Raw genomic sequence first — 70,730 nt, 5'->3', positions numbered from 1 at the left:
GGCCTCCCCAGGGGGGAGCAGGGACCCACGTGGCTGGGACAGATGCGGTGTGCGGGGCCCCCAGCCTGCAGGGGGGTGCACACGGCTGCCGTGACAGCCTTGCGAGCCAGCGAGACGAGCGTCTCAAGGTGTCTGCTCCAGCCCCCAGCGCGGGAGAGACGCCCGTTACAACTGCTTACAGCCTGTCTGCCTGGAAGCAGGGGGTCAGAGAACGTGGATGGTTAAAAGGGTGTCTTGCCCCGAGGCCCCAAAGCGCCTGCTCACAGGGCCCAGGTCACCCTGTGGAATGTCTCCCTTCGTGACGGAGACCGTGATGGAAGCGATGTGAATATGTGAGATTCTGACACGGATGTCATTCAGGCCTCAAAATACCCTGCCGCCAGCTGTAAGGAGGTGGGCAATCCAGACCGAGAAACGGATTTGGTCTTTCATTTATTCGTTCCTTCGCGTCTTCCCCCCGCTAAAATATTCTGCCCCGAAATCTTTGCGTGGCTCCCTGTCAAGATTCAGGTCTCAGCCCAACGGTCACCTCCTCCGAGAGGCTACGCTGACCGCCCTTCCCGATGGAGCCCCTCTCCTCCCATCCTGCCCAGAGGCCGTAACATCTTGGCGTTTTATTTCGCCACCGCACTTCCCAGTAACCGAGGCCCCTTCGTTTATCTGTTTGTTTACTGGTTCGGGGTCCGCCGTGCCTCCAGGGCATAAAATCCTTGAGAGGAGAGATCTTGCCTTCTTGTTCACTGTTCTGTCCCCCAGTGCCCGGCACCGTGCCTGGTCCATGGTGGCCCCTCATCCACCCACCATTTGCCAAGAGCCCCCCCCACCACCGCCGGTCGTCAGACCGGTGCTGGGGCTCAACCGTGGCCCGAGTGCCGCCCCCAGGGGAGTCTGGTGAACGGGGTAGGGGGTGTGGATTACCCATGCGTTTCTGATGCTCTGACATCTGGGGCCTTTGTGACCCTGGAGGGACGGCCCCGCCCCGGGCTGACCAGTTCCTTGAGAGCGTAAACCACTGGCCTGTGAGTGTGCCTGTTAGGGGCAACCCAAACAGAGACATATTACAACCACCTCATCTATCCCCTATATCTGGACTGCTACCCACCTGTCCTAATCACCCCGGGGCCAGATACCAGACAACTAGCGAGAGTTCCTGGGCCCCAGAGCCCAATGAAATTACTCAAACTCGCCTGCTTACCTGCCCACCCACTCTTCCCTGCGGAAACCACAATACAGGGTCTTGCCCCTACGCTTCCCTCCCACTCGCGCTGCGCCCTGACCCGCCTGCTGCTTCCCTGCGTGGCTCCCCATGATGTGACGGTCCCCCTCCTCTTGGGATCTGCGGGCGGCAGACTATGCCCCGATCTGCTGGCCTCACCATACCTGTATAACAGTGAAACCTACATGTGGCAACAGGCCACGGGGGTGAAGGCAGGCCCACGGGGCCAAGGTGATGCGGGGGCAGGACCCAAAAGTAGTGGCTGCGGGCCTGCATGCAGGGTGACCCGTGTCCCCCCCCCCCCTTCCCTGACTCCTCTCACTCAGCTCCAGTCCCGGCCCGCCCCAGCCATCAGCACCCCCACCCGGCTCTTTGCTGAATCACGGAAACACCTGCTGTTTGGGCTGCGGCCCCTCGACTGAGTCGCACCGGCCCATATTGCCCCCTGTCCCACTCTCCCTGCCTCCTGCACCCGCGGGTGGGGCTCCATGGGCCTGATTTCGAGGCTGGCGGGATCATCGCTGCACATGGCGCCCACGAGTCCAAACCCCTGGGGATTTGGACTCCACCGCCAGCTTCCTAACGGAGACTGAAGTGGTGATGGAGTGAGGGGCAGGGCCGTGCAGTAGGGGTGACAGGTGCAGACGTGGGCCCTTCTGGGTCCCCAGAGGCCTCATAGGCTTATCTGTCTTCCCCTCCTGTTGTCTCTTCATGGACCTGGCCTGAGAGCTAGGAAGACAGGGTCCCCCTTGCGCCGGCCTGGAGGGAACACGGGTGCATGGAAGGAGGTCCTCCCATGCCCAGGGGCCGAGTGCCTTCGGGCCAAGGTCAGGATGGCTAAGGAAATGGACCAGACCCTTGACCTTCTGCAGCCGTGGCCTGAAAGAAAATAACACAGGCTCTCTGGGGAGATGGCCCGTGGCCACGGACATCCACGGCGCATTTGTTCCATTTCTTCATCCACCCGTTCAACCAACGTGTTTCCAGGACCTACTGGGAGTCGGTCACGTTCTGGGCGCCAGACCTGCAGCCGCGCACAGAGCGCCCCGAATCTCCGTCATCGGGGTGTCCAACTTCTGTCAGGGGAGACGGCCGTAAGGGAACAAGGAAATAAACATAATGTCTGTCAGCGATGCATATTAGAGAGCAAAGTGAGCAGGTCTGAAAGCAGGAAGCACCGGGCAAACAGCAGGGAAGGCGAGGAGGGTGCATCAGATGTGACAGGGCATAGAAGGGACACAGCGGGTCCCACCTCGAGACAAGGGGGCCGGGGTCGCTCTACAACACAACAGCCCGACCTGTCGCACCGAGCCAAGCCCGCCAGGGCCCAGCCGAGGGCAGCGGCCGTGTGGTCATCACTCAGATGGCTCGAGGAGGCGGGGGGGGGGGGCCCTGTGCACCAAGATGGCCGGTAACTCGCGTTCCATAAGCTCCGTCTACGTGTGCCGGGCGGGCGCGGTGCTAAGGGCTTTGCTTGCACCGTCCGGTGTTCCACGAGAAAGATGCTCCATTTCCCCCTTTCACGGGGGAAGACACTGAGGCTTCCTTGCTCCAGATGAAGCAGCTAATAGGAGAGACTGGAATTAGAGCTGCACCTGTCTGATGTCAGAGCCCGTCTTAACCTCGTCTTGCTGCTGGGTAGGGTCGTGGGTGACAAGGCTGCAGAGACCGAGGAGAGGTCCTGGGCTGGGCCGAAGCCCACATTTGGCGGAGGAGGCCACGCTGAGCTCGAAGGACCCCTGCCTTGGGTGTCTGGAGCGCCGGATCCTGGGCCCCGCTCTGCCTCAAACTCACTCCCCAGCCCAGGCCCAGCCCTGGGGCGGTAGGGTCCTTGTCTGCGGCCTTCCTTTCACGCGGTCATGAGGACCAGATGAGATCAGGTGGGAGAGGACCCTTACACAGCTCACGCGGCGGCTCAAATGTCCCTTCCTCACAGAAGCCCTCCCTGACCACCCACCTACCTACAGCATCCCCAGCTCTGTCCCCACCTCTGCTTGACTTTTGCCTTTGCTCCTATTACCGTGTGGCATGTTACGGATACTTTTTGCTCGCTTGCTTGTTTCCTTTTTCTCTCTCTCCACTCCGTCACCTGCCACTTGCCCCGGCCTCACAGCATACCTCCAACAATCGGAAATGTCTGTATTGCCCCTAAACTCACCGCTCCCTTACGCCTCTGTGCGTTCGCTGCTGCCGTTCCCTCGCTACAGAGCAACCTTTCCATCCTTCTGAACCTTCTCCTGGCTTATCGGGTGTCCCTTCCTGTGGGTTCCCTGTCGTCCCTTGGTGCACCTGGGGTACCTTGGACTGCCCCAGAAACCGCACCCTCCGGGCAGCATGAAAACTGGACATTTGCCGGTGATGGCCCACGGGCTTGTGCATTTCTTCATCGCTGAGCCGATGCCTGCACCAGAAGGTGAGCGGTCAGCGAGGGGCACAGAACGGCTCACGGCAGGATAAGCCGTCATATAAAACAACACGGGCCCCCAGCCTGGGCCGTCTCAGTGGTAATGGATGGCCGCGGGGACTCCGGGCCCTCGATTCCAGCCGTTGGGGAGAGATCTGGACCACAGGATGAGTGCATTCTTTCCCGATGTGGATCGCATCCCAAACAAAGCTGCTCCTCTTGGCCGTGGCTCCGTGTGGATCAGCCACTCGCTAAGATTCTGTCTGAGAAGGGTCTGGGGTCTTGTAAATCACCTGGTAGTCCGTGGGCGGTGGATGAAGAATGAGACGGCGAGAGATCGCCGGGCAAGAGAAGGAGGTCCGAGAAGACAGTGAATAAATGGGCAAAGTCTCGGAAACCCTGGCTCAGGAGAGAGAGAGAGAGCAAAGGCCCGGGCAGGAGAGCCTGTTGCCCATCTTCCCCTAGTCACCAACCGGCCGTGTGACCTTGGAAGAGCGACTTCATTTCTCTGGGATTCGGAGTTGATTTTTAAAGCTTCAAAGAAAGCATCTGTAAACTAGACTTTGTCTCACAAAAAAACTGGATACCTGGAATGCTGGGTTGGGAAGGATTCTGAGGTAGACACTGAGCTTCATGGGACATTACCGTGATGCATCGGTAACGTCTGTCTTGAGCATCGTCAGGAAGGTGTGTGTCGTTTCGGGCCCAGGGCCTCTTTCATAGTCTGACATTTCATAATTCTATGACTCCAAAGAGCTAAAGGTTGAGAGTGTGCGTGTGTCGAGGAAGGAGGGGGTAGGAAAGATAAGAAAAGTAGGTTCCGAAGCTTGGGTCAGACCCATGGAGAGCTCCAAAATAAATGGAGAGGCTTAGCAGCTTCGGTGCCCACAGAAAGCACACCCCAGGATACTGGTTTGTTTCCTGAGATGGGGTCTAAGACCCACTGCCCCCAAAGTATGGCACCTTGGCATACTGAGTATTTTACACTGAAGGAGTTTGAGAGGACGGCAGGTCAGAAGGCTAAGTCGGAGCACCGGCCCCTCCACCCTTCTTTCGTGAAGCAGATCATGTGACTGGCGCCCTCTTTAGACCTGGAGGAGAGGAACGTCCTTATCTCTGAAGACCAGGGAATCACCCAGAAGAACGCTAACAAACAGCCTTGTCTGGAGGCCCGCAGTTTACAACACGTACCTCACGGTATCACGTTCCTCCACGGCTGTCCGCTCCCCATCAAACGTCACGCAAACGTACACGGGTCCGTTCCTCTGGGACTTCGCTTCCTTGTGGAGGCTCCTGTGTCACAGAAAACGTACATTAAATAAGTTGGCGAGGTCTTTTCCTGTTCATCTATCTTTGTCAATTTAAGTTTCAGATCCAGGCAGGGACCCTAAGAGGGTCAAGGAGAACTGTTTCCTCCCCTCCAAATGTAGATGGTAAGGTTAAATGCCGTTCCGTGAACTTTTGTTTCAGTTACGTATGTATATGTGAAGAAGGTCATAACTGATTTAAAAAAAATTTTTTTTAATGTTTATTTATTTCTGAGACAGAGAGAGACAGAGCATGAGCGAGGGAGGGGCAGAGAGAGAGGGAGACGCAGAATCCGAAGCAGGCTTCAGGCTCCGAGCGGTCAGCACAGAGCCCGACGCGGGGCTCGAACTCGTCAACTGTGAGATCACGACCTGAGCCAAAGCCGGACGCTCAACCGACTGAGTCACCCAGGCACCCCAGGTCATAATTGATTCTTAACTGTAGCTCATGGTCCAAACATTTGAGAGACTGTGAAGGAGTCGGGTGACCAAATATGCTTTGTGCGGGACAGTCCTGGTTCAAATCCATCATTCTGGCATAATTATAAAACACCTCCCTTCACCCATGTGGTGATTTAAAAATATGTCAGCACGCCTTTTTTGGATACTCTTTCCTTCAAAATGCGAGGCCTAATTCTCCTCTCTTTGAGTGTGGGTAAGACTTAGCGACTGGTTTCTAATGAATAAAATATGGCGGAAGTGGCAAGATGTCACTTTTAGGACTATGTCATAAAGATATTGTGGCCTCTTCCTTGCACTTTCTTGGATCACTCATACTGGCGAAAGTCTGCTGCCACATCGTAAGGAAAGTCAAACACTCCTACAGAGGCCCACGTGGTAAGAAACTGAAACTTCCTATCAACAGCCATGTCAGCCATCTTGGAAATGCATCTTCCTGCCCAGCCAAGCCTTCAGATGACAGCAGCCTGGCCAACATCTTGGATGCAACTTCCGGAGAGACCCTAACCCAGACCCTCCCGGCTAAGCCACTCCCCAGCGTCTCACCTGCAGAAACTGTGAGATGCCAATTACTTGTGGTCTTACATTTTAGGGTAATTTGTTACCCAGCACTTGATAACTGATACACTCTCAAAGTTATCTCCTTTGGCTGAAAATCATATGGTCACTCCATATAGCAAAGACTTCCAGGATCCTGTGGAGGGTCCAAGGATCAGGCAGAAGAGAAAAATCGCAAGGAGACTGCAGAGGGGCCAAGTTCCTTGGTTTACCAAAAAGCAGGGAAGGTAGAAGGGTGGATTCTGATCACCACAAAAAAGGTTTAGACTGGCTGACTAGACAGAAAGTCCAGAGCATCTGGAAAAGAACATGGCGTGATCCAAGGGCCAGACGGGCCTCATCAAAGTCAGGTGTCCCCTAGTTAAACATTGCCCCCCTTTCACAGGATGACCGGAAGGCAGACCGTAGGATACAGAGCACATTGCTCAGCTCAAACCTGTCTAGTAATTTTGCCAAAGACTTGGACGAAGACGCAGAAGATGTGTTCATCCAAACCTCGAAAGCACAAGTTATTCTGATACAGATGATTTATGATCCAAAGCTCTCTTCCCAGGCGCGATGCTGGGCCAAAATCAACAAGAAGAAATTTAACAGTAATCAATGTAAAATCTGGTACTTTCAGAGGAAAAAAAAAAAAAAATCAATGGTCCTAAGGAACAAGCCCAGGGTGGGTGGATGGGGCCGGCTTGGCAAAATTCCACTGGAAATGATCTGGTCATTTGTATCTGACCCCTCAAGTCAGCGTGAGCACAGACAATGTGATGTGGCTGCTAAAACCGTGGACCGTTCCTAGCTTAATGGGGGCCCTGGGAGTGGGGCGCGTTCCCTTCTGTGGCGCTGTGGGTTCAAATCTGGACCCCGCACTTTATAGGCACAGTGTCCAGAGGGGAGGTCCAGGAGGCGGCAGCAGGACCTAATGTCCTTGTGCGGGGACTACAGGGGAACTATCGGGGAAGCAGCGTGGGACAGGACAGGAAGCCGGGCAGGGACAACGGGGCTGTCGTGGGCCATCTGGGGCCGGACCTGGGAGGAGGGAGGAGCCCAGTCCAGTGGGGAGAAGGGATGGGGTGGCGGGTTTGGGGTTGCTGAGGGGAGGGGAATTCCTCTGTGGCTGCTTGGGCGGTGGCCACAGCTTAAGCTTCCATCACGGGGGGGGGGGGGGGAGCGAGTAGAAGCCAGGTGGCCCTCAGTGTGGTCCGAGTGGGAGACTGGACCACAGGAGCCCAGAGTCCCTCCCCTCCTCTGTCCAGACTCAGCCTTGGTTTCCACGGGGGCCTTCTCCATGGTAAGAGATGCTCTTTGGTCAGGCCGGGGGGAGGACGGGCAGAAGGGACAAGGGCAGAGAGACAGGCAGAATCTGCCCGGGCCATGCTATGGGGCATCGTGGACACCACACTCACAGAGCGGACGTCAACTCCTGCAGGCGTGCATCACATGGGCCAGCGAGTGAGAGGCAGGGAGAAGCTGGGGAACCAGGCGGGCCCACGTGTCATTCCCCCCCCCCCCCCCCCCGCTCTGCAGGGCTGCAGGGAACACGACCTCCGCACGTGTGCGCACATACGCGTGCACGCACACGCGATCCCGCTCACACGCGTTCACACGTCTGCCTTCACACGAAGGCTCCCATACACAGTCACGTGTGTTCCCACTTCACTCATCTGCCTGCGCACGGGCTCAACCCCCCGCAAGGGGGTGAGCGAGGCAGGACCAAGCAGAAGGAGGAATTGGGCCGGGGGGCGTCACGACCGCGGCCGCGCCATCCCCGGGGAGCTCTGAAGCTGGGACGGCCCTTCAGAGAAGTCCAGAATTGAGGTGAAGGGGCTGGGCCTTCCTATCCCCGCGTGGACCTGTCTCTGGGCACCTGTGTGCCAGAGGTGGCCGTCTCCAGCCCAGGGTGGTCCCTAGAGGTGGACTGGCTGGTCGCTGGATGAGTGGTGATCCCAGATTTGGGCAGCATCGCGGCATCTACTCCCCTCCGGCGAACACGCACCTGCACCCACAAGCCTGGCTGGGTTTCTCAGCCTCTCCGGGGGCCTAGCCCTCCCAGGAGGGGAGGAGGCAGAGGGGCCCTGCCAGGAAGGCTGCCTCCCTGCCCAGGGATGGCAGGGGTGGGCGCAGCTCTGGGCGGGACTAAGGAGAGGTCTGGAGCCCCCGGGATGAGTGCGAAAGGCCTGCTTCACCAGTTTCATACCCTCCCGGAAAAAATCTCCACGAACTGATCTCCGTCCGCCCCATTTTTTTATACCTTTGATCTGGCCGTGGAGCCGGGGAATCGCGGAACCAGCTCTCGAAACTGTCTTTGGTAAACTCTTCCCATGATCACTGGCCTCCTTCTCTCTGCTAATATCTACTCTCGGTGTCTCCCAGGCCAACGCTCAGCCAAAAATCTCTATTTTCGTATCTGGTTGTCCAGGCGCGGTCTGAAGCACAGGGCCTAAATTTGCCCACCCAGGCTCCAAAGCTCGCTCCGCCCTCACTGGAGGGCCTTGGTCCGATTGGACGATCCGTCTTGCGTCACTTGCGTCACTTGCCCCACCTGCAAAAGGGAGTAACACGCACTGGAGTGCCCTGGTGAGACGCCGCGTAGACCTCCTGGCAGGGTCAGGGCCTCCCAAGCTTCCTGCTGCAGGGCTCCTCCAGCCCTTCCTTACCCACACAGCTCAGAGCTCACGCCCTCCCCCTTCTCCTCCCCTGCCCTCCCCTCCTCACCCCCAGGCTCTGCTCCGCTCCGCTCCTGGAATAGATCTCGGCCAACGCTGGCCTTAATTGTGTGTGTTTGATAAATGGCTCTGCTAGATCTCCTCCGGGCGGCAGCTGCAGACCTGAGTCAGGATGGAAAAGCCCACGAGGAAGGTTAGGAGCACAGAGTCCAGGCTGGGCTAAGGATGCAGGGCCCCTGCCCCCTCCAACCCAGGGCGCTGGGGACGGGGCAGCCCGCTCATCACCCCTCTGCAGCCGCTCTTGGGGAGTTAGTAGGAGTGGCCATCTGAGAGAGCCTACAAGGATCCTTGGAGAACTAACCCCCTCCCCCCCCACTCTTATTTTCACAAATGAGGACGGTGAGGCCCAGAATGGTTAAGTGACTTGTCCGGGGACACACAGCTGATAAAAGGCAGGCTTGAAACTCAGATTTAGACCTTCTGCCTCCCTACCGGCCCACTCTGCCTCATTCCGCAGCCCCCCAGCCAAGGTGCTTCCTCCTCTGTGCGAACTGGACTTGCCGACAAGGTTGAATTGCCCTCTGCCAACCTTCTCCCTTCTGAAATGCTTCTGGGAAGCATTTCCCGTGACGCCCCGTCATGGGAGCTCAACCCCTGGAGCTTTTATTTATTTTCCATGTGACTTGGGGTGATTTGCAACTTCTTCGAGCCTCGGCTTCCCCATCTATGAAATGGGGACGCTGCAAATTGTAACGGACCTCGCGAGATAGATGTGGGACATACGACAGCGCGGTGTATTGAGCAGAGTGGGGGCACAGGGTAAACTCAATGCTGGCCGTTACTGTTCCTGGTCTCCATGGACACAACATCCAGTGCTTGAATGTGAAGATCTAATTGGCTTTATTAGGCGATTCCTGAATCAGGCAGCGTCCCACCTAGCAAGTAGAGGGGAGCTCCAAGGAGTTGTATAAAATGGATGCTTTTTAGAGGAAGGTCAGCGGGGCAAGAAGTTACTAGCGAAAGGAAAGGAGACATTGTTTCAGGCAAGGTCGGGGGAGATAGCGAGGGCCCTGTGGCAGATTACCTCATTGGCAATGCCCGGAAATTTCCCGACTGACTGGTTAAGAACTACATTTCGGGGGGAGGTTGAAACTCCAGTTAGGTTAGGTATTAAGCCTGGGTTTGATGACCGGGCCTCCCATAAGTGACTCTATCTTATGCTGGTGGTTTTCTTTTTAACACTAGTCAGGGTTCTTGGGGCTTCCTTGTACGGCTGGGCGGTGTGCACACTGCACAAAGGTACTCAGCAGGAATAAGTGGGGCTGAAATGCAGCCTGTATTCACCCCCCCCCCCCACCCAAGCTGTGAACCCTTGGAACTCTTGTCTGTCCCCAGGAGTTGCCATTCTAATTCACCTACCCAGCAGCCCGGTATGCCCTGGCCGTAATTGGAAACGTACAGGGCAGGACTCCAAACTGCTTTCATCTGGAGGCCGCAGTGCCTGAATTCCACCGTTTAAGCTTCCCCTTGGGCCCCATGGTCATTCTTGATGTTCCAAAAATCCCACTTAAAGTGAAACCTCCTCCGGAACACTAACACCCTAAAAATAATGATGCCTTATCATCATTTTCATTATCCTGGTCACCATTATTTCAAACCTTGAGTGGAGGGGCCTCCCTGCAGCCGGAGGCAGGAAAAGCCCTCCAGCTGGGGCAGCGGAAGGAGCCAGAAGGAGCCGGGAGTGGGGAGCAGGGCGCCGAGGTGTGAGGCAGGCCACGGCAGAGGCCCAGACTTCTGCCTTCCCCATTTTGTTTAAGCCCGACTCCAGCGGGAGGAACAGGCCGACCGGGGCCCCACCAACAGCCACGGCAGCAAAGGCTCTGATTTACAGGGAGCCCTGCTCCAAGGAGCAGTATTAACGCCAGTGATGAAGCTGTAGCCCCAGAAGCAGCTCCACTTTAAGGGGAGTGAGGGACACATTCCACGGGACTGAATCTGCAATGGTGAGATTTCAGACAAGGGAGAGAGGCCTTGGGGAGGAGATTATGGGGCCCCGGGTCCTCCAAATCACACCCCAGAGGTGGCTGTCAGCGTCATGGGTACAGAAGGTCCGTCTTGCAGGTGGGCTTCAAATGACACTGCAGAGGTGGGGCGTCTTGGGCCAGAGCCCCCAGGCGCCGACCTGACCCGAGGTTTCCCATGGGAGTGACTTATCAAGCAAGTGCTCCCCCGAGGAAGCCACCGGGCAGTTGGGACAACAGGAAGGCCGGCAAGGATGTGACCTCAGGTCCCATCACAGTGGGGGCAGGGGCAGCCTCAGCTGGCACGGACATCTGGGGGTGTAAGTGATGCCCCGAGGTAAGGCGGCTGGAACTTTCAGATGCCGAACCCATTAGTCACTAGCGAAGTGCAGCCCAGGGAGGGGCTGCAGGATGTAAATCCCCGGGGATTTCAGGTTTCTGGCCTCGCAGCCAAGGGGCAGAGCTGGAGGGCAGGACAGTCCTCAAGAAAAGAGACACGGGCACTGGCTGCTGGAAGGGAGAGCACACACTGAAGCCCAGCACCCACTTCCGGGTCCCCTTGCCCCCATAAAGGGGGTAAAAGGTAACAGGATCAGCGCTGGGCGCCTACAGTGTCTGGTGTCTGATGGATGGGGCGGGGGGGGGGGGGGTGGAATCTTAAATGCCCCCCACCCCAGCCCCCGTGGAGGAGGAGTCTTCGCTCCAGGAACGAAAAGTTTTCTAATATTCCAGGTCCAATTTTCTACTCTCCCCGCGCTCTAGGAAACATGCTCTGTGTCCCACTCTCTCCTTGTTGAAATCCCAAGATCACGGGCAGATGGACAGGTGGGTTCACCCTGAGGGCCTCGATGCTGGGTGGCTCTACCTTAAGCATCCAGGTCCTAGGCTACTATGGCTCTCTCTCTCTCTCTCTCTCTCTCTCTCTCTCTCTCTCTGTTTGGAATGATTATTGCTTGCAAATGTTATCGAGTAGAGTTGGATCACTAACGTAATTCAAAAACAAAACTCTCACACACCTCAGAAAAGGGGAGCATCACAGACACGCGTGCTGCAACCGATTTTCCGGCTCCCTGGGCCCCCCTTGCAGCGAGGGCTGCGGTCTTCACACCAGTTCCCAGGCCAGCCTGGAAAAGAGCAGGAAAAATGGAGCTGCTGAAGTTGGTTAAATAACAAAAAACTCAACCGAGTGCGTTTTCAAGATCTAATTGGCTTTATTAATCGATTCACGAATCCGGCAGCGGCCCATCTAGCAAGTAGAGGGAACAGAAGATGAAAGGTTTTCGGAGGTAGAGAAGGAACGGAGGAAAGGAAATTGTTAGCAAAGAATCCACAGTTTGAGGCCAGGCAGGTTGCCCTCCTAGAGGGCACAGAACGGGTCTAAAATAAATTTCCTGGTGCTGGCCAGGGAATTCCCACGTTGACTGGTTAAAGGTTACATTCCTGGGGGGGTTGAAACTGCAGTTAGTTTAGGTATTAAGTCTCGGTTTACCGACTTGGGGGCTTAACCTATGTGACGCCACTTGGGGCCTTCAGTTTTCTTTTTAACAGGGTGAAGGATTGCTCTCCGTTTGCCCTGGGACTAAACTGCCCCCAAACTCCCAACACAGGTGTATTGGGTTGAACGGATCCCCTCCCCTCCGAACCGATGTCAACCCAGCAGCTCAGAACGTGCCTTTTTTTTTTTTTTTTTTAAATTTTTTTTCAACGTTTATTTTATTTTTGGGACAGAGAGAGACAGAGCATGAACGGGGGAGGGGCAGAGAGAGAGGGAGACACAGAATCGGAAACAGGCTCCAGGCTCCGAGCCATCAGCCCAGAGCCCGACGCGGGGCTCGAACTCACAGACTGCGAGATTGTGACCTGGCTGAAGTTGGACGCTTAACCGACTGCGCCACCCAGGCGCCCCGAACGTGCCCTTTTTTGAAAACAGGCTCTTTGCCAACGCAGGTGGTTAGGAGGACGTCGTACTGGTGTAAGGTGGGCTCTACATCCAGTATCACTCTGGTGTCCCCGTAAGAAACGACAGAGGCACACGCAGGGAGAAGCCAAGCGAGGGCGCAGGCAGACTGGGGTGATGTGTCTACAAGCCAGGGCGCGTCGTGGATCGCCAGCGCGCCCCAGAAGCTGGGAGAGGGCGGTGGCGGGACACATTCTGCCCCAGGCTCCAGAAGGAACCCATCCCGACAGCACCTGCATTTTGGACTTCTAACCTCCAGGACCGTGAAAGAAAAAGTTCCTGTTGTTTGAGGCCATCCAGTCGATGTTATTTGTCTAGGCGGCCGGAGGAAAGGAAGGTAAGAGGAATAGGAGGGGCGGGGAGGGGTGTCAGCACTCAGCCCCCCAGGAGACTCACGCCTCCAGGCTCCAGGAGGCCCGAGGAAAAGCTCACCCGGGCCCCTCTCCCTGACTGCGGTACCCCTTTGCCCAAGGCCGGAGAGAACTTTATACCCTTTAGATTCCACCCCCCACCCCGCCCCAGACCCTGAGACACAGGGACCCGTTTGGATCTGCCAGTGCATGGAAGAGTCTAGTTTCTTTTTCTTTTCTTTTCTTTCTTTCTTTATTTTTTTTTTTCAACGTTTATTTATTTTTGGGACAGAGACAGAGCATGAACGGGGGAGGGGCAGAGAGAGAGGGAGACACAGAATCGGAAACAGGCTCCAGGCTCTGAGCCATCAGCCCAGAGCCCGACGCGGGGCTCGAACTCACGGACCGCGAGATCGTGACCTGGCTGAAGTCGGACGCCCAACCGACTGTGCCACCCAGGCGCCCCTCTTTTTTACATTTATTGATTTTTGAGAGACAGAGAGAGACAGCGTGAGCGGGGGAAGGGCAGAGAGAGAGGGAGACACAGAGTCCGAAGCAGGCTCCAGGCTCCGAGCTGCCAGCACAGAGCCCGATGCGGGGCTTGAACCCACAGACCGTGAGATCATGACCTGAGCCGAAGTCAGATGCTTAACTGACTGAGCCACCCAGCCTCCCCGGAAGACTCTAGTTTCAAACTGGATCTCATGAGACCCTGGGGGTAGGCTGGGCGTGTGAGTCGGGTTTTCCAAGGAAGCAGAACCAATAGAATGTGCATGTATATACGTATATATGTACATATGTATACCTATACTATATAGATATAGGGAGAGAGAGAGGAGATTTACTTTAAGGAATTGGCTCATTCGATTAGGGAGGCTGACAAGTTCAAAAGCTGCAGGATGGGCTGACAGACAGGAGACTCAGGAAAGAGCTGATATTGTGATTCAAGTCTGAAGATCACCCGCTAGGATTCCCTCTTGCTCAGGGGAGGTCAGTCCTCTGTTCTATTCAGATCTTCAACTGATTGGATGAGGCCCACCCATCTTATGGGGAGCATTCTGCTTTCATCGAAGTCCACTGATTTAAATGTTCATCTCACCCAAAAACAACACCCTCACAGAAACATCCAGAACGTTGTTTTACTGAATAGCTGGGGCACTTGGCCCAGCCAAGTGGGCACATAAAATTAGCCATCACAGTGGGCAAGTGTTATGATCTGCCTTCTAGAGAAAGGAAAACTAAGACCCAGAGAGGGCGAGTGATTTACCCAAGGTCACAAAGCAAATTAGCTGTGATTAGGAGTTATAAACAGGAGGTTGGGCTGACAGTGAAAAAAAAATGGATTCAATTCACATCCCCTCTGGGCCAGAGCTTTAAATCTTTGTGGCGTTCCTGCACAGATGCAATGAACAAGGATAAACATATCCCCTCGGGATCTGCATTCGTGTGGTACATTTTGCTTTTATGAAATCCCGCAAGGCAGGAAAAACAGAGGCCACCGTGGAATGAACATTGTTTTGTGCCAGCAACCATAGTGGTGACAGTAAATCATCTCAGTGACGCTCTGAAGTGACTATCATTGCCCCCATTCTCTCGACGAGGAGACTGAGGTTACACGTCCTAAGCCCGTGCTTTGGGCAATGAACTGTGTCTTCCAGAGCACGGCTGGGCATGTGGCTTCGTCTGGTTCTCAGAGCAGCCCTGTGGGGGAAGAGGAACGGGTTCCATCTTTCAGAGCAGGACCCCAGGCGTGGGGAGGTTAACTGACTTGTCCAGCCTCCCATAGCTCACCAGTGTCTTGCCCAGAGCGGAACTTGGCAGCAGACCTGATGTTGGGGGTAAGAAATCACAGCTCCACCATGAGCTGGGTGTCTACTGTGTTTGAAATATACATGTCATCTTATTTTCTTAAATTTATTTTAAATATTTATTTTTGAGACCGAGAGAGAGAGAGAGGTGGTGGGGGCGGGGGGGGGGTGGTGTGGAGGGAGCGACAGAGGATCCAAAGTGGGCTGACTGCAGAGAGCCTGATGTGGGGCTTGAACTCATGAACCTTGAGATGGCGACCTGGGCCGAAGTTGGTTGTTTAAGTGACTGAGATGCTCGGGCGCCCTGTGGCATATGCAGCATCTTAGATAACCCTTTCCACGACGTAAATGTAAGAGTTGACACGGATTCAGCATTTCTTTTCTAAAAGAAAAAATTTTTTTTCATGGTTATATATTTTTGAGAGAGAGACAGCGTCGAGCGGGGGAGGGCCAGACGGACCGAGACGCGGAATCCGAAGCAGGCTCCAGGCTCTGAGCTGTCAGCACAGAGCCCGATGCGGGGCTCGAACCCACGAACCGTGGGATCAGGACCCGAGCCGAAGTCGGATACTTCACTGACTGAGCCACCCAGGCGCCCCGAGGATTCAAGGATTCAGCATTTTGCAGTGTCATTTCACTTAATCCTCCCTACAAGGCCATGAGGAAGGCAAGGGTATGACTCCCATTTTACGATGAAGAAACTGAGGCCCTCAGAGGTCAAGGAACTTGCCCAAGGTCACACAGCTACCAAGTATACGGCTGGGGTTTTAATGCAGGAAGCCTGACGCCAAAGCCCAGAGCCTCACCCAGTGTCCTGGGACGCGTTCATTCACTCGTTCCTTCAGTAATCTACGCGGTCTTGCTGCCGAGGTGATACGCTTTCTCCTTCTGTTTACCTTTTCTTTCCCCACCATATGGAAGTAGATAAGGGGTAGACCTATACACTCAGCCTTGAACTCTCTGGATTTGAACCTGTTGGTCTCCCAGTGGGGGATGACGACCACCAAGGAGCAGACAAAAGCCTTCAGAGAGCGGAAGGGTGAGAACAAAGCAATTGAGGGAGGCCTGAGGACAAGGGAAAGTCCTGTTTGGGGTGGAACCTTTCTGGGCGAAGCTCTCTGAGTGACAAGGAAGACCCAAGAACAGGGGTAGCTGGGAAAAAGAAGATTCCAGGTAAGAGCAAAAGCAAGGGCAAGGGCCCCGGGGTAGGAACGAGGTGTTGTGTTTGATGGGCAGAGTCGTGGCCCGGGTGGAGGAGCCTGGTGAGAAATGAGAAGGCTCCGAGACGGGGCGAGTGAGAAGCCTGGGCGGCCTGGTCGCACAGGGCCGTTGCTTCAGATGTTCTTGGTGCCGGCGGCTGTTTCTCCCACCCACCCCCCTTTATGTGGCCAAAGCCTGTTCTTGTTCGGATGTTCCTCTGTCTTCATCCCCAACTCGGGCTGTTTAGTCTAAGACGGAGGTTGGCCAACTTTGAAGGTCCCAGATAGTAAAGATTTGGGGGGTGGAGAGCCATATGGTCCCCGGTGGCCACGCCTCCTCTAAGCTTGTGCCCACACCCTGGAGGCAGAATCCCGCCTTAAGAGAAAGACTCCCCTACAGGGCTCTCTGTCTGCTCTCCAAAGTACACGAGAACTGAAGAGGTAGGCGCCCAAACCCTGCGGACTGGCGTGAGGGTGGCCGTTAGGCAGCGCACCAACAAGTGGGCAAGCTGGGTTCTCAGCAAACTTTATTCACACGAGGCGAGAGAAGGGTTGCTGGTGCTGATGGGCAAGGGGGTACCTGTAGGAGCAAACCCTTGAGAAGGCGACCACCTGTCCCTTCAGCCCACGCTGTCTCCCTCGGCGCTCCCCCTCTGGGCCACGCTCTCTCCCGTCTAAGCATCCCCACCGGACACGAGGAACCACAGTGCCCTCCACTTTGGGACACAGGTGACTTCATGCCACACACACTCAACCCCCCTGGAGGCGGAGTTGCTGAGTGGGCCATGCCCACAGGAGTAGGAGGCAAGGGCCTGGGGTCGGCAAGGATTTCCTTCCTTCTTTTTTTTTTTTGTTTTTTATGTTTATATTTATTTCTGAGACAGAGAGAGACAGAGCATGAGCGGGGGAGGGGCAGAAAGAGAGGGAGACACAGAATCCGAAGCGGGCTCCAGGCTCCGAGCTGTCAGCACAGAGCCCGATGCGGGGCTCGAACTCGTCAACCACGAGATCATGACCTGAGCTGTCAGATGCTCAACCGCCTGAGCCACCCAGGCACCCCTTGGAGTGGGGCCAGGGCATCCTCAGGACACGCCCCCCGCCTCTTCCCGCCCCACCCACTTTTGGCCTTTTCCCTCTCCGACAAAAGAGAGGCAATGGAGCACAGGCAGAGGGAAGGAAGGAGGAAGGGAGCCCCTCTCCCCGCTCTGGCAGCTCCCGCAGCGAACCTTCCACACATGACAGATGCTTACGGCTTTAGACAATGAAACGGATCATCGCCTTCTATCTTAAGCTGGGGTCATTACCCCTCAATTCTGCAGAGGCGCATCCGAGGCGTAATTTTTTGCTGTTTGCATATGAGATCATTTCAATTAAAGAGAACTGGAAACATTTCCCTCCATTTCTTTAGCAAACAGAGCCTTATTGCCTTCCCACCCAACAAAGCAAAGAAGCCAATATTACGATCTAAAAACAAAAACAAAAATAAAATAACCCTTAAGCAGAGATGGGCGGGCCGTGGGGGGAAAGGACATTTGTACGTATAGGGATTTTATCAGGAAAAACACATCTGCCACCTTCTGCTATAAGTCACTGAGCAGTGGAACTAATCGAAACCATCTAACACAGTGCGATCACCCTTCTTTGCTCCTTGGTGCTCCTCAGATCGTCTGCCAGTCTGATTTGGTGGCAGGAAGACTATTCCATTTGGTGGAAAGGAAGTGACTCGGAAACTGGCACCACCACCACCCCCCCCCCCCCCGCCCTCCCGCAGTCGTCGGGTCACAAGAACCACTGGGGTTGATCGCTAAAATACGGAGTGTTACGCTCTGCCCTTGAGAATAGAATCTCCACGGAAGGGCGCCGGAGAATCAGTATCTTTAACACTTACTCCCGGCAGGTGCGGGGGGGGGGGGGGGGGGGTTCAGTGTATGATATAAATGATGCGTAGGCAGGGCGGGGAGGTTGCCTGGGTTCTGAGAGGTCAGGAGGAGCCAAAGTCATAAGGCAACAGAGCCCAGAAATCAGCAGATACCTCGAGGTAGGAAAAAGAGTTGAAGGTGAAGACGCCAGGTCATGAAGGGAGAAACAGACCCATAAAGAGAGTAGCTGACTCAGTCGAGTGGAGAGAAACCTTGGAAGGAAAGCACGCGACGCTAGCCCGCGCAAGAGGGAGCAAAAGCAAGTGTGCCAACCAGAAAGAAGGTGGCGTAATGGTTATCAGCAGGCAAAGTAAAATGCAAGATTAAAAGCACGCATCCGTGCAAAGAGGCCCGTCAGGCGACGCAGGGCATAGTTTGCAGAGAAGACGTTATGGTCGCAGACAACACAGCAGCGAATACAAGGGCCACAGGCACTTGAGACGGACAGAGAATTGCCCCTAAGATACAATTGAAGTGGGAGATCTTGAGCCCGCCCTTTTCAGCACTGGACAGATCCAGTCCATCAAAAAGCCGTCGGTTTTGGTAGCCACTCACCGTATGTGGCTTTTGAGCACTTGAAATGCGGCGAGTTGAGATGTGCCGAAAGAAGGAGATATAAATACCAGATCCCAAAGACTGGTTAAAACAAACGAAAGAAAGAAAGAAAGAAAGAAAGAAAGAAAGAAAGAAAGAAAGAAAGATCTCATGAGCGCTTTTCATGTGGACCGTTTGCGGAAACGATCGCATTTTGGGTGTATCGGGTTAAATAAAATATCAGCAAATCGAGGTCATATGTGTCAGTTTGAACTTTTTTGGTACGGCCGATAGAAAATGCCAAATTACATATGGGGCCTGCACTGTTTTCCTCCCGGATGGCGCTGATGCAGAGGAACCAAATATCCGCTGCAAGTGGGTCTTCGATTTGTTATTTATAAGATTAAAAAAAAAAACAACAACAAATCCTACCGGCAGGGTTGTCGTGAGGACTAAGTGGGATAGCCTAGTGACCCGTTTTCTGAAAAGATAAAATTAAAACCCAAACAGAGGTGAAGGGGACCCACTCATTTTGCCTCCTGTCCCTGCGCCCCGTGCACACGGAGCGATCAGTGAAAACTCTCCAGGCAGAGCTCCCCGGGGAGACAGAGTCCGGGTGGAGGGGGGTGTGCCGGAAGTGAAGATTTCCATCCCTGGGGATTCTACTCTGTGGCTTTCAGCTGGACGCTACTCCAGAGGCCCCACACCGCCTCGACTTGGGATGGCTTCTCCTCTCTAGATGCCTTAGAAACAAGACATTGAACTTCAGCCGTTCTCAGGGAAAATTGCAGACGATTGCCATGGCACAGTCCCAGCAAGTTCGAGCCAGAGGGCCCCTGGGTAGTCATCTTGTACAGTTGAGATAACCGAGTTGTCCCAGTGGATCTGGAGTATTCCTGGTTGTAGCACCGAGAGTCCCACATTCCAGGAAACCCCTCAGTCCCAAACCACCTAGGACGATCGGTACTCCAGGGGTGAAGGTCCTCACGTCCAGGTTTCACAGACCTTCCCTTGTGAGAAGAATCGCCACGGGACATTTGTTAAGATACAGATCCCCGGACCCCCCTCCTCCTTCAGAATCACTAGGGCCACAGCCCCAAATTGGGACCCCCCCACCAACTCCACAGGCGGCTCGACATCCAGTCAGTTTCGGGAACACAAATGGGAACAATTGTTGTGTTATGCGGATGGGGAAACTGAGGTCCAGAGAGGGGCACTTGGGTGAAATCGATACCTTTAAAGGGCCTCCTTCCTCATAATGATTCCAAATGACAGTACAAAACGGGCTGTAAATCAGGTATAAGAAAGTTAAACAACATTCCGACGTTCCCTCGTGGAGTCTATTTTATTGACCTTTTTTTAATATAAGAAGCATTTTGTAGGTGTCCTCCTCCTTTGCTGGTGCTCATGGCCCAGACTTGGTCTCTCTCCTGGATGGTTCATCCTCAGGCAGTGCCCAGGTGGACGGCCCGGACCCCAGGACCTTGCCATGACAGGTGGTACCTGAAACCACAGCTGTTTAGAGAGCTCTGGGTTCCTCTCCCCAACCTGGGAAGCGGGGTTTCTGCTCGGGCCTGCCCGAGGCATGGGATGTCCCTCTGGCACACTCCTTCTAGGCCCTTCCTGACACAGGTAGTGCCCAAGGATAGTGCAGGGTGAGGAGCTCCTCCTGGAACACTTGTGTGGAAATAGGGGCTGGTGGGGAGAAAGTGGAGGGACCCGGACCCCATGAATCCTCTGTCACTGCAAGACACCATAGGGTAAACGTTGGGACCCTTTGGTTACCAGTTGAGTGAAACAAGAGTCATCTTTTTAAAAAAAAAATTATTAATTTATTTCTTAATGTTTATTTATTTTTGAGAGGGAGAGAGAGACAGAGTGTGAGTCAGGGGAGGGGCAGCGAGAGAGGGAGACACAGAATCCGAAGCAGGCTCCAGGCTCCAAGCTGTGTGCACAGAGCCCGACGCGGGGCTCGAACTCGCAAACCGTGAGATCACGAAGCCGACTGAGCCGAAGTCGGACGCTTAACCGACTGAGCCACCCAGGCGCCCCGAAAAGAGAGTCATCTTTTGCAATACACAGACTACTTACTCTGTGTCCTTTTCCTGCTCAGTCACGCTCGGTCAAGCCTGATATTCCCGTCGCTTGGTCTCTCGGTTGCCAGATTTTTCCTTTCTTGGAAAGGAAACGGCGTGTGGCATGGGAGAGCTCTTGCTCTGGGGCTGGACGATGTGGGTCCAAAGTCCAGCTTTGCCACCTACCGGCAAATCACTTAGCCCCCCTGGATTTCACAGCTCCCGAGTGAAACGAGGCAACAGCACCAGTCCTTCAGCATCACTGCGAGGATTAAAGGTACAGTAGGTAAACGTCTCGGGCGCACGGTCGGAATCCATAAATAATAGTAGCTGCATAATCATCATGGTGTCCATCAAAGTGCCTGGTGTATATTAAGGGCTCGGCGCCTGTCTCTGAGACAGACTCCACTCCCCAGTGACCCCGAGTCCCCAAGGGGAGAGTCTACACGAATAAAAAGAAAGGTATGCAAACAGACAAGCAAAGACATCCAGGCAGTTGGTGTTTTCTGGCTGTGAGGCCTGCCCTGGTTTATTTTGGCAGCTGCCTCCGCCATCAGTATGGAGGCAGAAATGGCAGTAAAACAAACGATCAACCAAGGAGGGGAGGCCGTTTGGTTCCAGCTTCCAAAGGAGAACCCAGCTGTCCCTGCGGTTGAGATGTGATGGGTCCCGAGGTTCAGATCCGGCCTTCGCATGCTTGCCCTCCACATAGCGGGATGTTTCCAAGATCGCTGGGCTGGGAGGAGTTCAGGTCGTTGTGCTAAATTCAGGGGTAGCCAGCCATATATTTGCTCGTGATCCTGCAGTCTGGGCTGGGCGCAGTGGCTCTACCAAAGGTCATCTGGAGTCATTCTTGCGTTGCTGCATTCATACGATGGTTTGGGACCAAGATCCAGGATGGGCTCTTGGACGTGTCCGGTGACTCAAGGTGCTTCGGTTGAGATGGCTGAGGTGGCAGGGGGAGGGCGTCTCTCTCCACGTGGCCTCTAGGCCTCAAGGAGCCCAACCCCGGCTTCCTCGAGCGGAGTCTGTGGGCAGCAGAGGCCGTAATGGGAAGCCGCATACCTCTTGAAGGCTCTGGGACTCCCACAAGATCACTGCCGCCATATTCTATCAGCCACAGCAGTCACCGGTCAACCCGCATTCAAGGGGTGGGGAAATAGACTTCATCTCTTCGAAGAATCCACATCAAGGATGTGGGTGCGGGGAGAAGGGATTCATCAGCGACCATTCGTTACGACTGACCCCAGCAACACAAGACATTCTCTAGGATTCGACACTCAAGGCCCTGTCCTCTGGTTCCAATACCCTTTCACCATCCTGGTGAGCTTCTACGCTCCGGCTTCCTTCTCTGAGTGTCTCAGACCCTTTCTCTCCTTTGGGCCTTTGCCCGTGGGTCACCTTTGGCAGGGCTCAGTGTGAACGACACAAGCCCTGGAGTCAGCCTGGAGTGGGGCACCCCGGCTCCACCCCTCACTCCCAGCGCCATGACCTTGGGCCAGTACCTCCACATCTCCGAGCCTCATTCCCTCCACGGTTGATGAGGACGCTGAGGCCTGCCCCCATCAGATGGCTGTGGCGATGGGGTGAGAGACAGCAGGTCAGGTGCCTGATGGAGAGCCCGCCCGGCACTGGGAGGTGACCGCTAAGTGGCGGTCCTGGTCCGCTCCATCCTCGGCCTCCACGTCTCTGCCTGGTGCACACCTACGTGGTTTTCTATGGCATACCCTTTGAAGGTTTTCCCTGGTTCCGTCCAAGCCTCACCCCAGGGAGAAGTAGCCACTCCCTTCTTTCGGCTCCCGTGGCCCTCTGCAACACCCCCACTTATGTCCCAGGTCCACGGTGACGCGTACACGTGTGTCTCCCCGAGTGGCAGCTCTTGTATCCAGGGACTGCTTATCATCCCTTTATCTGCAGGGCCCAGAACACGGCAGGTGCTCTGCACGTGCATTCAGGGAATGAACAGGTGGATGTCTGGGTTCCCAGAACTCAGGGACGCTCTTGTGCGCCTGGCACCCATTTCTCTCACGCCCGACTGCCACGGAAGAGGAGTGGAAGGGAAACAGGCATCGGGTCTTTGTTCCAGCCATGGGGCCTGTGGACACGTGATCCAGGGCCACGATGGCGGCTCTGGGTACAATGCCTGGCAGCTGCTGAAGCTCCGTCCGCCATCCCTAACTCCTGAGGGCTGCACAGCTCGAGAAGAAGGGGAGCCACGCTCTTCCCGCAGGGCCGTGATGCATTACAAATTCAGGCATCAAGCAGGAAGGCTACAGCTCAGTGCCCATGAGATAAACGCACACAGCTCGTTTGCACAGAGCAAACATGCTGGCTGCTGTCAGCTTTGTTGGACCCACAGGGACCACAGCGTGGGGATCATGGAGGCTGGCTTCAGGCGGACGGGCCTCACCCTTCCGGCTCAGCAGGAAATAGTCCTTGCCGCTGAGACTTCCGGGGGGGGGGGGGGGTAGGACGGGACTGGGTTCCAATTCTAGCTCTGTCACTCAGCGATTCAAACCTGGGCTCATCTCCTCTCCTCTCTGAACCTCCAATTTGTTCATCGGTAACATGGGGATTATGGGAACTCTTTGGAGAGGCCCCGGTGAGGATCGAATAAGGGAACGTAAGTGGTATATGATGGGCATAGTATACGTGCGTTTTTCACTGCTCCAAAAACCTTCTCAGGTTCTCCGATCTGTGACCGTGGCTCTGGCCGATAAGTTATTCCATAAAAGTAACTGAGCTTGTTAAGTGCCTTCCTAGACTTTTAACGAGGTTTATCGGATTTTAGGAAATAGCAAAGTATAGGTGTTAGGGGCTGCTAGGTTCACTCACTGGGCAATAAGTATCAATGCTAATAATGGGGCTAACAGATGAGCATCTAACATGAGCCTGCGATCATTCTAAGCATTTTATTTTTTATTTTTATTTTTTAAGTAAAAAAGCCCATTTTTTAATGCTTATTTATCTTGAGGGAGAAAGAGAGAGACAGAGCACGAGCAGGGGAGGGGCAGAGAGAGAAGGAGACACAGAATCCGAAGCAGGCTCCAGGCTCCGAGCTGTCAGCACAGAGCCCGACGCGGGGCTCGAACCCGCAAACTGCGAGATCATGACCTGAGCCGCGGTCGGACGCTTAACTGACGGAGCCAGCCAGGCGCCCCTCTAAGCCTTTTACATACATCCTTCAGTCTTGGCAACCACACTGTGAAGTTGATGATATTATTTTTCTGGTTCTATGGAGGACAGACACTGAGGCCCAGAGAGGCTGAACACCATTCACAGTTACACAGCCAGTTAGAGGCAGAGCCTGGTTTCAAGCAGGTGGTCTCAAGCCCCAGCCTGTGTCTGAACCTCGGGGCTATACCGTCTACGAGGGGCTCATTCTGGGTTCCCAACCTGATGGCATTTTACAGTGCTAACTGTGCTGTCGCAAATGACAAGGACAAGAGTACCTGATGCTCGCAGAGCACTTACCCGTGAGTGCACCTGGCTGAGGCTTGGGTGCTCGAACCCACAAACCGTGAGATCATGGCCTGAGCCGAAATCGAGAGTCAGAAGCTCAGCAGGCTGAGCCACGCAGGCGCCCCTGGCAGAGCCCGCCTTTAACCAGCACGTAGCTCTTACAAGCGGAGGATGACGCAGGTGCATGAGTTTCTGGAAACGCCCAAGCTTAGTCTTGGCACGTCATTACTCAACCGGCGCAACTCAATTCCAAGACACCGCACGGGGCAACCGCTTTGACCTCAGGGCTCCCCACCTACACGGCAGCTTCGCGAGGGCAGGTCTCCTTCCTGAGCCCACCGTGGCTGCTCCTGCCAGCCCGTCAGCCTCATGCCCCATCCTTCCCTTCACCAGAGGGTCTCCCTAGGGGCAGGACTTAGCCACCTGGGTCCATGGGCCTCCAGAGGATCATCTGGATAGAATTCAGGGGGTCAGAGAACTTGGAAGGGAATAACAAAAAATCACAGCTCTGCGTTCACTTGATGTCGACTGAGTTGAGTATTTCCTTTAGTTGTGCGTCACCTCTAGAAATCCCATATAAATTCCTCTCACGTTGTATAGGTGCAGATGCCTTGAGATACCACTTACGCCCATCACTGCCTCGAAATTATGGTGCTTATTAGACCTGCCTCTGTATCTTATTATTGAATGCTTTAATAAAGAAGCACATATCGTGCTAAATTATAAATTTGTGGTTTTAATATTTTGATACTATTTTTAATGTAATTAGTGCACCTTCTAATCCAATATATTTTTATTGGATGCATTGAAAAACAATATTCCCAGGAGTCTCTAGTCTTTATCAGACTTCCAAAGAGTCCCTGGCTCATGAAATATTTATAGCAATCCTTTGAGGTAGGACTCTGTTACCGCCTCTCATAATTCCCATTTTACAGAAGATAAAGCTCGGGCACAGGGAGGCCAAGGATACGGCCCAAGGGTACACAGTTAGTAAGTGAAGAACAAGGATGTGGATTCAAGGCAATCTAGAGCAGAGCCTGCGTTCTTGGCCAGCACACTTGGTCTAGGCCCCCTCGGTGCCCTTGTAGGCTTCCAGACCATTCCTCCCTGGAATGTAATCACTGCTTTATCTCTTGGCAAACTCCAAGGACCCTCAAGATGCCCAACCCTCAAGATGCTTGGGCATCTTGGTTGGGCATCTACCCAACCCTCAAGATGCTTGGGACTGGTTTTATGGGTCTCTGAAACCCTGGCGCCTGAGCCAATGTTGAACCCAGAAAGGGTTCTAAATAAAAGTTTTTGAATGAATAAACCCATAATGCATCGTACACTGTTGAGCAAAGACCCCTTTTTCCTGCCAGCATCTTTAGTGCATTAACAAAAAGGCCCCAAACCAAATAATGTGTCCACATTTTATAATGGCATCAGTATCGAGTTGTGCATTTTTACAGCACTTTTGACGTGGCCAAGAATTTTTATATCCCTTCGACTTGAACCTCGAGTGTAAATTGGGCTGGACGGGAACGAGGCACTTGCTTTCACAGAGTAGTAAATGGAGGCTCCAGGCGATTGGTTCCAGGCAGTAAAGCACAGGGATGAAGGGCAGAGGCTGGGATCCCAGCAGTGGCCTGGATTCAAGCGCAGCTCAGCCACGCCCTGGCTGACCACGCACGAGAGCTTCACCTCCCAGAGCCCAGTGACCTCACCCACAGGACGGGGACAGCTATAGCCGCCATGTGGAATCGCCGTCAGCCTCACAAGGGAGGGTGCGTGCTGTCCAGAACAAGTTTCTGGCATGCCGTCAGGACGCAGTAAATAGTGTCGGCCCCCCAAGATCAGGGGAAGGATGTTACGGTGTTGGTGTTACCGCAGGGCAAATGCAATCGAGAGCGTGTGCCGCAGCCGGGTTAGAATTCAGTTCTCGTGCCAACTCAGCCACACGGCTGGAATAAAACCCCGTCCTTCCCCGGACCTTGGTGTCCTGATCCGCAAAACACGGGGGGTAAGACAGGTTCAGGATGCCTGGGCTCCAAGTGCCTTCTTCACATGAAAGTTCTGTGCAGAGTCAACTTGGAAAACAAAACGGGGGGCTGCCCAGTGTAGAGACAGGGTGGGACCCCCCTCCCCGCCCCCGGCTGGGGGGGCTGTTGGTGGATTTCGGCGTCTCTAGACGGGCTACCTCGTAAGGTAAGGTAGCCCGCTTTCATCCATGTTCCAACTTCTCCAGCCCAACTCTTAGGGTGTGTACGTCTTTAAGGAGAGTCGGGATCTCCCCACCCCAACCTGTTCCCTTCTTTCCCCTGATTCTCACTGTCCTGATTGGGAGCCTTGGGGCTTCCTGGGAACATAACATTGATGCAAAAGGCTGACTACACAGGGCCTCTGCCAGGGGACGCTCTCGGGAGCTGAGCAGTGAGCTGGGCCGGTGGAACCCCCCTCCTACGGGATGGGTCCATGGGCCCGCGGTGTAAACGGCCTTTGTTACTTCATAGTGTTAAACCGCGGCGCTGGGAGACCGGAACCGTGTGGAAGAACGCAGCGGGGTCAGGCCAGGCTGTGGCGAGGCTCGGGGAAAGCCTATCGAGTGGATCTTCTTTCCCAAGTGACTTTCCTCATGTAAAATTGTCTTCTATTATTGCTGGAAAAGGGGTTTTTAAAAGAGGTTAACACGCGACTTAATGAATATGGAGTAATAATGTTCCTTGTATCAAATTAAAATTCTAAGAGTGCCACACGAAACAAGTACATTAGGAGTATCCGACATTATGTATGATTATTACCGGACTGCTTGATTGCCCTACATACTTGGGAGTAAAAGAAACAGTTCCAAGTCTTGCATTTGAATTGGCGAGCGGCACCCTCACGGTGAGAATCTGGGCAGGCCAGAAGCATGCCCACCCCGCTCAGGAACGTCCTGCGATATTAAGATACATCCTCATGATAAACCAGAGGGATAACGGAACCGATAGACAAGAGCATTGTCTCCGTGGAAGCAGGGGGTAGAGAGGGGTACGGACGAGTTGGGATTCCAGGGGCTCTGTCCTTATGCTGTGTGACCTTAGGCAACTCACTACACCTTTCTGAGCTTCCCGTTCGCGACACTGTTATGTAGTCTGGATAAAGGACCGCCGTGAGGGTACACCGAGGTTCCAGATGTGACGGCACTTTGGAAAGGCTAGTGGGTGACTGAGTTCTGGGGATTGAGGATGATGGAAAGGTCTTTATGACAATTGCTTCCCTGTTCTCGCTGCTCTCCCACTCCTGAAGTCCGGCTGCCATCTATAACACTTAATAACAGTAACCCACACTTATTAAGTGCTCACTAAGGGCCAGGTATTATTTCACTCGGTTCTACTGTAACTTTATGTGCTAAGTATTGTTATTAACTCCATTTTGTAGAGTAGGAAAGAGAGGCTCAGAATGGCTGATAAGCCGCCCAAGGCCACGGGACCAGTAAGCAGCAGGGATTTAAACCCGAGTCAGAAGACGCTAAAACCTCTCAGTTCTTATGCTGTATTCGCCTCTAAAATACGCCTGGCAAGCTGCTTCCAAACTGTGCTTGAACACCTCCAGGGACGAAGGGCTCATTACCACCCTCATCCGTATCCTCACAATGAGTGCTCTCCCCTGACACATAAAGCATTATTATGGTGAGATTATTATCTGTAAAATAGAGTGATTGGAGTAGATGCTCTCTTAAGGTCTATTCCAGAAACATCACTTGGAGAGCACAAGCATTTACCGACAAATCCAGCCTGGCTGCGGAAGAAAGGATTAAACATCTCCGTATGAAAATGGAACGCAGCGAGTAAGAGGTGTGTGTGAATGGGGGCAATTAATCCTCTTTTGCCGATCACTATAAAAAAACATTTGCTGGAGAGGAGGCATTTATTCCCTGCAGACACACGGTGCGATTTTAAAATATCTCCACAGAAGGAAAGATGACGGAGGAAATACAAATCTATTAAATGTGCAGGGCAGAAGAAAAAGGGGCTTCCATAAAAGGATTTCTAAAGCATATCAAAGGCTTCTGGGGTCAGCGAGGGCTGTCGGAACACTACCAATTAGAGCTAAATGGGAAACCGGCTTAAATCTCAAAATTAAAGATTAAGAGCGCCAATTAACTTGTCTTCTAACAGAAAACATAGCCCTTAATGCTCAGTGTAATTTAATATTTCAAAATTATGACCACAAGCATCTAAGGCTGCCGTTCGACAATATAAAATGGACAATAAAAATCTCCGCGGGGCCTTGGCTATCCAGGCCGAACGGAGGCCGAACGGGCGTTGAACTACGCGGGTACAGGGTGGCTCTGAAGTCACAATGGCTGGACTGGCCCCGGGCACAGTTAGAACTCGCCCCAGGACACCTCAGCTCCGTTTTCCAAAGACCCATTCTCTGGCCAGCAGGAACCTTTTGATTTGTGTTTCGCAGGCTTTAATAAGGTGGATTATGCTGATGTGAGCGGAGGAAACCCCCAGCCGCGCTGAGAGGGGCCGCAGACTTTTCCAGGAGATTTCTCCAAAGCAGGCCTTTTCAACCTCAAGGAGCTTTGAAAATGCCTCACCCCTGGGCCTTCATATAGACCGCAAGCCCAGGGCATTGGAATTTTTTAAAGCTCTCGGTTAATTCTCACTGGCACCCGGGGTTGAAAACTGCTCCTCTGAAATATTGTGGACCCACCGAAGAAGAGAAAGCGGACATCTGGAACACAGGGAAGCCTTGATTTATGCCGGAGTCACCAGGATGGTACCCGCCATGCTGACAGTGAGCTGTGCAGATGAGAACACGGGCCCACGGAAAAATTTCCTCCTGGCAGGTAGGAACTGGGAGCTGAGTAGAACACAGAATTCAGCCTCTGACAAAGTCTTGGAGCATAAAACCAGAAATATAAAAAGCCCACGGCTGAGACTCTAGGTGTCTGGGGACGCCCCTACCCATGTGAGGCCCCTGTGGGTGACCGGCCTTCCTAAGGAGGGTGAAGCTGAAACCCCCATGTGGAGCTGTCCAGGACCTCCTCCTGGCCTTGAACCAGCCTCCCCGTCATTTCTCTGTGACTCTTCTCCCATTGCCTGGGTAACAGCGTGGGGCCCTGGGCGAGTTCCCAACTCTGCAGACAGATGGATGAACTCAGGGTGCAGAGACACCATGTAACCAGTGATCTTGGGCAAAGAGCTCCCCACCTCGAGCTTCCTCAGTCTCCTCATCTATAAAACACAGCTAATAACAGGACTCACGGGGTTAGTGTAAGGACCGCCTGAGATCAGCCCTGCGGGCCCCCGGCGAGGCGTCTGGCTTCACGGATGTCCCTTCACAGACCCGCTCTCGACATCCGTGTCGAGATGTGTTTCACCTCGTGCCTCCCTGCCGCTGTGCTTTCGCCCAGCCAGGACCCTCCACCTGGAGTGCCTTCCCTCATCGTCCATCGCTCCCTGTCCGATCCCACATTATTTGCCCTGATGCCGGGTTAGATGCTACACTTACCCCTCGCTTTTTTCTCTTTGCTGCTTCTCCATTCCAGAATTTAGGTTTTAAACTCTCCAACAGGACTGCTCTCTCCTCTGACCGTTCACCTCACCTGCGTCCTGGACCCCTACTTTGCAGTGACCATCGTCTGCCTGAATCACACTGTCACTCCCCCCCCCTCCCCCCCCCCCCCCCCCCCCCCCCCCCCGCCGAGGATTCCCTGAGGATAACCGGTGTGGCATTTCATCTCCTGGAGGCCAGTGTGGAGTCTCAGAAAAAGCATGTGCTTTGGCACGAATCCTCCCAGCGAGCCAAAGAGGTAAGCCCTATTCTTATCCCCACTTTACAGATGAGGAAATCGAGGCGGAGGTTAAGTCACTTGCCTCAAGGCAAACAGCTCTAGTTCAGAGCCGGGGCTCGAGCCCAGTAGGCTGGGCTCCAGAGTCCTGGCTCTCTACCGCTTTGGGATGCATCCTTGCAGAGTGAGGTGAGAAGAGACAGGAGGGAGAAGGGAACGACCAAGGAGACTGGGTTATGGAGACACCCTGAGCCCCAGCGGGAGCAGGGAGGCTGTCATCAGCATCAGGGGGCCTCGGGGAGGTCACATGAGCCCCGAGTTTCCTTTCCCATCACTGTCTGTGTGAACCACCGAGGACGGGCTCAGAGGTCACTGACCAAGCATCTGGTCCGGAGTGATGCCCTTGTGCCCAGACACTGCCCAGCCCTCCTCCAACCTACCTGGATGGGTGGGTAACTCCGAGTCCCAACCTTCCCCCAACCAGAAGGTGGGGGGCCCTAGGCGTCTAGAGTGGTGGTGGCGGCATGAAGGAAAAGACCACACCGTGGCCGAGAGCAGACTGAAAGAAGAAAGAACCAGCTGGAAACCTCCCATCTAGCAGGGCCCGTGTGAAACGCAAGCAGTAACATACCATGTGGCCCACGATCCCGTGGGCTGGAGCTCTGCTAGAGCAAAGCAGCACTCCTTCTCCCCTTCTTTCTCATGGCCGGGCTCCAGCGGCCTCCTCTGATCCCGCTGGTGACCGTCCTCCGGCCCACAGCCCTTCCCACGCACCCCTCTATAATGACAGTGGTCACTCTGCCTTACGCTTATGCCCGTGGCCTGCTTGGTCGTGCAGACCGTGCTGGGCTTGAAGATCAGGTCCAGTCTTATTCATCTCGGTCTGCGCCAAGCCATCCCCCCAGCATGTGCCCGGTAAGCCAGGGTCGGCTGGCTGGCTGGTGCCCCCCGCTAGACAGATCAGCCAACTGGCGCACGTCACCTTGACCCGGGGGGGCCACATGAATTCTGAGGCCTGCACAGCTCCTGGGAAGTCTCCTTCCCTCTGCCCTCTCCCCACCAGCTCACTCTATGCTGCTGACCATCCTGCCTCCACCACGGTCGTTAACTGGGTGGGGGAAGGTCTTAGGTGGCTCACTTAACTCCTCTGAGCCTCAGCTGCCCCATCTGGAGAAGGGGGCCGTTGTAACGGCCTTACAGAGTCATTCGAGGATACAGTGAGCTGCCACTGAAGGAGTCTCGCACAGGCCCTGGCAACAGGAGACTCCTACAGTCCCTGGTTTCCTGTTGGGATCCTCCCTTCCAAATCGCAAAAACAAAGTGCTTCCGTCTGGCCCCGCTGGCGTCCTTCTGCTGGTTCTTAGGCAGTGCGGGGGCTCCAGGGTTACCCCGCAGGGCCCTTCTCCCAGCCTCCTTCACGGTGATTGGCATGAGAACAAAGCCAGGCCTCATACGGGTCTCCCAGGACCCTTGCCAGGGGGACGTCAATCCCTCCCCCTCAGCACAATGAGGGCCCTTTGCCTCTCCACTGTCACCTCCCCCGGGAAGGCTGGTGTCAGGGAAGGGCCTCCAGGGGAGGATGCCCTCTGGCAATACCGAAACCTGGTGCTGGTGGTAGTCGTGTGCCCTCCCCCCATCCCGTCCCGACCCCCACCAAAGCTTCTGAGGGGCTTCGGCGCTGCAGACCCAGGGGCTGAAACCGCTCTTCTGCAGAATCAGCCTTCACAGACCAAACCAGAACAGCAACAGTTTGAAAACTCAGTGATTTTAGGCCCAGAGAACTCAATGTTCAGAGGCGAGCACAGAGCAAGGTCTGCTCCATGGAGGGGGGGCTGGGGGTGGGGGCGGACACTAGTGCTTCCCCCCCTCCCCCCTCCTCCCGCCCCGCCGCCAAGTAAAACGTAAGACGTTTGGATTTTCCGGCTTGCCTTCCTTAACAGTTCATGGAGGGGCTGCTTCTGCTATTTGTAACCTTAAAAAAAAAAAAAAAAAAAAAAAAAAAAAAAAAAAAAAGACACAAAACTCCTCGAGGTGTTTTTCCAATTCTTGGGACAGCCTTTCGGGGTTTGTTTTTCTGTTCACAAATTCATCCTGGCAAAGCCGAGAGGCGGGCGGCCATGGTTCTCTTCCTTGTTTTCTAGATGACTAAGCGGAGGAGGCTCAGAGAGGTGAAGACAGTTGTCCCGGGTCACCCAGCTAGCGAGTGCTGGGCTGGGGTCTGAACCCCTCTCACCAGGAACTGGTAAATTCCCCTTTGCGCCCTGGGGCTTCCGGATTGGGGGGGGGCGGGGCGGGGCGGGGAGGGAGGAGAGCGACCAGGTTTCGGGCTTTTTCTGCTTTTCTGTCTCTCTCTCTCACCAGCTACAGGGATGGCCGGCCCAGAGCAGGGCACCTGCAGGGCTGTCTAGGAGGCAAAGAGCGTGGGAGGGGAAGAGATCGGGGACATTCACTCGTGGGCTAACTTCTGTTCCTGTTCCCTGTTGCAGGTACTTGTTCCTCTGCCATGTCACTTGGGCTTCCGCATAGTTTTCCTTTGGAGAAAGGGATAGAGAGCTTAAAAATCATTGGAAACCAGCGCACCAGACCAAGCGAAGTCCGGGGCTCGTGCCTGGCGGATCGGCGTGTGATAAGGTGGGTTTCCGTGCAGGCCGTGGGGAAACTCACAAACCTAGAAGAGACTGGAGAGCCTCGGAGCCGCCAGCGCGAGTGGTGGGGGGCGGTGGCTCTTCGCTGAATTTGAATTTAAAATCCTTAGCCCTTAAAAAAAAACAAACAAAAAAAAACAAACAAACAAACAAAAAAAACGGGCAAGACCCACCGTGCTACCTCCCAGCGGCAAAACCCCGGGGAAGGTTTTGCAAGGGGAAGGTTTTGTAAGATGTGGGCCTGGCCTGGCCTGAGGGGCGTGGCCCGCTAGGAAGGTCAGCTCCTGATGCCCCGCCAGCGACTCTGACCTCCAGGCCGGTCTGGGAGGTTTTCCCTCATCCAAGCAAAACACATCAGACCTGGGCACCTCGGGTCAGCCTCGGGCAGGGGCTGGCAGGGCCACTTAAGAGAGGCAGGAGTTTAAGGAAGTCTCTGAAGTCGCTCAGACATCTGCAGAGGCTAAAACAGCAATTTCCTCTTGGTGGCGGGACATGGTGTTCCCAGAGGAACACGTGGCCCCCAGGTGCTGATCGGCTGTTGTGTCCCTGACCGGCTTCCTGCGGCTCGGCCTGCTCAGAGCCAGAGTGAACCTGTTTGACAGTCCACACGGGAGCAAGGGCCAGGGCTGGGGTCACTGTGACCAGTAAGACATGGCCCATGCCCCTGACGAGCAAAGGACACGCCGGGAACTTCTGTCCCCCTAGCCAGTGGGGTTCTGGAAGTAATGACTACAACAGATGCTACAATTTGCTGAGAACTTACTATGTGCTAAGCGCTTCACGTGCATTCATTACCTCATTGATGTCGGAGAAGTCCTATTGCTCCATTTAACAAATAAAAAGACTGAGATTCAGAGAAGTTAAGTCAAACGGTAAGTGGCAGAGCAGAGATTTGAACCCAAGTTTAGTGCCTAAGACTTCACCCTTGATCACGGTTCATTATCCAGACCCAAAGTATCTGGAGTAGTGGGACCCCACCCCTACCAAGGGCTCCTGCCTTAGTTTCTCTATACCATACATTTTCAGGGAGACAATGTCCCCCCCCACTCAGGGCGCAACAATTGCTTCCGGGGGGGGGTTACAAAAAAATCTTACTTTTTAATGTATAAAGCACTCATACAATATATAAACAGATGTATAGCTTATCTGTAGTATTAAAAGTTGATGCGGGGTGGGGGGGCTCCGATTAGAAAAAAAGTGCCTGGAACATAGTAGTTGCTCAGCAAACAGTCGTTCCTTCCTTCACTGCCCACTGGAGCCAGATGTGAATCGGTCGTCCCATTGGGAGCTTTGCATATTAGCCCCAGGCTCGGCCCAGTCTCACCCAGGTCCACCCTCGCTCCGTGAGCCCTTGTTGTGCAGGCCCCAGCAGGCTCGACGTCAGAGTCTGCTCCCATTAGGACCCAGGTTCACCCCCGCCCAACATCCTTGTTTCCTCCTGGGAGGCCCCAGCTCCCCAGAGTTGGCTGTTGGGACTCGTTACAGGTTAAACAGGTACAGGCTCAGCTCAGCTCCAACGAAACTGAACACTTCAGGTCCCTGTGGTCAATTCTCCCAACACAGGGAAAAAGGTAATTGTCAATTAACGAGCCCATCAACTGAGGCGGGAGGAAAATCAATAGCACGGACCAATACGAGTGTTCTAATGCCAGTCAGGATTCCGGGAGCGGGAGCCTTTCAAATAGGTACACGGAGTAATTGGCTGCTCCCTTGTGACCCGTCCCGCGGACTCTACAACTCTCCAATTAACATGTACCGTTGACAGGCACACAATTATTTGGGTTCACTGTGCCCCAGCTAGTGTTTGTTCAATCAGAACTTGCAAATACACAGAAAGTGCGCAGAATAGCAAACGTGGGATGGCTCTGGGGGAAGCCAGACAGCAAGTGGGTCTTAAAGGAACCCTGCACTTGGGATTTCTCTTCCAGAGAGCTGCCCCGAGTCTCAGCTCGGATGTTGGCCCACAGCCCTACTGTGGCCGGCCCCTGACTAGACCTGTCCTCATCCCACTGACGAACTCAGAGGGGGCTGCCCAGGGCTGGGCAAGCACTGTCTCCTGCGATCTACTGGAACCATCTACCAGGTGACTATCGTCCTTTGCAAAGAAGGAGCCTTCTGCCTGGAAGGCCATTTCTCATCTCTCCCACCTGGATCATTGTGACCCATCCAAATCAGTCTCCAGATCCTTGGGGATTCTTCCTGGATTTTTCCAGGCAGGGCCCTTTTCCCTGTGCACCTTAGCTTCCTGGGCTTCCTCCTCCCTTAGCACGTATCCCATTGGGTTACCCCACTGTTTTATCTCAGTGTGCCTCCCCAAAGAGTAACTGAGCCCTTTGATGTCGGAGACTAAGCATCTCTAGACATCATCACTAGCAGAGAAGGGACTTAGTAAATGGCTGTTGGGTGGACGGGCGGGTAGGTAGTGCAAAAAAAAAAAAAAAAAAGACTTGGCGAGTGGACGGGTGGATTTGTGGGTATACGGCACAGCAGATGAGGAAATGGAGAGACTGGTTGGGAATGAAGGTGGGTAAGAGCGGAGAGGATAGGTGGGGGCATATAAAGAGGTTGGGGCTGGGAGGTCAATGGGTGGAAGGATGGCTAAAAAGACAGGAGGCTGGCTGGATGGTGTTGGGTGGTATCTGGAAGGCCATTTAGCACTGTGGTTAGCAGCGAGGGCTCTGGAGCCAGATGCCTTGGCTTCCACCTAAGCTCTAGTATCCCCTTGTCTTCTGGCTGTGTGACGGTGGGCAAACGAATCATTCTCTTCGGGCCTTAGTTTTATTACCTTTAAAATGGAAATAATACTAGAACTTCCCTTTTAGCTTGTTGCCAGGGCTAAGGTATACCTGGGAAGCCGTGGCTGACACGAAGGAGGCCTGAAGAAACATCAGCCACTGTAATTTGTATTATTATCACCGTACCTATTGAGAGAGAAGTCAACAGATGTGTGGAAGGATGGCTGGACGTGCAGACGGCTGGACGGATGGGCAGACGGATGGCGGCGTGACGAGGGAATGAGTCGGGGGACAATCTAATGCACACACAGATGAGGGGAGGGTGGGTGGAGGAGAGGAAGGGAGAGGATGGGGGGTTGGACACCAGAATGGATGCTCCGTGGGAAGGGCAGCAGGTGGAGCGATCGCAGGGAACCCTGCTCTGAACTCACCCCCAAGGCGTCAGAGTCTGCTACCCGCCGCACTCCCGATGGGAAATCCTATCGGAGTCGTCCCTCCCCAACACCCAGGTCTGCTCCTGCTCTGGCTCCTGACAGTTTACAAGCCAAGCTGTTCTCTGAGGCTCTCGTGGCACTCAGCAGCTGGTCACGCAGTCCCTGTCCGCCCTGTCACAGAGCCATGCCCAGGGCCAGGCGGGCTCTCCTCCCAGATGGCCCTGGTCTGGATCCGCTGGGACTTCAAGTCCGCACCGGGGAGCTCAGTGCTCCACCTGAGGCAGCAGGACACAGCTCTGCCCCTGTGACTCCTTTTACGCTGTGTAATTGCCCTCAACCTCCCAGGAAACTGAGGGAATGGACTGAGCAGCGACTGCGTACCAGACCGACCCTCGGCGCTTTTTGTCATATTTAATCAGTATTACAATCCTAGAAGGTGGAGTGTAATCATCCGTGTCTCACACATGAGGTCGAGAACTCAGAGTCACGGAGAGCAAGTGGAATCAGGACTTGATCCCAGTCTCCCACTCCAGACACCAAGGCTCTTTCTACAACCTCAACATTCTTGGGGGCCTCAGAAGGGGATCCCATCCCATTTCCAGGGGGCACGCAAACTGTTGCTTGGGGACAAAGCTGGGACTATGCCAGGATTCTGGACGCCCCCCAAACGCCTTCTAGGGATAAAATGATATTTCTTATTGATCTTATGTTAGAACAACTTGGCTAGAAGAAGACCTGTTGGTTCAAAGAGTTCAACCATTGCCCCCCCGCCCCCAACCTTACTCCATATGCCGGTGAAGAACATAGACATGTACTCCTTTGGTCGCCAAGGATACCGCAATCTAATGTGATATCTCCCCAGCAGGAATGGTCCCGGTACTGGTCAGACAGGTGGAACAGCCCTTCTCTGCCCGTCTCCTGGGTTGGCAGCTAATCCTGAAATCAGCTTGTGATCCACTCTCAGGGCTCCTTGTGTCTTAAATGGGACTCTTGAGAACCAAGAGCCTTCAAAATCATGGATGAATCCTGAATCGCGCCCCCCAGGAGCCTCTCCTACTGTCCTGTGTGGGCAGGCCGACCCACTTGCACAGGTGTATCTCCTCCCTGAGCCAGACGAGAGGCCTTCTGTGCAGATTGTTAAATATCTAAAAATTTCCAGTGCTACCTGATGTTCAAAGTACCATGTCATAGGATCCCCAAAATAGCTCCAGTACAAGAAAAAGAAATTATAGACCGAGCTCACTTATGAAATGGGACAGGAAATTCTGAATAAAATATTAGCTAATGGAATTCAGCAATTCATATTTTAAAGTACATCATGATCAAGTAAAGTTTAACCCAGGAATGTAGGGTTAGCTCGATATTGGAAAATTTATTCTACGACACGGCACACGAACAGACGAATGGAGAAAGATCAGAGCGTCATCTCAAAACATGCAGGAAAGAGACTTAATATCATGGAACACATATTCGTGATTAAAACAGAAACTCTTGGTGAAATAAGGGGAAAGGGAACATCCCTAATCTGATGAAGTGTATCTATGAAGAAATTTAAGCAAATATTTCACTCAAGGATGAGGCGTTAGGCCTAGTTCCTTTAAGTCAGGAGTGAGGTCGGATACCCTCTATCATTGACGCTGCTCCACATTGAACTGAAGACCTAATCAACACAATGAGGAAAGAAGAAATGAGTACATCGTGTAAGAATTCAAAAGAAGTAAAACTGACTTCATTTGCATTGCTATATAGAAATTGCCCAAGAATCTACAGTCTTCTAGAATGAGTAAGAGCGTTCGCTGTAATACAAGCTCAGTATCTAGGTCTCAGTTGTGTTGCTATTCATTCTTTTTTTTTTTTTTTTAATTTTTTTTTTCAACGTTTATTTATTTTTGGGACAGAGAGAGACACGGCATGAACGGGGGAGGAGCAGAGAGAGAGGGAGACACAGAATCGGAAACAGGCTCCAGGCTCTGAGCCATCAGCCCAGAGCCCGACGCGGGGCTCGAACTCACGGACCGCGAGATCGTGACCTGGCTGAAGTCGGACGCTTAACCGACTGCGCCACCCAGGTGCCCCACTATTCATTCTTAGTAATCAGTTCAAAACTCCTCTTAATGGGGTGGGGGACTTGGAGGCTGGAGGGCAGAGCCCCAGATAGAAAAGATGAGAAGACGGTTCGGCCAAAGACCAAGTCCAGCGTCGATGATGCAGTCGCCATTATTATTTTCCCGTGGTACCCTTCCTGGGGAATAGCTGCTCAGCTGTTGTGGAATGCTGAACCTCCCCTTGGGTGTTGGCCAGGAATCTCCATTCCCAGTGGAGGGCTCTACCCCCGCAGAAGGTGTGAGGGCATCTGAAGTCGGTCCGTCAGAGAAAAAGACGTGGTAAATCTTTTTTTTTGGAAGTATATTTAACATCGTGTTGCATTAGTTTCAGAGGCACAGTAGGAGTCAACAATTGTATACACTTCTCAGGGCTCATCAAGGGCATTGATCCCCTTCATCTATTTCACCCATGTCCCCATCCACCTCTCCTCTGGCAACTACCAGTTTGTTCTCTGTTAAGAGTCTGTTGTTTTGTTTTTTTTTTCTTTGTGTGTTCGTTTTGTTTCTTAAATTCCACATACGAGTGAAATCATATGGTATTTGTCTTTGTCTGTCTGACTTATGTCACTTGAGATTATGCCTTCTAGGGGCGTCTGGGTGGCTCAGTCGGTTGAGCGTCCGACTTCGGCTCAGGTCATGATCTCACAGTTCGTGAGTTCGAGCCCCACGTCGGGCTCTGTGCTGACAGCTTGGAGCCTGCTTCGCATTCTGTGTCTCCCTCTCTCTCTGCCCCTCCCCCACTTACACGCTGTCTCTCTCTCCTTCAAAAATAAATAAACATTAAAAAAATTAAAAAAAAAATCGTACCTTCTGGGTCCGTCCGTGTTGTTGCCAATGGCCAGAACTCATTCTTTTTTATGGCTGAGGAATATTCCATTATATGGATAGATGGATAGACAGACAGACAGGTTCCACATGTTCTTTATCATGGCTTAGCTTTTTAACATAACTGCCAGCTGGCGACTTGGAAACCCTCCGTCAGTTTTTGCTTACATGTGGGAGCGTGCCTTGTGGAAAGCAACTTGCTTCTGACCCTTTCTCGCCCTCTCTTCATGGAACCAAAGGGTGTTAGCATTGTAAGGGCACCCAGAAGCCACGCCCTTTGTCACTGGAGAAGCTAAAGCACAAAACAGTGAAGTGATGAACCCAGATCCCTACAAGCAGGAGCAGCCGAGCCTGGATTACACACACACCTACCTACACCCCTGGGTGTGTGCCTGAGACCCATTCCACACCCTCCTGCACACCCACTGGGTGCCAGGCTCTACACTAAATCCTGGCATTGTACTTGGGATTGAGACAGACCCTGGGGCGCCTGGGTGGCTTAGTCAGTTAAGCATCTGACTTGTGATTTCGGCTCAGGTCATGATCTCACAGTTCATGAGATCGAGCCCCATGTTGAGCTCTGTGCTGACAGCACAGCGCAAAGCCTGCTTGGGATTCTCTCTTTCTCCCTTTGTCTCTCTGTCCCTCCCCCACTCATGCGGCTCTCTCTCTCTCTCTCTCAAAATAAATAAATAAACTTAAAAAAAAAAAAAAAAAGACAGACCCTATCCCTCCTCTCTTAAACCTCACAGTCCTGGAGAGAAGACAGCCATGAATGGATAATTTGCATTAGCGAAATGCACACAAATAAAGAAATTAAGCAAAGAAAAATAAAAACCTGGGAGAGGCGTAAAGGGGACGCTCAGGGTGCCGGGAAGGGGAGTCAGGGACTGCTCCAAGGAGGCGCCAACATAGAAGGTGTGTCCGGAACGAGGCGCCACTCAAACAAATAAAAACTGTACAGGGGAAAAAAGACTCCTTTCAAAACCTCAAGACAACCCTGAAAGGTACCTCGTAATAAACCAAGCAAAAGAGGTGCCTGACTTTTATGGAGAAACTCACAAAGCATTACAGAAGGAAATACAAGAAAACTCCGGAAACTGAGGGCAGGATGGGAGATGAGAAGGAGGGGGCGAAGGCAGGCAAGAGGGGCCTCCCCGCTGCCCACGCTGGATGGGCTCTGAGCAACACCCAATGGGAACGCAAAGAACGATTCGGATTCTGGGCTCTGGGCACTTGAGTTAGAGTTTCCCTCTGGTCACGGGCGGTGCTTTCATGCCCACTTTTTGCAAGCAGAGCTAATGCACATGCAATTTTGTAACCAGCCTTTTCCCACTTAACGATACAGCACGGATACTTCCCATATCGTTAAGGGCTGTTGGATAAAAAACCGTGAAGAGTGGCTCTCCGAGGCAGACAAGCATGGGGGCTTCCCGGAGTTCAGAGAGGAGGACAGTGTGCGGTGGGGGGGGGGGCACGGACTCAGCGTACCATCTGATCCCCTCGACCAGGACCTCCACAGGATGCAGAACTTTTCCTTTCATTTTGCAAATGAGGGAGTGGGGCCGGGGGGTACAGGTGCCAGCTGCTCAGGGTCCCCAGGGCTCTTGGCTCTGTGCTGCTCCCAGAGCTGAGGGTGGGGGCAGACCATGCCTGTCCCCCTTTGTTCCCTGACAGCACGGGCACCGTGTTGTGGGGAAGGACACTCGTCCAGTCGTGTGCTGCGTGACCACACTGCCTGGCGGCATGCTGGAGCTTGGGCCGCAGGGGAAAACAGAACCAAGATCCTCCTGCCTTGGTTTCCTAGGACTGAGGCAACACCACCACCTTGGCAGCTTAGAGCAAGAGAAAGGTGTTATCTCCCAGATCGGAGGCCAGCAGTCCAAATTCAAGGTGTGGATAGGGCTTCGCTACCTTGGGAGGCTCTGGAGGAGACTCTTGCTTGCTCCTGGCAGCTCCTGGCGATCCTTGGTTCGTGTCCGCATCATCCGCTGTCTGTCCCCATCTTCACGTGCCATCTTCCCTGTGTCTCTGTGTGTCAAGTCTCTCCCTGTCTTCTCTGATAAGGCAACAGCCATTGGATTTGGGGGGGTCTACCCTAAATCCAGGATGCTCTTATCTCCAGATCCCTGACTTAATTTTATCTGCAAAGACTAAGTCCAGGTAAGGCGAAAACACAGCCACCGCGGCTCAGGACTCGGACGTGTCTTTTTGGGGGGACGCAATTCAAGCCACTCCCCCGACCCACATTCTAGTGAAGGCAAATGAAGAGCAAATAACTAGGTAGCACGTTAGACGGTGACGAGTGCTGTGCCGAAGGCAGAAGAAGGGAGGGAAGAGGACAGAGCCTGCGGAGCGGGCAGGGCGGTTCTGAGCGGGACACTCAGGGGAGGCGTCACTGGGAAGGTAACATCTGAGCACAGATGTGAAGGCGGTGACGGAAAAAGCCATGTAGGTATCAGCGCGAAAAGTGTCCCAGGGAGAAAGACCAGCAAGTTAAAGAGGCCGAAGAAGAAGCATGCCTGGAAAGAATCAAGCATGGGGAAGAGAGGGAGGAGGGGAGTCCGGGCAGGGGTGGGGCCCCCGTCCGCAAGGTTCCTGCAGGCTCTTGCTCTGAGCAAGATGGGAGCCATGGGAAGGTTTCCAGCAGAGGTGAATACAACAGGGGCGCGTCACCTGCTGGGCGCAGACCAGCGAGGAGGAAGCTACCAGATCCACACGGGGGATGCTGGCTTGGACCGCCATGGCGCCAGTGGAAATGGAGCATTGGTGGGAATTCTGGGTGCGCTTTGAAGGCAGGGTCAGCAAGATTTCTGATGGGTGTGAAATGTGAGCAAAAGGGAGGAGCCCCGTACAACAGCTGGGTGTTTTGGCCTGAGGAACCCAAAGCGCGGACTTGCTTCTGACCACGTTGATGGAGGCTGCATGACGGACAGAATTATGGGAAAGCTTAGGAATCACATTTTGGACAAGTTGGGCATCAGACGTCAATTAAGAAGAAATGCTGACTCGGGGCAGGGGGTGCCTGGCTGGCTCAGTCGGTAGAGCCTGCAGCTCTTGGTCTCGGAGTTGTGAGTTCGAGCCCCAGGCCGGGTATAGAGATTACCTAAAAATAAAATCTTAAGAGAAGAAGAAGGAGGAGGAGGCGGAGGAGGGGGAGGAGAAGGAGAAGGGTGGGGAGGAGGGGGAAGAGGAGGAGGAAATGCTGGCTGGGCAGTTGGATATTTGAGTCTGGGGTTTGGGGCAAGGTCTGAGCTGGAGATACAAAGGTGGGGGTTGTGAGCCTAGAGACACTGTTTAAAATCCAAAGGGCAGGGGCGCCTGGGTGGCGCAGTCGGTTAAGCGTCCGACTTCAGCCAGGTCACGATCTCGTGGTCCGTGAGTTCGAGCCCTGCGTCGGGCTCTGGGCTGATGGCTCGGAGCCTGGAGCCTGTTTCCGATTCTGTGTCTCCCTCTCTCTCTGCCCCTCCCCCGTTCATGCTCTGTCTCTCTCTGTCCCAAAAATAAATAAAAAACGTTGAAAAAAAAATTTTAAATCCAAAGGGCAGACGAGGTCCTGATGGGAGTGATTGCAGAGAAGAGGCCCCGAGAATGACTTTACCAAGGATACCCCAACATTACAAGATCGAAGAGGGAACCCACAGAGGAGGGGGACAGGAGTGACCGGTGAGGTGGCAAGAAAGCCAGCAGAAAGTGGCACCTGCAGAAACCAAAGAGTGATTTAAAAGGGAGGCGGTGGCCAGTTACGGGCCATGCCGCAGCTGGGTCAGGTGGGATGCACGCAGAGGGACCCGTGGGGTCTTGGAGGTCTTAGGTGAGGGAGGTTCAGTGGAGGGACGGGATGGAAGTGGCTGGCTTGCGATTAAACAAAGTGGGGGGAGGGAACCTGGGGACACCCGCAGAGACAACTTTTCCGGGTGTTTGGCGGTAAAGAGGAACGAATGAATGAGTTTGAGCTCCCCGGTGCTGGGGGACCTTTTCTTCTGGTCAGCCCTATGCTACGTGTCTATCCCCTGGCGTGGAGCCTGGCACTTAGTACCCATTCTTTAATGTTTATTTATTGGTTTGTTTTTGAGAGAGAGAGAGAGAGAGTGCACGGGGAGGGGCAGAGAGAGGGAGAGAGAGAGAATCCCAAGCAGGCTCCGTGCTGTCAGCACAGAGCCCGACACGGGGGCTCGATATCACGAACCGTGAGATCATGACCTGAGCCGAAGTCAGACTCTGAACCCACCGAGCCACCCAGGAGCCCCCCGAAAGTGGGTTTTTTTTTTTTACCGGGCTACAGACACGGCTGTGCGGAGGTCCGATAGATGGTACAGTCCACCCCCCCCCCCCACCGGAAGGTTTGGGAAGGCTGGGGAAGGAGGGGAGGGGGTGCTTGCGCTGGGGATTTGGATCCACTGAAGGCCTCGGAGGAGGAGGGATGTGGTCGGAGCAGGGGCGTCAGGGAGACCAGGCGGGAGGCTGCTGCTGGGCCGGCTACTGTAATAGCCCGTGCAGGGGTGGGGGGTGCGGGGGGGAGGGGAGAAACAGGCAGGAGCCGAGCTGCAGACCCGCCTGCGGGCACGCAGGGCAGGCCCTGGTGCCCAGCTGCTGACTGCTGGAGAGCCAAGCCCTTTTCACGAGGCAGTTAGAAGCGCTCTTGGGCAATCTCATCTCTCAAAGACTGAATTTCATTATAATTTAAGTCTTTCTTGGGCTTCATCAAAGGCTCTGAGTGTCTTGAGAAAGAGAGGCATCTCTTTCCTCAGGTGAGGGGAAACCACGCCAGAGCTTTCTCTTCTAATATAAACTAGACAAGGAGATGCGGCTGAACTGGGCAGAGCCTGCCGGAGAACGCTAATAGACTGGACGAGAAGAGAATTATAGAAAGAGACAGCTCCAGAGGGTGGCGGGGCAGAGCAGAAAGAGCGTCCGGGCTGCCCGCCCCAGGTGGGCTCCCAGGGGACCCGGGATCAGCGTCTGCGGCCGAAGCGCCGCAGGGCCTGGAGGGGCTCCGCTTCTCATCTGGCGAGAAGCTTCTCCGCCCGGAGACCAAGGAGACAAAGACCCCCTCGCCCCCAGCATCCTTCCTGGTGCATTTCCAGTGATCCCATTAATTGTGGAGGTTCCGGGGCTGGAATGGAATTCATGGCGTTTCCTGCATAGGAGCGCGCAGTGGGGGTGGATGGAAGTGACCTAAAAAACATTTAGCCAGAAAAAAAAAATAACAATAATAATAAAACCCGCGCAGGTTTGACGCTCCCACCAGAGGCCGGGAAGGGGTTGGGGGCTATTGTGCACGCATGCATGGTTTAAAATATCACAGGCGGTTAGATGTCTCACGGCCGCCTTGGCTTATAAGGAGGTGCTTTGCTTTTGTAAAATCAAAACCAGCGCTGGTCTCTGACTCACAGGCTCCAAACAGCCTTCGCTGGTTACAGAGGCTGGGATTTCAGCAGGGGCACGGGCTGGAACCGTTCTCAAATAGGAAATCGAAGACCCAGAGACAAAGGAGGGGAGCGGGAAGGGGGGAAGGGGGGAAGGGGGGGAAGGGAGAGGCAGAGCAGGAAATAAATGCAGAGTTAATGCTCAGCGAGGGCCTCAGCGGCCGGCTCCCTGGGCGCCTCGGCAAGGCCGCTCAGACCCAGGAGTGCGGGAGGCGGGGGGGGGGGTGCTGGGCTCCCCACCGGCAGCCCATTTGTCCCCTGCCAGCAGGCCCTCTGCACCCCGGGGGGGGCTCCTCATCCCATCTCCTGTCAGAGGCTCTTGAGTCTTAAGCAGATGCCCTGTCACGCAGAGCGAGAGGCTGTCACCTCCACGGGAGGGCGTGATCACTCAGAGTTGATATGGTGGCTTTGAGGCTGGGGCTGGGGCCGGGGAGGCAGGGTTGAGCAGGGGCGAGAACCCCAGGGGAGGCGAGAGGGGGGGTTCCAAGAGAAGGTGTTCCCTGTTCTGTCTTGCCTGTCTGTCTCTCCCTCTCTGCTCCGGCTTTGGCTTTGTCTTCCTCTACCTTCCTTTGAGTCTGGCTCATTGTATCTCATTGTCTCACTCATTCTTTGTCTCCTTCCCTCTTTCTCTGTCTGAATCTCTTTTATTCTCTTAAGAAAGATGGCCGAACTTGTTAAGCCAGAGATCAAACACCCCAACGGGCTGACTTGAACATCTGGTACGCGTGTGCTCGCTCGCTCGCTCTCTCTCTCTCTCTCTCTCTCTGCGACACAGTGGGTTCCCCGTAGAGAGAAAGGGCAGGGAGGGCGTAGGGTGTGGGTGAGAAAATCAATGAAATCCTGTCCCTCCTGGGCCTGGTAACAGTGGCTAGAGCTACGGGAAGGGCGAGACTATTCCCTAAGGGCCGGACAGTCTGCTACCAGGGCTGGACCACCAGTGAGGCCACCGTCCCCGCAGGAGGAAGCAGGTCTGATGTCCCGGTGAGGTCTGGAGGCCCTGAAGTGGCTTTGCACGGAGAGGAAACATGTGTGGGGGTGAAGAACAAGCATTTCGCTTCAACCTGTACCAGCCCCGCGAGGGGTATGATTCTCAGCTTAAAGATGAATGAGGTTCAGACAGGCCACGGAACGCGTCCGGCACAGCCCGCCGGCAGAAGCGGGGCCGATTCGTCTGGGAGTATTTATTGTCGCAGGTGGGAGCTTGGACCTTGGTAGGTTCGGGGTAAAGGCGACCAGGTGAGGACACAGCTAGTCTGGGCCTAAAGGTGGGGAAGACGGAGGGATGGGGCGGGGGGGGGGGGGGGGGGAGGAGGCGGCTGATGGCACCGGAGAGCGGTGGCCTGCCGGAGACCCGCCCACCCGAGTGTGCCCTGTAGGGGCAGGTCAGCAACGGGGGCTCCTTGTGCCCATGTCCCTTCTGAGAAACGGGAACATTCCGTTGCCCTGGGGAGCAATGAGAGGGGGGAGGGAAAGACGGGGGGGGGGTGACAGGGAGGAGACCCGGCTTCTCCACACTCCCCCCCACTCTCCCCTCCCTGGAGTGCTGACCTGTGGACCGCTCCCTGCAAGGGCATCGGACCAGGGAGGGCAGGAGGGGGCGCTCACCGGGCCTGCCCTACGCCCGCCTTGCTGCGCCCACAGATGTGAGCTCCCCTCCCCCTCCCAGGCCCCCCCCCCCCCTCATTTTGCAGAGAAGGCGACTGAGGCACAGAGATGTTGTACACTTGGCTCGTGCCCACACAGCTAGTAAGTGGCCGGGCCGGGGCCCCTCTATCTTCCATGACCCCGGCGCTGTCTCTGTGTCTGTCTGTCTCTCTCCCCTCTCTCTCTCTCTCTCCAAGCATGGAGGCGGGGGCAGGGTGGTCAGGGGGAGGGGACACGTCACCCAGTCCACTCAGTTCCAAGGTTGGTTGGGAGCCGTGCCTGCCACCAGGAGAGGAGGACACAAATGACAGAGGGGGACCACACAGCAGCCACGTCACCTCCCTCCCACACCCCACACCACCTGGTGAAGGGTCATGCGCGTAATAGCAGCAGGCCTCTCTCGGCCCCGCCTCCGCCCGCTGGAGAAGAAGACTGTGACAGGTGTCTTCTCCAGGGAGCGGGGCTGAGTATGGGAGGGGGTCTTGGTGGGCAGGGACTCGGGCAGTGGGTGCCACGGCCCCTGACTTAGAGCTGCACACCTCTACGCCTGGGCTAGGACATACGTGCGTCCCCAACCCATTGGCTGCGGGCGGAAAGGCTTCCGTGGGGCCACCGGGCTCTGAGAGAAAGAACGCGACCCTTCCCTGCCAGGCAGGTGCAGCGTGCCAGGGGAGGGGCTGGAGCCAGGCAGGTCAGCAGGGCGGGCTGCTGACACCAACGTGTGAGTGGACACAGGACCGAGACATTTGTGTCACATCACAGCACCCGCCGCGTGGCTCTCTGCACAGAGCCCCTCGGGTAGAATATGTGGCTACTGTGCACGTCTGACATCCACTTCCAACGTGAGCCCCAACTCTGACGTGCTCGTTAGAACAAAACTGAGGTACGTGCTGCTGACATTCGGCACCGTTTGCTGAACCCAGGACTGACATGCGGCTTTCACCTATGTTAGCGTTTCTGAGCCAGTGTTTTAACTGTTTTAAATGTGTATTTATTTGTGAGCGGCGGGGGAGGGGCAGAGACAGAGGGAGACACAGAATCGGAAGCGGGCTCCAGGCTCCGAGCCGTCAGCACAGAGCCCGACGCGGGGCTCGAACCCACGGACCGCGAGATCATGACCTGAGCTGAAGTTGGACACTCTTACATAGTATATAATTATACTATGTTTATGTTTTTAAAAACATTTTTAATGTTTATTTATTTTTGAGAGAGAGAGAGAGAGTCAGAGCATGAGCAGGGGAGGGACAGAGAGAGGGGGAGACACAGAATCCGAAGCAGGCTCCAGGCTCTGAGCTGTCAGCACAGAGCCCGACGTGAAGCTTGAACTCACAAACCGCAAAATCATGACCCGAGCCAATGTTGGACGTCTAACCAACTGAGCCACCCAGGTGCCCCAAAGCAGTTTTTTTTTTTTTTAATCAGGAGATTCACATACAAATCAGAAGGTCTGGCTTTCCCGGGTGCCTATTCTCTGTTGGTTTCACAGGCTGGCACTGAGCAGGGCGCCCCCTCCAGGCAGGGCCGGGCTCTCCCAGAGGAGCTCGAACTCTGCCCTGCCTACTTCTGTCATTCCCACTGTCCGCCTGGCCACGCGAGCCCCAGGGCTTGGCACCTGGTTCTGGCACACGCCCGTGGCCCCCAGAATATGTTCCTTTGGGTCCTGGCCCAAATCTGTGCAATTTCTGGACTCAGGAAAGGATGGATACAACCTGCTATAAGTGAGGCAGTCTTACCCTGGGTCCCTCCATTGCTGCCAATCTGCAGATGACAGATGACACGTTTCTCCAAGGACGCCCAGACCGGACATGTAGAGCCTGTCATGACGGCACTGGAGTCCCCATCGCCTGCTCCTGAGCTGCCAGGGAAGCCTCTCGGTCTGTCCACCATGCCCAGAGTCAGGCCAGGCGACCCCGGGGCCTCAGAGCCTCCCTGGTGTCCCTCCCTGGTGGTTACCGTGGGAACCAGAGCTGGGGCTGGGCAGGGTCTTTGCTCTTCACACCTTGCGTCTCCTTTCTCAGTTCTTGCTCAAGGAATGTTTGCAGAGCACCTGTAACGTGCCAGGCCCCATATGAGATATGAAAGGACGCTAAGCGTCAGTCCGTTGCCTTAAAAAACTCATAGTTCAGGGAGGAGTCAAAGTCAGACCACAGGTGACCCTACATCCTGGCTGGCTTTACAATTCAAGGTCAGGGAGAGGCCCAGGCTAACGCTACAGGTTGAGGAAAGCAAGTGGAGTGAAATCAGGAAGGTTCATGGGGAATACAGCTTTTGAGTTGGACCTTGAAATGTTTCCCTGGGGGGAGGGGGGGTCAGAGAGGGTGTTCTGGGCAGGGCTGTGGTGGGCGAAGGGAGCAGGAGCAAAGGTGTGGAGGCGGGCAAGTACAGGGCAGGGAAGGGAGCCCATCCAGCCGCAGGAGCAGACCCAAAGGAGCTGATGTGCAGGACATTCCTTCGGCCACGGTCAAAGAAACCTGGGGAAGACCGGGCTGATTTCCAAGAACGCATAGAGAACACGGAATTTTCCAAGTTGATTTGCTCGCAGGCCCTTGCTCCACCCGCCCCCTTTTTATTTGCAGCCGGCGGAGCACCCGTGGGGCTGGGGAGGGGGGTGACAGAGGAGGAGATGGGAACAGCCTGGAACGGAGGCAAAGCCAGGTCATGCAGTCTCCGGTGCCCAGCAGCGGCTTTACTGCGAGGGTACTGGGCATGTGAGAGGGCTCTAGGCAGAAGGTGGCGTTACCTGGTTTGCTAACATTTCAGAAAGATGGGGGGCTGCTTGAAGAGGCTGGAGTGGGAGGGGTAAGGGGAGGGGTGGGAGGGAGAGGATGAGGAGGAAATCTTCAGCCCTTGGATCCACAAGAGGAGGCGGGAAGGACCAGGCAGGTGGTTGCGGACGTGGAGAGGAGCCGGAGGGGAGATTTGCTGGCCATCTCAGGGCCTGCTGGCTTTTCTCAGGGGGAGAGGAGCCAAGGTTTCCCTTCCCAGCAATGTGGAGCATCCCAAGGGTTGCCCATGTAGGAGGGTCACCCCCCCCCAGCCCCCCACCAAGGGCACACATAACGTCTGTTCTCTGCAGGGGAGGGAGGCCAACAAGAGAACTCCCTAGCTGCGTGTACTTGACCTCCCGTATCTCCATCTCTTCAGCTGAAATGGGGAGAGAGACAGACCAGGGGTGCCACCAGGTTCAAGAAGCTGGGTAGCACCTTGTAGGTCTTCAGGGAAAGTTACTTCCGTGATCCTTAGGCTAGCAGCTTCTCGGGAGCCAAGGTTCTGGAGGTGAGCTGCAATCAAACCTTAGCCTTGCTCTGTGCCGATTACGCAGCCTTGGTCAGGTGACCACTCGAACTCCCCGCACCTTTGTCTGAAAACGGGGCTAATGACAGTGCTCCATTCAGGCGTGGTAATGAGTAAACGAGAGACGACGCTATACAAGGTGCTACGGAGCGCCAGACGCGGTAAGTGCTCAATAAATATTAGCTATTGCTAATTTTAATATTAATGAGGTTTTATACTATTGGCGATCAAAGTCCGCTTGGACTTATATTACAGAACTTTCGAACGCAAGTGTATCACTTTGGGGTGCGTACAGTGACCCCTATTTGGCTACTACAATATTAGCAAGAAAGTCTTTGGGGGACTGGTCTTAGCCCATTCGGGCTGTTGTGACAGTATCCCGTAGCCTGAATGGTTTATAAATAACAGAAATCTATTTCTTGCAGTTCTGGAGGTCCAAGCTCGACGCACCAGCAGATTCAGTGTCTGGTGAGGGCCTGCCTCTGGTTCATGGACCGGTCCTTTCTAGCTTCAGCCACCAGTGGGGGAAGGGCCAGGGATCTTTCCTGCCTCCTTTATAACAAGGGCACTAATCTCATTCACAAGGGCTCCCCCTAACGACCGAATCGTCTCCCAAAGGCCCCACCTCCTAATCCCACCATCGCGGGCCTTAAGATGCAGTTTATAAATTTGGTCGGGGGGACGCAAACATTCCAGTCCATAGCTGGGGCCCATGTTAATCACCGGATAATAATGATTTGTAATTAATGGCCTGTATTTCAAAATTTGCTTCTAAGTGCTTAAAAGTGTTTCTCCTGTCACATAGTCCCGACGAACCATTAGACTATGGACCCTGATGCTTAACTTGCTGAGCACGTCTCTTTCCTGAGTAGCAAGGCCAAGGTCTAGGTCTGGCTCAGAGCCATCGCCAGCCAAGAATGAAAGATAGCAGAGGGGCTGAGGCCGGGTCGGACCACTGAGAGCACCGTGCAGAGAAATGGGCAGACACAGCCAGGGGAACCCCAAGGTCCTCTCCCCGGCAGGAGGCAGGGGCAAAGCTCATGGCTCTATGCCCTGAGTGACGAGAGCACAGGGACCTGGCGTCACCCACCAGCCAAGCCTCCAGCCACCTGCTCCTGGTGACCTGGGGTCTGCTATGGCAGGTTCCTCGGCTAATCGTCCACCAGACACATTGTCGTCCTCCTCCCGAGTAGTGGGATTGTAGGTGGGCACCCAGCCGCCCGGCTAGACTACACTTCCTGGCCTTTTTTGCAGTTGGCAGAGTTCTTGCCTTGCACTTTATGTCGCAAAAGTGGTGCGTGCTCCATCTGAGACGGAGCCTCTAAGACAGCGGGCACGTTTCCTCCTCGATCTCTTGTCACCTCCCTTCCGTCTACAAACAGGACATGGCTGAGACCCAGCTTCACCCCGTAGATGTTTACAACACCCGAGGGAATGGTGGAGAAACGAGATGGGGAGAACCTGAGTCACCAAACGACTGAGTGACGGGATCCACTCACCCAAAGGTAAGGTCTTTGTTCTTTACGTTACCGAATTTGGGCGGTGCGGTGGGGGTGGGGGTGGGGTGGGGTGGGGAATGAAAGTTTCTTTGTTACGGCAACGTGGGTTCCCCTCACGAATACAAGGAGCTTCCAATAAATACGACCGAGGAGAGTAAGCAGGTGCAAGGCGAGTCGCTTTGGAATCTGGGACCATTGGTCTCCCCTTTTGTAAAACAGAGGTAACACCGTGGGTTACCGGTTTACATCCGGGATTTTTCGTTACACGCCCACCGTATTGTCCAGCACAAGAGAAGGGCTAGGGATGCAAAGAAATAAAACACAACAAAAATATTCAAACTCCTTGACCCACCACGGCAGGACCTCAGGAAAATTTCCTAGCTTGCCTTGTCCCCTCTCACCACATACCTGTGTCCCTGCTGGGAGACACCCTCTCCCCGGACGGGCTGCGAGCTTAATGTCTCTGCACCTTTGCTCAGGCTATACCCTCTGCCTGAAAGCCCTTTCCCTTCTCCCTCACCCGTGGAATGGTCCTCATCCCTCCAGGCTTCCTCTGTGGCAGAGTTAGCCCTTCCTCATCGGGTCATATTACCAGGAAGGTGCACACCCCTCTGGTTTAGGAAACGTGGGGGGTCCAATGCTGAGTGCAGGGCTGGCAGAGACGGAGGGCTCAGAACCGTGCATTCATTTGACAAACACTGCTGAGGTCCCACACTAAGGACAAGAGACAAAGTTGTGGACAAGACACACATCCCTGCCCGCAGACAGATCACATGATAGCGGGGGGACCAGACCCTAACCAAACGCACACGCCACAAATGTATCATTACGTACAGGGACGGATGAGGTGAGGAAATGAACCGGGTGCCGTGCGGCCACCTTGCGTGGACGACTGCTTGTCGGTGGGACCTCAGAACACCTGGGGAAGAGGTGCCCTGGAAGCTGAGATTTCAAGGGAGTGGGCGTCGGGAAGGTGAAGGAATGTACTGACGTGGGTATGGTGTCGTAGGCAGAAGGCACAGTACGTGCATATAATCGGAGACCGGAAAGAGCTCAGAGTGTGGTTGTGGGATAACGCATGGGAGACGACGGCAGGAGGTGGGGGGGGCTGGGGGTTTATCTCCTGGGCATCCGCCCATGGAAGGGGGGGGGAGTGACCTGATGCGGTTTCCATCAGCGGGAGGGAGAGGTACTGCAAGGGTCCAAGCCCGACACAGTGGAGCCTGGGTCTCGGGAGGTGGCAGTGGGGAGGGAAAGGGGGGTGTCTGAGAGGTGAGGGTAGACCATGGAGGTTCAGCGTGGACTCCTGGAGGTTGCTGGGAGAGGGAAGGGAAGGGTACAGAGGAGGGCCCGTGTCTCCAGGGAGCGCGTCTGGAAATCGGCTGGAGCTGTAACAGGCAGCGTGTAAGGAAGGCTCGACGAAAGGAACAGCGCCATTTGCCCCTTAAACAGGTGTCAGCGGTGAGCCGAGGGGGGAACAGAATTTGTTCAAGACGCACAGCTCTAAAGAATGGAAACAGCCTGCCATCCATCATAACCAGGGAGACCGGTTGAATAAGGGCAGGGCCCTTTAAACAGACCACCGTGCAGCCATATAGAAGAACAAAGAAACTCAGCTTGAGTGAATGAAGAACTGTCTCCAAGATACATCACGAAAAAGCAAGGTGCAGACCGTGGACATTGTATGTGACCATTTGTATTAAAATGGGTGAAATATAGGAGTATAAATACATAGTTTTTTTTTTCTCGAATACAAATGAACTCTCTCGGAAGCACACAAGAGCCCGGAGAACACGGGCCGCCTCCAGGAAGGAGGGCAGGAGGGAGACTTTTCTCCCTCTATCCTTTTGTGGTTTTGGGGTTTCAATCATGAGAATGAATTAGCTATGAAACAATTCATAATTATCATTGAATAAAGAATACATTCCGGCTTAAAGATTAACTAGCGGTAACACAAAATGTTACGTCTGGAGAGCCGCTATCAAGGAGGCTTTGGTCCAGTCTGATGGGTCCCCTCCCCCCACCCCTCGCCCTCGCGCCCCCACCCCTGCCCCAGCAGGGTGCTGGGGGCCCTCTGGCTCTCTGCCTTCCTGTCCTGCAAACCCAGATCTAAAGCAGCACCATGATGGCAGTTGTGGGTTTCTACAGTTTTGATCGCTGCTATTAAAATTGATTTTTTTTCCTTGAAATCACCTAATACACAGAAAATTTATGGTCAGTTCCACGGCGGCAGATAGCCTAAATCAACCCACTCCGAGGTCAGAATCCCAAGCTAAAAAGTTTCCACTGAAAACAGCTCACACGTCACCTGGCGGGGGACAGTGGCCCTTGTGCCCGTGGAGGCCCAGAGCCTGGTGAATCAGCCACGGCTGGGGAGCGACAGCCAGCGGGAGCCTCCAGAATTCTGTGCATGGTGGCCCCTGTCGGACCAGCCACGGGCCTTGCTGCCCAGTCCAGCCAAGGTGAGGCACAAGACAGGAGAGAGAAACGCAAGCCGTGATTTGCAGGACCTGGTGCTAAAGGCTTAAAAGTTATTGGGCATTTCAGGAGGGCAGTAGCGGAGAATAGCCAAGCGGGAGGCCCTTCTGAGCACGAGGCCTGTGAGACACACGGATCTCACGCCCCGGAAGCGGGTCCTGCAACCACTCTCCCGGGGGGCAACCCAGACCAGGCTTGGCGAGATTACAAGAGACACCTAGAGTCAAGCCTATGCTTCCTGCACAAGCCTGACTCCGACGAGAGTGACAGCCAAGGCAGAATGCCCGCCCTGCACAGGGCTCTGTCCTAAGATAAGGACGTAAACACAGAGAAGTTCAGTAACTTTCCCCAGGACACACAGCCAGTGAGGGGCAGAACTAGGGTTCAAGCCCAGGCGGCCGGACCCCTAAGGCTCACTCTTCATTCCCACACTGTTCTGGGGAGGCGGGGAAGGCTTCTGTAGAAGGTGCAACTCAAAAGGGAAGCGCAGGGGGCTGAAATCAACGCGGCCAACCTCAGTGGGCCGGTCAGACTTCAGAGCAAAAGGGGAAAGGCCAGAAAGGGCTTTGCTACGACCAGTTTCTAGATCTGTCCAGGACGACACAGCAAGTTCCACGTCATGCTGCAGGCCTGTAGCTCAGGTCCTATACGCTCCGACTGGTCGTGGGAACGCGGCCATCCACGTCTTCGCTGATGGCCTGGTGTTGATGGGATAGCCACTCAGAGAGAGAAGGAAAACGGTAACGGAAAATGCCAAGAGAAATTGGAATGTTTCTGCCCCGCCCGGTTTTTCTCCAGTGAAGATGGGCAGGAACTAACCCCAGGAGAAAAATCCACCCCCTGCTCCCCCAAAGAACCTCCCACAGCCCACAGCCCCACAGAATGGACACAGGGCCCGCCCAGCCACAGCTGTCTGTGTGTCCTAGACAGGACAGTAGGACTCTGAAGAAGGGTGGGGAGGAGGGGTCGGCAGTTCAGGGCAGGAAACGGGCATTTCGTGACTGTGGCGAACGGGAGAGCGGGGGCTTTCGCAGAAGGTACGGTGAAAGGCAGGGATGCGAGAACTAGACTTTGCACCCCAGCTCCTTCTCATCCCTGTCCTGTGGGAGTCCCGTGCCAAATGTTCCACGACACCGTTCAGCGGATTCTCACACAAACCTTGAGCCGTAAGTGTGTTATTATTCCCATTTGATCGGCGGGGAAGTCGAGGCTCCGGAACAGTAATTTGTCCGGGAACACCCAGACAACGGGGCCAGGGCTGGGACCCAGACAGGTCGAACTCCCAACGCCTGAGCGGGGAACCCCTACGGTATTCCGTGATGCTAGGTCACCTGACCCTGACGGTTTCCATCTCTGCATCCGAAAATGAGGACTGGGTTGCTACACCACGCGGAATTGTGTCGATGCGACGATAAGGCTGCACATAAAGCTCCCAGCACAGCAGCTGGTACAGAGTAAGTGTGCAAGAAATGAGCCGCGCTCAAGAGCCCCTTGGCTGCAGGCCTGTCGAACCTCCCAGATTGGGTGTAAAGCCAGCTGGAGCACATTGTATAACTTCATTCTATCTCAGACACCCAGAGTCTGGGCCTTCGAGGCTCAGCACGCTAATGGATATAAATGCGATATGAATCGAGGTGTCCCCAGATAAACAGGAAACCAGGTATCTCTGCCATAGCCCTCTCTTCTCCTTCTTCTGGGGATCAAGGCGATGGGCTCGGTCTGATCGGTCACCACCAGTCCTCCCAAACAGACGATGGCACCTGATTCTGGGGCCCTTCTTCCCTCTCCGCGCTCCTTAAGGAGCCAGGTCCTTATGGAAAGGCCTTGATCAAACCAGCTCCGTAGATGAGGCGAAATTTCCTCTTGCTCAGGACTCAGGACGGAGATCAGTTCTAAGTCGTGGTCCTACCGGACGCATCCACGTGACAGCAGAAATGACAGGCACGGGAGTAGATGGAGTAGTGTCGGGTGGTGAGTGCAGAGGGACAGTGAGCTGACCACATGGAAAGGCCCACAAATGACATACACAACTGGAAAAGGCCAGTGGAAGGGAATCTCCAAGCCGCCCGAGGGTGATAAGTGGCAGTGGACCCTCGCGTCTGGGAAGCCGTAGGGACTCGGGTGACGGACAGCACCGGCCCTGTGTCCACTCGCGGCCCCCACCACGCAGGAGCCACAGGCCCGGCTAGTCTGGTATTTCAAAAGAAGCTAGAATCTTGACTTTTAAGGTGACACTTTTTTTTTTAATTTTTTTTTTTTAACGTTTGTTTATTTTTGAGACAGAGAGAGACAGAGCATGAACGGGGAAAGGGCAGAGAGAGAGGGAGACACAGAATTGGAAGCAGGCTCCAGGCTCCGAGCCGGCAGCCCAGAGCCCGACGCGGGGCTCGAACCCACGGACCGTGAGATCGGGACCTGAGCTGAAGTCGGACGCTTAACCGACTGAGCCACCCAGGTGTCCCCGTGACACTTTTTTTTAACGTTTATTTATTTTTGAGAGAGAGGGACAGTACGTGAGTAGGGGAGGGGCAGAGAGAGAGGGAGACACAGAATCCGAAGCAGGCTCCAGGCTCCGAGCCGTCAGCCCAGAGCCCGACGCGGGGCTCGAACCCACGAACCGCGAGATCGTGACCTGAGCCGAAGTGGGACACCCAACCGACTGAGCCTCCCAGGTGCCCCTAAGGCAACATTTTTGATTTCCAGTTCAATTCACTGTAATGCCACTCGGCTTAACAAAAGTGTGAGGTTTTCTAGCTCACTTGCCTCCTGTTTACAGAACCTTAATGTAAGTGGTTATCAATCTTTTCTGGGGTCATAGAGCCTTTGGAAACACGGTAACGCAAATCAAAAGAAAAACCATGGTGTGAGAAGGTATTTGCAATTCATATAACGGCAAAGGATTGACGTCTAGAATGTAAAAGCGAAACAAACAAAAAACCTTATACGGATCAATCAATAACGAAACCTACAACTCAGTAGAAAAGTGGGTGATAGATCGGAGCTGTCCTCTACAGGGAGGAAACCCAGTGGCCAGGGGATGTGTAAAAAGTGCTCAGTCTTATGAAACGCTAAAGAAATGCAAATTAAAGAACATTACCAACCCCCCTCCCCCACCCCAAACACTCTCCAGATTGACAAAACCAAAAATGCCTGACAACATCAGCACCTGCGGGGTGCAGGGAGACTGGAACTCTCTCCTTCACGGCCGATGGGCATGTAAATTGGTGGGAACACTCTAGAGATGGTTTGGCTAAAGCTGATATGCACATACCCGTGACCCAGCCGTCCGACCCAACCCAACCCCGTTGGTTGTTTTCCCCAGAGAGACCTCTACACACGTATAAGAGAATGTCTACAGAACTCCGTCCGTGAGTCTCAGATCCTGGAAACACCCCGAATGTCCAGGGCCTGCCGAGCTGTGGTTGAGCTACATAAAGGCAGACTATGGAGCAGAGAAAAGGAACGGACCTCAGGTTCACACATCGACAGGGATGGGTCTCAGAAACAACGGAATGTGGCGCTCGAAAAGCAAGTCTGCATATTTCTAGTATAAATCCTTGTGTAGTATAAACTTTTGCAGTTTAAAAGTTCAAAAATCGGGGCGCCTGGGTGGCGCAGTCAGTTAAGCGTCCGACTTCAGCCAGGTCATGATCTCGCGGTCCGTGAGTTCGAGCCCCGCGTCGGGCTCTGGGCTGATGGCTCAGAGCCTGGTGCCTGCTTCCGATTCTGTGTCTCCCTCTCTCTCTGCCCCTCCCCCGTTCATGCTCTGTCTCTCTCTGTCCCAAAAATAAATAAACGTTGAAAAAAAAAAATAAATAAATAAAAGTTCAAAAATGGGCATAGCCCAAACAATACGTCATTTAGGAATGAGTTCATAGGTGGGAAAACTATAAAGAAAGCAAGGGGATGATAAATTTAAAAAAAAATTTTTTTTTAATGTTTATTTTTGAGACAGAGAGAGACAGGGCATGAACGGGGGAGGGTCAGAGAGAGGGAGACACAGAATCTGAAACAGAGCTCCAGGCTCTGAGCTGTCAGCACAGAGCCCGACGCGGGGCTTGAACTCACGGACCTCGAGATCATGACCTGAGCCGAAGTCGGCGGCTTAACCGACTGAGCCACCCAGGGGCCCCGGGGATGATAAATTTTTAAGAACTCAGGAGAGTAGTCGTCTTGGGGGGGAGGGAGGGAGATGCGATCTGGGAGGGGCCCCCGGGGGTGTCTGAGACGGTGACAATGTGTCCTGTTTCTCGAGCTGGATGATTGGTCCGTGTTTGTCTCATCATCCTTTACGTTACACAATACACTTCACAACTCTTCTTTAAGTACATTTCATAACAAAATAAGCATACAAATAAATCCACCTTCTTTTTGCCATTTAAAAATAAATCTAGAGGCGCCTGGGTGGCTCAGTCGGTTAAGCGTCCGACTTCGGCTCTGGTCATGATCTCGCGGTCTGTGGGTTCGAGCCCCGCGTCGGGCTCTAGAGCTGACGGCTTGAAGCCTGGAGTCTGTTTCGGATTCTGTGTCTCCCTCTCTCTCTCTGCCCCTCCCCCCCCCGTGCGCTCCCTCAAAAATAAATTTAAAAAACATATAAATAAATACATCGACATAAATAAATAATCCAATGAACTCTATGGATCCTACTTCCAGAACAATTAAAAAACATCCAAGCATTCCATTGCATTGCCGAGGCTCCTGGACCCCTTAGAGATCTTCTCTGGGAAGAATTTACACGCACTACACTTGATTCGAGCACCCATCGTCCCTGGGGGGGTGGGGGGGGCGTGGAATCTTTATTCCACCAGTGCAGGGATGTGCCTCAGGGAGCAGCGAGGAAAAGAATGTTCCAGTGCTGTCAGCACCAAACCAACACCCCCAGAGAGAACTCTCAATGCCTGCCCGACACCCTGTAGACAACCTCAGCACCCTTCCCCTCCCTTCCTGGAGCATTTCTGGCTCCCCATCGCCTGCTCCGGGGTGGCGGCTTTGGCCAGCACCCCTGATGGCTGGGTCCTCTGCAACTTCCAACCTGAGCCCTTTCGAGAAGAAGGAAGTGAGGAAACCCCAGAAGGTAGCTGATGGCTTGTGTCACAGAGAGGAATCTTCTTTTTCAACCTTAGGTTTTTGGTATATTAAAGCTTAATTGTTTGAGGAGGGGAATAAAAATCAACTTCGACACAGGGGAGACTGGAAGCAGGACACACGTCCTGGAGAAATACTGCAGTGAGGTAGAAGGTGAAGACTCCCCATGCGCTTGGGGAAGCCACCTCCTCCCTCCGGGACTCAGTGGCCCATCTGTTCAACGGAGCGTTTGGGCTTCTAGAAGATGCCTGCCATCCAGCCCTGACATCCCAGGTTTGTGACCACCAGCCACATCCACTCCCTTCTGGAATCGTACGAGACGACAACAGTCCTCCTGAGAACAGCCCTGTGCCTGGCGCGCGGTAGGCACCCAACCCATAGGGTTACTGGCCTGCACTCTACTTGCTTCCTGCTCCTCACAGGACCCTCCATGGACACGAGCTCTCAGCTGGCCCCCCTGTATCGCTTTCCTGATCTATAATGGTGAGTGCTGTGGCTGGCCAACGTGAGAATTCATGCAGGTGAAAGCCCTTTGCCCAGTGCCTAGCACACGCCAATCCCATCTCGTTGGTTCCTGTCTTTCCTGGTCCCTCACCGGCCACCCGAAATAGTGCCGATGCTCTGGCCGACCCCCTGTCCCTCAGCACACACCCAGAGCAGCCGGTCACCCTCAGGACTGACCACCACCTCCCTGGACGGTCCCGGCTGCCGGGCAGGTGGGCCAATTGCTCCGGATGGCCAGGAACCCCGGGCATTCACGGAATGCGAAGCCTGTCCACCCGCGGGAGCCCCTGAGAGCCCCTGTTCATTAGACTCAGTTCCCAGGGTGGCTGGGGCCCCAACTAACTAAACAACTAACTCCACACCTCCCTCCCCTCCCTCCTTCTCCGGAAACGTTAAGTCAAAAGAGAGGGCATTCTGACTGGGGAGTAGTTCTTTGAAAGTGTTAGGTGTAGAGGGAGGTTGAAAGTGGGGGTCTGGGCCAGGACAGAGAGAGGAGAGAGGAGGAAGGAGGAGGAAGAAGAGAAAGGGGGGGGGAGAGAGGGAAAAAGATGGCGGAAAGAAAATGAGAGGGGCAGAGGGATGGGGCGCAGAAAGGGAAAAAGATCATCTGAGGTCCTGCTGGTGAACTTGGGATAAATTTGATTTTGTATCAGCAGCTTGCCTGGGCCTCTCCATCCGGGACGGCTGGGGTCAGGGGTGTGAATCCATGCTGACCTTTGCATAGGCGGACTGTCACACACGCCGTCCCCAGGGCACACACTGCCCAAGGCCCCAGGCCCAGGGCTCAGGATGGCAATGAAGGGGCGGCCGGCATTCACGGCTCCTGCCGGGCAGCCTTCCCCGCACCGGCCTGGGGGTGGTAGCGGGGACCACCGTCACCTGGGGCACAGCACTGTCCCTTGAGATTTCCCTACAGCCCACCCAGATCTCGGTAGACGGTCCCTTTATCAAACTCTCTTTTAAGTCATCCAATGTGAGCGATCAGTCTGTTTCCTGCTGGGACCCACGTGAAACACACAGCCCTGCCTCTGGTTATCCCATTTCCAGATAAGGAAACTGGAGCCTAGAAGCCCAGAGAGGGGGAGGGCCTTTTCTGCGGCGGCAAGGCTGATAGACGAGGGATTGGGATCAGAAGCTACATCTGCTGGGTTTCCTAACGAGAGAGTGGACCAGGCCGGAAGTCAGGACGCTCAAAAACCGACGCTGTGGCCGCTCAGCTGGGTTCTCTCTAAGCTGGAATCTCAGAAGCAGTCAGGAACCCTGCCTTCCTCACCCCCTAAAAGCCCGGTCAATCCCTTCCATCCTCAAAACGTCTATATCAAACCTTCCCTCCCTCCGACCTCTGTCCCAGAAGTGCCAAACACTTCCTCACTTCCAGCCCCCTGGCCGGCCTCCCGCCTTCATCAGCGTCACCACAGTGGGAGGGATCTTTCCAGAACGCCCACCTCACGTTGACACTTCTCCCTCCTTGGATCTGTCTGTGCCTCCTCACTGCCTGTGGGATGAAGTCCAGACTCTGTGGCATCGAAGCCCTTTCCAGCCTGGACCCTGCTGACTTCCCCCAGCTGGCCTCCTCACTCCTCTGCACTTGAGCATTCACAGTCAGGCATGTACCCTGCTTTTTCCTACCTCTGGGCCTTTGCATAGACTTTTCCCTCTACCTGGGGCACCCTTCTGAGTCCTCTGTTCCAGGTAAACCCCCGTGTTTCAAGATCAGGCTGAAGCACGATTAAAGAGAGGGTTTCCTTCATCCCCCCTCTACTACCCCTCCCCCTGCCCCCCAGCACACACAGAGACCATCTCTCCCACTATTGCCCCCAGAGTCTTTGTTCCTGCTTCTGATATATAGCACTTCTGGCTGTTGCCTCAAATCTCTCGGGGGAATGAACCATGGCAATAAATCTGAAATTAACCATGGATCTCTTTACCCGCATCATAATTGTTACTGTGCCTTTCTCCCTTGCTGTCTCATGAACTTCTGAGGGCTTCATTCTCTATATCCCCCCCTCTCCCCCCGCCATCAGGGCCTGGTCCCTAGCAGTGCTCAATGCTTCCCGTTGGCCGAGCCATTAGGACAAATGATCCCAAGCCTGAATGAGGAGCCTTTGGACCTGGGGTTGCTGTGTGGCCTAGGGCAAATCTCTGAACCTCTCTGTGCTCCTTTCCTCTTCCTGACATCTGAGTAGTAAGAACCGCCACATAAACATTTGCTCATAAACCTTTAACTATCCTGTCCGCCCCTCCCTCAGAGCCAAGCCTCTCCCAAGTGCAAGCACGCTTTATATTTTATGTTTATCCAGAGCCTTCTTTTAAACTCCCCTCTTTGAGTTTCTCCAAGTCCTCCTGCAGTTGGTTTGTTTATGCTCAGAGGAAAGCTGGTTGGATCACAGAGGTGCTGGGAGCAACCCCCGCACCTGCCCACGTGAGTTCTCTCGTCCATAAAGGATTCTGACTCCTAAGCAAGAGTGATAGGCCAGGGAACACACGCCTTCTTGGTACCAACAGGCCCTTGGTGGCATCCTGGAAAAGGACTCTGAACCTTCTGGAAACCCGGGCAGGGTGGGAAAGGTAGGGGTGTCCTGGATGGTACTTCGCCTCTTCCAGAATCATCAACCAGGGTTTGGGGCCACCTATGTCATTCTCTGCTGGAGATCCCCTTTTCCCTATTGGCTCCCTCCCCCGCCCGCCCCCAGCCTCCTGATAAATGTGCTGCCCGTCCCTGAGGTTGAAGTCATCGGGAAGCCAGGCTGTGTGAAATATCTGGCTGGTGGAGGACACCCCCTGGGAAGACCTGGCCGCCCTTGCTGCCTCATTATAGCGAGATTTCCCGAGCTTTCCCACACACTCCCTCTGATCCATAGATCCCACGAAGCCCTCCGCTTACAGTAACGTGACTTAGGATTTATGGTTAGGCTTATGATTCATTTTTTTCTCTTCTTATTTTTTTCCCCCCCAAAACATCTGAGTTAATAGGGAAAATGCTATCCAGAGGAGCTGGGGGCTGTAAAAATGCAATAGCAGGAAAAAAGTGCTGCTAATGGTCTCTGCAGAGCCTCCAAGATCAGCTCCCAGGGTTGTAAGTGAGGCCGTCCAGCAGCTGGCCTGGGATGTTCCCACCAGGGCCTGGAAGACACCCAGGCTCAGCCTCAGCCTAGAGAGGCGGCTCCGGAAGGCTGGGTCTCCCTTTAAGTCCCCGTCTTTGCCTCCTGGTAGAGTCTGCATAGTTCGAGGGCAGTGTCCCCATCCCCACGTTTTCTATCACCTCCAGGCCCCACCTGGCCCCCACTGTCGGTGATGGGAGGGGCCAGGGACCCCAACAGCCCCTTGTCAGGCTCTGGGCCGAAGGAGGCAGCCAGCAGTCATGGCCGGGTTTCCAAACCTACCTCTTTCCTCCAATTACAAGATTAACAACCATGACGCAGAGGCGACCTACTTTAACTCCTATGAGCAGCCGGGGGTAATGGGAGCCCTGCTGGGTGGCACCCTAGATGCCCGAGCTGGGGGTTCTTGCTGTGTGACCCTCGGCGAGTCCCTTCGCCCTCTGGATGTGCTTCTCTGCAAAATGAGGCAGTTGGACAAGATCTCAGGGGGCTTCTAGGTAAGAAAGGCAGGCAGTGTTATGCCTGTTTTTTTTTTCTGCATTGAAATAAATTTCCAGGCGGGCAGGATTCTCTCACCTGCCACGTGCCCAATACCTAAGGTACACCTGTCACCTGGAGTCGCTTAAAAAATATTCGTTGTGTGAATTCTGCAGAGCAGCGAACGATGCCGTGAAGGTTCAGCGGGGGGAGAGGTTCGAGAAGAACACAGCAACTCAGAGCTCCTAGCTCAGTAGTTTTCCAGGACACTTTTATTCCCCCTGACCCCCCTGACCCCCTGCCCCAACAGCAAACTCTGTCTTCCTGCTGGAAGGAAAGTCACATCCCTAGGGCTGATGCTGCCCACCCCCGGTCAGCCAGAAGGGTTAAGAGTCCTCAAGATTCCTGCCTTGAACATCCTATCAAGAGAAACAGGCCTGGCCCGTGGGCCCGGCGCTCAGGCCCCAAGAGCTGCTGCCTCCTCCTGACATGCTCAGTCCTGATTAGGGCGTTGATTGCTTGAGCCCACATCTGGACGGGCCTCTTAAAGCTTTGCTGCCTCAGCGAGCAGAAAAGCGAATGAGCAGTTTCCGAAACCCAAATCGTCCGCCTTTGATGAGCTGAAGGTCAGGACGGGTAAGCAGGCTAAGGAGATCTCTGGCCAAAGGAGGCTGTGAGGCAAGAGGCCTTGACTGCACAGTCACTGAGGGTTGCGCTGTCCCATCCGCGCCAGCCCGAGGAGCTGCAGTGACCTGGCGGCTACAGGAGAGAACACAGGACCCCCCCCCCCCGGTGTTCTCCGGACCCAGCCTGTCTCCTCCCCAACCCCCAGCCTCTCCACCTCCAGGCACCACCTGGCAGAGGAGGCTCTGGAAATTGGATCCCCACCTGTCTCTTCTGCTCTTCTCTGCAGAAATCAAATTCAACATCTCCACCCAAACCTGGTCCTCCATGAGCCAAGACTGAGCTTCAGGGACCCTTAGAGGCTCCTCTCTCATCCCCATTTCCCGTCTCCAATCTGCTGGAGAGTCCTGGACTCTGTTCCTTTACCGCTCTCAGTCTGCGCTCCATCACACTGCCATCACCCTCTCCTGGCCCGGTCACCTGGTCCCATCACCCTCTCCCGCCTTCATCGCCCTCTCCTGGAGAACTTCCCATCAAGGGCTCCTAAGCGGCCTCCCTGCCTCTAGTCTGGCTGTCAGCAACGAAGGGCTGAGTGAGGGCAGACCTGCGGCTGTGAGCTTGTTTTGGGTGGGGAATCTACTGAGGCTGGGAGGCTGGTAGCCAGAAGGCACGAGGCAGGAAGCTGGGCTCGTTCTTCAGAGCCACGGTGGGGCTGGTTTGGAGAAAGGCAGAAAGACATGCAGGGTGAGGGAAGAAACCTCGGAGGCCCACCCTGACCGGCCCCCTGCGGTGGGCCCACCTCGGACAAGTGACTCAGGCCAAGCTACTCCCGCCAGAGTCCGGGCAGCCCCTGGACTAAGCACTTACTTGCTCGCAGCACGCGGGGAGGGATGAATGGCTGGAATTTATTAAGCGTTTGCAGGGTCCTGGTTCCGTGAGGACGTGGAAACTCAGAGAGGCTGCAAAACCTCCCAAGGTCAGACAGCAGGTGGTCGAGGCCGGGGTCCGAATCCGGTTTCTCTATATTGTATCCGAAGCAGCTACTTAACACGGGCCTCAGTTTCTTGGACTTCAAAAGCAGGGATGACGAGGCTGATTCCGCCAGCTCGAGGCACGTCGCGGAGATCAAATGGGATGACGTTACGCGTTAAGTCAAGGTCAAGAGCACGGAAGCAAGCTGGTCAGTGAGGGGCCTGGGATCCTGACTCGCGTGCGAGGGTCGCCAAGCGCTTCACCTGACATTGTTTTCTGCTGCAAAGATCACGCACCGCCGTCTCCACCTTTCATGCGAACCACAGCACAAGAGGAAGAAGGCAGGGTCCTGGGAACCGCCTCCTGCCTCCGGGCCCTTAGGTTCTAGGAGAGGGATGGCCCCGGGATCAGCAGCAGAGACGGCAGCAACCCCAACATTAGCCAGAGGAAGACCTGGGCATAGGCCCTTTGCTTGGATCGGGGGCAGGACACGCCCGGCACCCAAATCACCTGGCCCAGCCCATTCCGAGCCGATCTGTACCTTCCTCTGTCCTCAGAAGCTCGAGGGACCATCTGGAGCCTGAGAGCCCGTGTGCCATTTTTACAAGCCACAGAATGAGAAAGGATGCTGCCTCATCACTGCATTCCAAGAAACAATCTGGTCTTTGTAACAATCGCTTTTTCGGGATGGTCTCAAATTCTACTGGTGGATGCAGCATTGTTTAGTGCACGGCAACAAGGAAAATGCTTAGGGTCGGATAATGAGGGAACAAAGCAGACAGCAAAATGGTGCGCTCATTCTGGCTACGCCTCTTTAATAGTCTACCCACTCCCACCCCCACCCCCACCCGTGGAAGGGAACCGGCCCACATGAAGGCTGCTTTATGGGCGGATCTTTCCCACGGTGTTCTTTAATATTATCGCTGCAGTGTTCTGGCTGTTGGTTTTAAATTGTGTGTTGGACCTTCCTCAAGCTGTAACACGTTTCCAGCCTCCTTTGCAAACTCTGAAAGTAACTTTCTGGAAAGAAGAGGGGGCAAGGGGGCGGAGCTGGCTTCCAGTAGCGAAGCACTGGGCAAACGGGTGACTAAATACATAAGTTGGCGAGAACTCCACCTCCCGAACGCACCCGGTGAGCCTGGGGTGACGGCAAGATTCTCGAAGGGGAGGGCCAGAGAGACGGAATGCAATCATCGTCGCACAGAGGTACCTCGGGGATTCTGGAAGGGAAGGGTGTAGCCCCTCACCCAGGGATCCAGAGGTCTGTCCGGCATCCGCGAGGCTGAGGCCAGGAGCCACAGTTACAGGTGACGAGCCTGACGCTGACATGAACAGCTAGTCACAAAGCTAGAAAGTGCTCAGGTCCGTGCATACATTCATTCCACAAACACTTCACGCGTGCTCACTTTGTACCAGGCACGGTGTCAGATGCTGGGGCTGTCGGGCTGATCCACACCCCACGTCTGGTAGCCAGAGAGCCTAAGTTATCTGTTTCTGCAGCCAGACCCCCTTGCAAAACCCCCAACCCTCTCCACAGGCAGCAACCCTTTCCAAAGCCTCTCCCGCTCACGCTGCCATTTAATCCCCACCATGGCCACGGGAAGTGGGCAGGGAGAGGGCATTTCCTTCCATTTACAAATTACGACACTGAGGCCCAGAGAGGCCAGCCACCTCGCTTGCCCGAAGTCACACAGCCAGGGCACAGCACCAACCGGGCTTAAACCTGGGACTTCTGCAACCCACACGGGCTCTTTCCACAACACCAGACTCTTAATTAGTCTAATTTCATAGATTCTTAAAAAAGAAAGAAAGAAAGAAAGAAAAACGCGGACCTGCTCCCCCCGACCCACTCCTGAGCTTGCCCAGCCCTCCAGCCCCCTCCTCTGCAGGATTCTGCACGCCTCTCTGCCTTCACTCTTTGCTAGCTCCCACACCACCAGCGAGGACCCTGCCAGGAAGGGGAAGCATAGCCACAGAAGGGGTTAAAATTCCCAGAGTCTCTTATAAATATTTCATGCAAAAATATCTGCCGAGATAACCCCAGACTGTTGATGTCGACACTATTGCACCTGCACATTTTAATTGGTCCAAGAGAGCTGGCCCGTAATTGGTGCCTGGAAATCAGCACAAACCTGACTTGGTTGTAAAAGGGAAGAGTGGCTTCTCCAGAGAACTTGGCATTTTAACTCTTCAGTGGCCGAGGGATCTGGGGGAGGGGCGACTCAGATAAGGAGGGGGGCACATCCCCCCCGCGATGTGCCGAGCCCCCAGGCTAGTCCAGGCTGGCTACTGGGCTTTGCTTGGGAGAGGGAAGGGTGGCACGTTAGGACTGAGTACCTGCGAGAAAGGCGAGTCGGGGTTCGGGCACAGCCTGGGGAGCACGGGGCCTTCATCGTTCCTGTACCATGACCTCAGTGACTGATAAACACCGTGCAGTCTTTCCAGAACAATGTTTTTAACTGCATAAAATATGTCTGGCTGCAAAACAAGCCAATTATATTTGAGAAAAAAGTTATCAAAAATTTTTAAATTGGGCTATTGCAACGGATGCTTCTTTACTAGTGCGTTACGTTACAACCCCTAACATCCAGCCTGGTGACTCCTGTAATGTCAAAGTAGGGATGAACACAGACGATGTTTCAAGATATCTGCCACCATGGCGGCATGGCATGGAAACACCTGTGATTTGGCTTGGTGACAGAGTCACAGGCGCGCTAGGATAACCGTGGGGTGGGGCGTACGTTCACGCGGGAGGGACGTGTTACATTTCCTTGAGAGGTGAGGCGACATCAAGGTGTATTTCTTTCCCACCCAAGTTCACAGACTCTCAGTCAAGGAGCCCGGCCTCAGAGCCCGACAGCTCTGATATTTACTAGCTGGGTGGCTTTGGCCTCTCCTGACCTTGGTTTCTTCGTCTGCAAAATGGGCTTTGGAGGCGGGCGGAGCCGGCTTCAAAACCTGCTCTGGTGCTTGCGTGTGCCTCTGGAAAGTGACCTGGCCTCAGTTTACTGGCTGGAGACTAGAGTACCTTCCTCACAGGCTGTTCTGGGGCTCGGATGAGATCAGGCAGGCAAAGTGCCCAACAGCGCGCCCGGAGCTCAATACACGGTAACCTGTAGAAACCCCAGGAATGAACCTGATGCTTTGGCACCCAGCCCAGGCCACACAGCGTGACAGGCAGACGCGAAGCCCACGTCCCCCACCAGACCTCGAATGCTCAGTACACTCAATCTTCTGTCCTATACGCGTCTTCTGTCTGTCCCATGCTCGATGTCTGTCTCATGTGTATCTATTGTCCTGGCCTCTGTTGCTTCCTGCCATCGCCCAGACTAAGGGGGCCCTGGAACTCTGGAGCACATCGTGTCCACACTGGGGCTGCTCCAGGACCCTTCCAGGTCAGTGCCTGCCAAGCCGCTGCGATGGGGAAGCCGGAACAGGTCTGTCTGGCAGCCGGCACGTCCCTGCCTTGGGGGAAGTGCCACCTTTAGGACGACAAATACGTTCCCGGCTCTCACACGGCACGTGCAATGACCTCCCCTCCTCTCCCCCTCCCCGTGTCTGCTGAGGAGCCTCACGGGCGGGCATCAGACCTCACCCCAACTCTGTGCTAGTGATGTGGGGCCGGGACGGTCCTCAAAAGAGTCAGCCCCGTTGGGGAGGGCTGGCCCTCTCTGGCCCTCATCTAGACACAGAAGGTGGAGGGGCATCACCCAGTCTGGAGTGCCAGGCAAGGTTGCCATGGCCACCTCCCTGTCCTGCTTCCCACCAGGTCCAAACCCGCCCTGTTCTTGACCGGCAGCTGCAGAACTGGCATCAGTCCCTCCCTGTCCTCCTCTGCTTGTTGACACAAAGCCATCCGCAGGCCCCTGGGAGGCAGCACGCCCACCCCTGACCCTGGGGGAGCCCTCCATTTCCCAGGAGACCCCCTCTTCCTCCAGCATTTGCTGGAGGCCCCGGGGGGAGCCATCATCTCATTTTGGAGGCTGGGGGACCCCACTAGTGCCAAAGTGAACAGAGAGAGAGGGCCTCGGGGGAGCCGAGGAGCCAAGGACAGGGTGGACTTGGGGAGGTGGGAACGTCCTCGAGGACCACATCTTACAAGCCCAGGCTGGGTAATTGGAGGAGGAGGGGACGCATGGCCAGGGGAAGAGGGGCCAGGGGCTCTTCTGCCCGACAGAGTGCCCCTGCCCCTGCCGCAGGCCTCTGCCCCCTCGTAGGCTCCTGCTCCTCAGCCCCCAACAGCATCTCTGGGAGGAGGGAAAAGAGGAACCAGTCAGCCATGGCTGCCTACGACATGCCAGGCACTGTGCCTTCCTTGATGGACACAACCTCATGCCACCTCTGAGCCAGGGGGAGTGCTGTTCGAGTCCCGTTTTACAAGAGGCAACTGAGGCTCGGGGAGGTTGAGTGATTTGCGTAAGGTCACGGAGCTAGGAAGGGTCAGTGTCAGAATTCGAATCCTGCCTGCCTGACACTCGAGGCCTCCATGGACCTTGGAATTCCCGCCCCAAACCTGACCCCGAGAAGCCTCCCTCCTGGTGTTTGAGATGTGTCTTTGGGCTAGGCACTGTTCTGGGCTCCTCGGGCCTCACGTCTCCTGGGATCCCCAGGGACGCTCCACTTTCCAGAAGGGGAGAATGAGGCTCAGTGAGGGTTATGTCACAGCTCAACTTCACACAGCCAGTAAGCAGTGGGAATTTAACCTGATTTGTCTGGCTCCAAAAACAATGACCTTAGTTCAGTGCAATTCAGCAAATACTAACTGAGCACCTACTATGTGCCCAGCCTCGACCTAGTGGGTCTACGGTAGCAAAGAAAAGCCCAATCCACCCCACGGCATCAGAGCTTACCTTCTCTTTGGGGCAGCAGACAAAAACAGTGGACAAAAGCTAAGTCACCTAGAATACTAGATGGTGACAAGTGGTAGGGAAAACGTTGAGCAGAGTCAGGGAAAGTGGGCAAGCCAGGCGTGGGCTAGGAACGGGACAGGAATCACACAGGGCAGGCCTCCGTGAGAAGGGGACATTCTAGCAAAGACCCGAAGTGAGCCCGTCGACTAGCATACCTGGCACGTCATAGATGCTCAATAAACATTTGCTGAAAGGACGAACTAATTCTAGGACTCACCTGGCAGGTGGTAATTGCACGCAGTTCCTAAGTGATGACGGTTACCACGTGTCCCCACTAACACGTTCACAGGCGTTTGCTCCTTCTTCCCGGGGTGTGTGGACAAGGCCTCCCGCGCCACTAACTGGAGGGCAGGCGTGGGGGGCTGCCGGGAGCCCTGGGGCTGAGCTCCTCCCCCACGATCGCTCAGTTCTGCCCTCTCCGGGACTTCTGGCGTTTCTGTAAGGGAGACAACTGCCAACCACAGAAATGCACGCCGGGCAAAGGCCTGCGGGCAGGCCAGACAGTCTAGGAGGAGGTGGGGGCTGCGGCGTCGTGGTTGGGAGGTAATCAAGGGCCCGGGAAAACCCAGGGAGCCAGGTTCCTCTCAAGCCCGCTGGGGCATTTCAGCACAGCCTGGCTCACGGCTGAGAGCCCAGCAGACACCGTAGTTTTGAGGTTAATGCCCAGTGAGACTTGGGGGTGGGGTGGGAGGTGGGGACAGGATCTGCAGGCCCGGCTAGCAAGGGAAATCCTGGCCCTGCTGCAAAAGTCAGCTTGCTTTCCTATAATTAGATACATATTTATTTTAAAGGGTTATAATTTCCTACTGGCGTGCTGCTTGATAAATAGAGTTTATTATTATTATTTGTCTTAACTGCAGCTCAGGAAAAACAAATCCAGGTCTGGACATGAGTAGGGGTGTCCTGACGATCCTGGGGAGCAGCGTTCTTCCAGAGCCCGCCAGGCCCAACAGCAAGATGGGATGGAGCTGGAGTGAGCCTGGGCTGCACAAGATGCGGAGGAGGGCGGGCAGAAGGATGCGAGAGGGAGAACTTTCCGAGTACTGGTTATAACCGGTGTGAGATAGTTCCCGCCCGGCTGTTCCCTCCTCCCTGCTTTCACTCACGTAGCCCCCTCCGCCCAGGATGCCTTTCCTTCTCATAGCTGCGTGTCCAAATCCTGTCAATGGATGGCCGAGAGGCCACTTCCTCCAGCAAGCCTCCCTGGATTCCCCTGCTTGGCAAGAGCTCTCGTTAGTCTGAATTCCCACATCCCGTCCTCGGTTCCTCTAAGGCAGTTGCCACCGTGTGTTGTGGTTACTTGACCTTGTGGGTCGCATTGTATCCCTTCTCAAAAGGGTATGGTGAAGTCCCACCCCCAGTTCCTGGGAACGTGGTCTTACTTGCAAATTGGGTCTGTGTAGACGTAACTCGTTAAGAGGTGGTCATTCCCGGGGGGGGCAGGGGGGGGGGCTCATGCAACGAGGCTGGTGACTTCGTGAGAACAGAAGAGACATAGAGGTGGACGCACCGGGAGAACACCGCGTGACGAGAGAGGCAGGGAGAGCAGGGACGTGGCTGCGAGCCAAGGAACGCGGCGGAACACGGGCCACCGGCAGAGGCGAGGAGGGGCGAGGGAGGATCCCACCCAGAGCCTCAGAGGGAGTGCGGCCCTCCTGACACCTGGAGGTGTCCAGACTCCAGCTTCCAGAACAGTGAGAGAGTAAGTTTCTGTTGTTTTAGTCCACTCGCTTCATGGTTCTTTCTTACAGCAGGTCCTAGGAACTCACACAAAGCGTTCAGACCTCTTTTCTCTCCCGGAGAAAGTTCCCTGCTTAACACAGTATCTGGCACGGATGCTCAGTAAATATTTACTGGTGAGCGAATGGCGGGTCTGTCCCCCGAAGAGGAGGATCGGCGTCTGGCCGGTCTTTGCGGCCCCACCTCGCCTCGTGTGGACTGAGGCACTGTCCTAGCTCAGGTCCCCGTGGCCTCTAGTCCGCATCACCGCGGCGGACTCCCAGCTGGCCTCTCTGCCTCCACTCCAGTCTCCCAGCCACTGCTTCACACTCTGCTGAACTCTTAGGTCATTTCAAACTGATTGGACCTTCCAACCTCTCTGCCTGTGCTGTGCCCTTGGCCTGGAGCGCACCCCCCTGCCTTGTCCACCAGGCAGACTCCCAGTTGCTTTTGGAGCCTGCGCTCGGATGCCTGTTTCTCACCAGCCTTCCAGAACCGCCACGCATCCTTTTCCTGGAGGCATGGTGTGTTTCTTACTCTGTGCTCCCCCACACTTT

General features: G+C 54.6%; 1 long non-coding RNA gene across 2 annotated transcripts; it reads left to right on the top strand.

Annotated features, from left to right (window-relative positions):
• Positions 1–29,592: 29,592 nt before the first annotated feature.
• Positions 29,593–52,241, top strand: LOC109492121. 2 transcript variants are annotated; one of them, XR_002736351.2, is made up of 5 exons: positions 29,593–29,714; positions 31,835–31,935; positions 32,180–32,324; positions 34,267–34,421; positions 35,161–37,333. It is a non-coding gene; the product is annotated as an uncharacterized LOC109492121 (long non-coding RNA). The 2 variants fall into 2 exon arrangements; XR_006586575.1 differs by lacking the exons at positions 29,593–29,714; positions 35,161–37,333 and adding exons at positions 50,187–50,309; positions 51,756–52,241 and having other exon boundaries at positions 31,800–31,935.
• Positions 52,242–70,730: the final 18,489 nt, after the last annotated feature.

This window comes from Felis catus, chromosome D1 (genome assembly GCF_018350175.1).
Source record: "Felis catus isolate Fca126 chromosome D1, F.catus_Fca126_mat1.0, whole genome shotgun sequence".
Classification (NCBI taxonomy): domain Eukaryota; kingdom Metazoa; phylum Chordata; class Mammalia; order Carnivora; family Felidae; genus Felis; species Felis catus.
This window is presented reverse-complemented; position numbering and strand designations above follow the sequence as displayed.